The sequence below is a fragment of the Mesocricetus auratus genome, unplaced genomic scaffold (genome assembly GCF_017639785.1).
Source record: "Mesocricetus auratus isolate SY011 unplaced genomic scaffold, BCM_Maur_2.0 Super-Scaffold_100004, whole genome shotgun sequence".
Classification (NCBI taxonomy): domain Eukaryota; kingdom Metazoa; phylum Chordata; class Mammalia; order Rodentia; family Cricetidae; genus Mesocricetus; species Mesocricetus auratus.
Window position 1 is genome coordinate 62,452,439 of NW_024429189.1, and position 72,089 is coordinate 62,524,527.

Below are 72,089 nucleotides of genomic sequence, written 5' to 3' on the forward strand. Positions count from 1 at the left end.
TACACACTGTTCTTTCCCAGGTGTAAAGTACATTATTTGTGTTCAAGAAGGATGCACACATTTGTGCATTTCCAGTATTATGTAACCCCATAGAAAAAGCTGAAACATGTTTATTGCTTATCTTGCTAAAGGGCCAATCTCCATGAAGACTCATAAGGCCTGTGCTTTGTCTTTCAAAGTTATGGGCACTTACAGAGGAAGCTACTCCATCATAGGGATTTTAAAATCAGTGGGGCAATACTTGAATTCCTGGGACAGAGTAAATACTCTAAATGCCAAAGAATAGTAAAAGTAAATCAAGTCCAAGGTCATATAAAATTTAGCTTCAAAATCATAATAAAGAATTAGCGTCTTCTTAGGGCATGACTGACAGCAGAATTTCTATAGCCTGGTGATGACTACTTTTTATAATTTTGAGAAATTCACATCTGTTTGAGGAATATGGCTTCTTAGCTTGAGATTGGGGAAAGCTGGGATTACTGGTCTCTTCTACTTTCTTTTCAGTACATCCTTCCATATTATCATTAGCCCTGTTCTTCTGACTCTCCCAGATATCCAAGAATATCTGACGTGCACACATATAATTTATATTAATGACATATTAAGTTAATTTAACATATATCATCCTGTAAGACACACATTTCATAACACATTTTTGTATCTCCATGTGCTTTGGTTGGAGTTATCTTTTTCCCATTTCCTTCCTCCATGATTAACTTTCCCAACTATTCTTCAGATGTCTTTTTAGACACTATCCTCAACTCTGTTCTCAGACTTAGTGTTAATTCTCTTATCTCTTCATCCTTGTATGTAACTTTTATGGATACTTTACCAGCTCTATGCCAGGTGTTGTTAGCTACTTTCTTAAGGTGTGATGCTATATTATGAAGGCATGGAAATTAAGGACCCACCAGACCCAGTATGAAATTTTAGTAGAGTTTTGTTGGTGGAAGAACTTACATAGAAAACAGTAAGTGACTGTCACAGTGTTCCTGCTCCAAGGATTCAATCTTACCTCCTCAATGTTCTCCATGACCTCAGGCTCCCTCCCCCCAAGCCCCATCCTTTCCCTTTAACCAATCACATCTGCACCTGTAGTCACACCCAAAAGGCGTGGCCACTGTTACAGGTGCCCAGGCAAATATATTGCTACAATATTAAAGCAGAATAGTGCCACTAGCTAGGTACTGAATATTCAACATGTGGGATTGTGGGGGACATTTCATATGCAATCTGTAATATATGACACTATAGGGACTCAAAAGCTCATGTGTATCTCATAATGAGAAATGTGTTTAGTCCATCTCCAAGCGTCCTCACAGTGTTACTATTTAACATTTTTTTCTAAGTGTAGTGTAAAAGAATCAGCAAAAGAAACCCATCCTGGTCCTGAACTCAGAAGCAGTGAAAGATATATGCCCTGGTCTTGAAAATAGAGCTAAAAGGCTAAACTCTGCCTCCGACCAACTGAACATGAAACCAAACAGTCTCTGAGCAGGAATACTAGCCAGTCTGAGTTTGTCCAAGCTCAGATTTGATCACAATCTGACCAGTTCCCTTCCTGAAAATCTCCCTGGAAAAACTCCTCCCTTAAGAAGCCCTATATAAGTCCCTCTGCCTGCTCAGTTTTCAGCTGCCCTTCATCCTGGCAGAGGCAGCCACTCTCCTGGATCCCTACTTCCCAAATAAACCCCTTTCATAACAGAGTTTTGGGTGAAGACCTTTCCCTGGTGAGGAGCAGAGTCTTTGCTGTAAAGCTCCCTTGGGAGCAGAGCAGAGCGGAACAAGATATAGATACTTTTGCCGGGAAGCTCCTTTGGGAGGGTAGTAGTGGCAAACCAGCAGAAGTAACAACTTTTTGCCAGAGACAGAGCAGATTGCTACATTTCTGCAAGGGCTTCTGGTTTAGCAGAGAGAAGTAGAAGAAGTAACATCTTGGGCCAGAGCTAAGAAGGAATGGGTACTTCTGCTGGGATGTTCTTTAAGAGAAGCAGTTCCAGTGTGTGTGTGTGTGTGTGTGTGTGTGTGTGTGTGTGTGTGTGGTGTAGGGAGGGCAGAGCAGAGCTCAGCTGTAATGGCTCTCTCTTGGAGAGGGACAAGTTGGTTACAACCTATGCCGAGACCATCCCCCAACCTACCCCAGCTTCAGGTATAGCTTGACTTTTCCACAAGTTAGGATACCTTTGTCTCCAGAACTGACTTTCCAAAAAATCAGGATACCTTTTCTCTGGCACTAAGACTATGTTTAATTCTATGCCTAAAGTCTACTTTAAGACTCAAGACAAATTCTTAGTTGTGGGCTCTGTAAAAAAAATGTTATTTGCTTCTAAGTTCTAATGGCACAGCGTAAATATTTTTATTCCAAAATGGAGGAACGAGAGAACAGGAGGAAGTGTGAGACCAAAGCAAGACTGAATTCCAGTGAGCCAAACACTACATCCTGTAAATCCTTGCTTAGCCTCTGGGATATATATAAAGGTGTGGCATGATCTCCAGTGGGGTTGACTGCTTAGCCCTTCACCCACACCATTTGCAGCAGTCATTGTAGAAGAAACATATCACCTTAAAGACAGTTTATTCTGGGGCCAAGTTTGAGTGACCATGGTCTGGGGGGACACAGATTTCAGTTACTTGAAATTCCATGGTTCAATGTAGTACAGTTTCATAAAGGTTTTATAGTAAGAGAATAAAGAAAATCATAAAGTGAAATATTTCAAAAATAAATTGGTAGTTGCTACCTACATCAGATAGATGGGTTAAAGTAAAGTGAAGGGAACTTCTATAGGTTTCAGATACAATCTGATGCTATCTTTAGTCTTTGAGTTGGTGGAAACTAAGGGTCTGTTCATATATTCCAAATAATTTCCCTAATAGCCACAGATGTCAGGTTAAATATACAGGTAGGCGATGAACTTGGAGGGACATTCAGGGAGCAAAATGCCCCAAGATGATCTGAAGTTTGTCTCTGGATATGCAGTGTATCAATCTCTCCACAATCAGCCTTAGTCAAATTATGTACCGAATCTGTGATGTACTTGACATGCCCCACCCAGAATCCCTCTGGAGTTGGATCTTCTCATTGCCTTTGGCTCTCCTTGGCAAGTGTTTCATGCTCCTGGTGGTTCCAATACCCTGGGGTATCTATTGCAGCTTAGACTTCACTTTTCTGTATTTCCTTTTTAGAGGTTGCCTAAAGGAACTCTGACCCTGTTGCTAATTCCCAGGCTTCCCAAGTCTTTTGAAATCATAATCTTATAACTCTTACATTCTATACACCTGGCAGGCCTGCATCACATGAACAATGGCAAGGTCTGTTGTCAACTTGAGTAGTAGTTGGATCCCCAAGCAATCCTCCCATATCAGCTTCCCAAGTGTTGGATTATAGGTACAGCCTAGCTTGCCTTCTCTAATTAATACATTTCATTATGAAAAAATCTCTAGCATCTCTAGTTCATGTAGAGAAGTACTGTGAATTCCTGTGTACTACTTTCACTCATGTGGTCATTCTTACATTGCCTACATTCTTAGATGAAGATGTACTTTCTGTTGACAGAAATCATCTCAGTATCTTTTTGAAGCCCTATTATTCTTCAGTTAATCTGGGTAATCGTATTTTCTGTTGTTCTGTAGTGACACCTAGGTTCATATATAATATTTGTTTTACTTCTGCACATGAAACACAAATGCAATAAAACTATTCACTGAGCTTAATTACATGAGGTTGGAATCTAATTTAATAGAAATTTGTCAGTCATTTACAGACAATTTAGTTTTTTTATTTTTAAAGATGTATAATAACTTAAACTAAATACTGGGAAGTCAATATCTTTTGGGATCAGTTTTAAAGCTATAGAGATATCTAGGGGGATATCTTAGTTATCTATAAATATATGGTTGTGAAAAAGTATGCTGTTCTTAACTGGCTATTATTTTACTTTAACAATTACATTGTGAGGAAATTCTGTCATGTCATGTTATCAGAAGAACTAAGCAAATGGTGGCTTGAGATGAAATGGCCTTTCATTCACTTAAAAGCTATGTAAGCATTTGAAAATTTTACCAACTATATAACATCTGCAGAGAGGCAAATCAAACTCATAGAGATGAACTAATTTGACCCAGCTTATACAGGTAAGAATTGAACAAATTGCAATATGTTTAAGTTTTTGCTAACATCAAAACTCATGTCTTCCCTTGCCCTGTTCAACCTTAAAATAAAGGAAGCCTCAAGGTGGCTGTCTGTTACCAGGTGCAGTGGGAACTTCGGGAGTGTAAGTACAAAGTGTTATGGGACCACAGAGGAAGTCAGAGTAAGATGCCATTACCAGAGCCTAGGGATGCTGTAAAGGCTTCCCAGAGAGAAGGATGATGAGCCTTGAAAGATGGGAGGTCTCTTACTGACCTGGAACTCACCAAGTGGGCCAGGTTGACTGGCCTACAAGCCTCAGAGATCTGTTCATTTTTGTCTTTCCACCACTGAGGTTCCAACTGTATGCGACCACACCTGGAGTTTTTAAGCATGGGTCTGGGACTTGAAAACCCCTGACAAAATTATTTGTCTCCCCAGCCCCACTTCCTAGTCTTAAAAATTAATTAAAATATAATTATAATCATTTAACCCTTTCTTTTCCTTCCTCCAAACCTTCCCATGTTAGGCCCCTTACTCCTTCTCAAATACATGGCTTCTTTTTCTTTGATTACTAATGTTACAATCATATATATGCACAATATTTAAATACAACTTGCTGAGTCCATTTAGCGTTGCTTGTATATTCTCATTTCAGGGTTGATCACCTGGTATTATATAACCAATTAGGGTACTCATCTCTGCAGTAGACTAATTCTTCCTCTCAGCCTATAGTTCTTTGTTTAAGGGTGGGAAACCATAAGATTTACCCCTTCCTTGCTATCATGTTTATTGGTGTTGTTATTGTTTGGGTCTTGTTTAGGAAGCTATACTGCTGAAGTATTGTGAATGTAGCTTCCATGTTATTTCTAGGAGATACAACCTCACATCAGATTTCCTGGTGCAATGGCTTTTTAAATCTTTTTCACTTCTTCTTCTTCAATGTTCCCCGAGTCTTGGGAACAGGAGTTGTGTTGTGAATGTATCTCTGGGGATGGCTAATCCATAATTAGTTGTTCTCTCTATTTTGACCAGTTGTGGTTGTTTGTGATAGTCTCCATGTGCTGCTAAGGCAAACTTCTTTGATAGCGGTTGAGAGCTCCACTTAACTGTGGTTAAAAAGATAAATATGTAGAATGCAGTTAGTAACTATACTGATATAGTAAAGTGATGGTGGCAGTGGCTTTACTCTATGAACCTCACTAGTCTCTGGCAGTTGGCTAGGTTTCCCATATCAGGAATGGCTCTTCCCTTGTTGGGCAGGTCTTAAGTTCAGTTAGACAGTTGCTGGTTACCACCAAGAGTGCCACTATTGAGCTATTGCATCATTAAGAGTATTTAACGGGATGTCACAGCTAGGTAAGGCCTTTGGTTACCCCCACCCCTGACCTTTGGCAGCTTACATAGCACCTCTGGTACCATGAAAGTTAATCCTCAGGTTCAATCCATTCAAGTCAGATCCACCTCATATTTTCTAAACCCTGTCTCCAAGCACATGGCGTCTTCAGCATTAGACTTATATTCAACCTCTGGAAGGCAACCAAGGGCAATAGCATTAACCTATATTGTTTTGGGAGCCTCTTGCATTTCTCTGATGAAAATCTGGAAAAGATATTTCTCATGCCTGGTTCTGGGTTCTTATTAAATGGTCTGTAGCTCTTGGAAGGAGGGAGCATTATCAGTTCAAGTGGCATAAATAATGTTATTAGATAAAAAATGATGCTGTTTTAAGGTGTTTTCAAACATCCTTAGTGAGATTTATCCTTCCTCTCTCTCCTCTTGCATTGATCACCCTCTCATTTCCCAATTGAAATCTCTCTCCTCATTTTTTCCATTTCTCCTTCATGTCACTTGTGTCCTACTATTCCCATTTCAAGTGGTCCCCACCCCATGGTCCCTTTTTACTTTCCTGGTTTATAATCTTAATGAGGTTCATGTCTTTCTGTCTTCTGGTAAGCATTATCACTATCTTCAGCTTTTCTATCCTTTGACACCTACATATAATTTATTCTTTTTCAAGATGCTGACAACACCATCCCATCTATGAATACTTCCCTAAACCTACTGTAAAAAGTTCCTGCTGAAACAAGAATCAGGGATAGCATACAGCTTTCCATTTGAACACTGACTTTAACCAACTGTCTGTGGCTTAATCTTAATGTGATGAAAGATGTCAAATCTGAAACCTATTAGAAGGAGCAAACTCTTCCCTGGAATGGGTAGGAGTATGGCATGTGAGTCACATGTGAAATATTCTTACGACAAAGGAGCCCATCACAGCAGCAATATGACATTAGCCACACTCATTTGCTATTTATTCATTTGATGAATAATAATTGTACAGTCAGTCCTTCATAATTGTAGGTTCGCCTTCTGTGTAATCAACCAACTGACGAATGAACATGTTATTACTTTTATGTTTTATATTATTATCAAAATAATGCATTCTATAAGAACATTACTGGAATTATTATATCATGTCATTATTTCCTAAATTATATAAAAATAACAAGTATTTACAATCTTAAGTATTAAATTTATGTATAAGTGATTTAAAATATGTGGCAGGATGTGCATAGGTTACTTAAAATGCTATGGAATACCATACAGATAGAAGAGGCTGGCTTGAGCATGTAAGGATTTTGATACCCTCAGAGGTCCGGTGTGTTTGTGTGTGTGTGTGTGTGTGTGTGTGTGTGTGTGTGTGTGTCTCAATATGGTATTTGATAACATAAAGAAAAAATAAATCAAGCTGGTTAGCTCATCTATCATCTTATCAATTTATTATGATTTGCTTGTAGGTTTACCTTGTTCTGCACACACAATGCCCTGGAATAGTCCTCTGGCTTATTTGTCTTTGCACTCCAGCATCAAGCATAATGTTCTGGCTTGTAGTGACTATACTGGTTAGGTTCATCAACTTGGTACAACTTAGAATTACCTGGGAAGAGAGTAGCTCTGTTGAAGAATTGCCTCCATCTGATTGACCTGTATGAATTTTTTTGATTGCTAATCCATGTATGAGGATACTGTCCACTGGGGGTGATAATGTATATAGGCAGGTAAGACAGGCAGCTGACTGTGCGCCAGAAAATAAGCCAGGAAAGCAGCATTCTTCCATGATTTCTGTTTCAAGTTCCTGCCCTCCTGGAGTTTTTGCCCTGCATGAGGTCTTGCCCTGATTTCCATCAGTGATGAACTATAACACTTGAGGTGAATCAAACCCTTTCTTCCACAAGTGGCTTTGGTCATGGTGTTTATCACTGCAGAGCGGTCTAGAAGGAGGACAGTGATGATTTAACTTGCTGTATGAATGGGTGCTTTTTTCAGTTACCCTTTCTCTCTGCCTTTAATCTGTACAATCCCACATGTTGTCACAAGCTGGAGAAATTGTTTTCAAACTGTGTTTACTACTGGAACCTTGATCCAAATGAAATTTCACACTGTGCTCAGATGTGTGAAGTGCAAAAAAATGTCTTGTTTTGCTTGATGGAAGAGGAAGATGGAGCCAAGCTTTGCAACCTTGGGCTCTGCCCCTTGAATTGCCTGGAGTCAGAGAAGGGTCCCCAAAGTCCTTGGTTCTATTGAACTAGTATCATGTTACCTGGCAAAGTCCATTGTCCATCCTTCATTTAATGAGCCAGAATCTGCAGGCATAGGATCTGGTGGCCTGTGTTTTTTAAAATACCAACGTGTGCAATTATCAGACATGCTGAAATTTGAGAACAGGGCATGGGAACACTTGTCAGCTTCCTTGAGACATCTTCATTCGGGAAGAAAATGCTGTTTTTCTGTGAGGTTTTATTTTTCCCTGAGCTCACTACAGAAATATTCTTGAAACAGGGACAGATATCCTGCCAGGTCTATAAATATTCAGTGTCTATCAGACAAATCACTAAATTTGTCTTCTGTTTAAGAATTGGACCAACAAAACTGGGGAGGTGCTGGAGTATATCTGTAACCCTAGCACTTAAAAGGCAGAGATAAGAGGACTCCATGTTCTAGGCCAACACTGCCTCAAACCCCAGTAGGCCAGCCAGCCAACCAGCCAGCCAACCAGCCAGCCATCCAGCCAGCTAAATAAACAAAAAGAATTTCCCCAAAGGAGCCCCAAGGAGTTCATAGGGTGCTGTACTCAGAGTGTGCTGTGTGAATTCACTCTTGGGCTGCAGTACTGGGAACCAGAAGCAAAACTTTTCTATGAAGTGGTTGCTTTCAAGGCTCAAAGCTGCTGTAACCTCCAGATGGCACCTTAGGGGGTTTGATCATGACAGAGTGGGGGCCACACTTAGAGTTGGGAGAGACAGAAGGTTTATCTGGGTAGAATCTTAGCCTTTATTAAGCTATCTCTTTCATTGTTCTTCAACTCCATCCCTCCATCCCTCCCCCCCTTGATCATCCCATTCCCTCATGTTCTCATCTCCCTCTCCTCCCTTTTACCACCCCAACCCCAATTTAGTCAGGAGATATCATCTAATTATCCCAGGGTAATCCATGTGTCCTTCTTAGGGTCATCCTTGTTACCTAGCTTCTCTGCAGCTATGGATTGCAGTCTGGTAAATACCCACCTATGACTAAATACATACTGTGATTGTCTTTCTAAGTCTGGGTTACCTCACTCTGAATGTTTTTTTTCTAGTTCCATCAATTTTCCTGCAAATTTCATCATGACATTATTTCTTACAGTTGAGTAATACTCCATTATTTAAATGTACCTCATTTTCTTTATCAGTTCTTCAGTTGAAGGGCATCTAGGTTGTTTTCAAGTTCTGGCTATTATGAATAATGCTGCTATGAACATTGTTGAGCAAGTATCCTTGTAATATGAATGAGCATCCATTGGGTACATGCCCAAGAGGGGTATTGCTGGATTTTTAGGTAGAGTGATTCTCAATTTTCTCAGAAATGGCCATACTGATTTCCAAAGTGCCTGTAGATGCAAAGACTCACAACCAAGAACCAGGTCAAGTGCCAGGAATCCAGGCAAAGAGAGGGAGGAGGGAATATATGAATGAGGGAGGTCAAGATCATGATGGAGAAATCTACAAAGACAATTGAACCAAACTCATGGAAACTCATGCACCCTAGACCGACAGCTGTGGAGACTCCATAGAACTGAACTAGGCCCTTCATATGTAAGAGATATTTGTGAAGCTTGGGCTATCTGAGGGTCCTCTGGCAGTAGGACAAGAATATAACCCTGGTACATGAGCTAGCTTGTTGGAGACCATTCCCTGTAGTGGGGTGCTGTGCTCAGCCTTAATTCATGGAGAGCTGCTTGATCCTGCCCCAACTTTATGTGACAGACTTTGTTGACTGCTCATGGGAGCCCTTACCCATGGGGAGGAACAGACACGGGGTGGTCTGGGCTGGGGAGGGAGATGGTGGGGGAGGAGAGGAGTAAGAACAGTAGTTGGAATGTAAAATGAAATTAAAAATGAATTATATATAATATATAAAGAATCTTATTCACACAACAAGATGTCTTTTCCACTATGTTCATAGCAGCATTATATGTAATAGCTAGATCCTGGAAACAACCTAGATGCTCCACAACTGAAGAGCAGATAGAGAAAATGTGGTACATTTACACAATGGAGTACTACTCTGTGGAAAAAAACAATGGAATCTATAAATTTGCAGGCAAATGGATGGCACTAGAGGAAACCATCCTGAGTGAGGTAACCCAGATACAAAAAGACAAACATGGTATGTACTTACTCTTATATGGATTTTAGATATGGATCAGGGGAGTGTCTGCCTACAATCCCAGTGCAAGTGAGTCTGGGAAACAAGGAGGTTCCCAAGAGAGATGCATGATACCCCAGAGAATTGGAATGAGGCAAGATCTCCTGAGCACATTGGGAACATTGGAGGAGGGGAGAGGGAACCAAGAAAAACTGAGGGGGTAATAGGAGGGGAGAAGAAGAAGGCATGGGGGAGCAGGAAGATTGAGTCGAGGTAGAATAGAGGAGAGCAGGATGAGAGATAGCATAATAGATAGAGTCATTATAGTCTTGAGAAGTGAGCTGACTCTAGTGAGATCTCCAGAGATGTACAAGGATAATACCAACTGGCAAACTAAACAGTAGTGGAGAGACTACACTAATAGCCCTTCCTTGATTATAGGGTTGATGACTATATCCTATATGCCATCCTAGAACCTTCATCCAGGGATTGATGGAAGCAGAGACAGATACCCACAGCTAAACACTGAACTGAACTCCTGGAACCTAGTGACAGAGATGGAGGAGTGATGAGCAAAGGGGTCAAGACCATGATGATGAAACCCACAAAGACAGCTGGCCGAATAAGTCTTGAATCCCAGACTGATGGCTGAGAGGCCAACAGGAGACTGATCCAGACTCCATGAATGTAGTACCAGGGAGGAGGCCACAGAAATCACTGGGGCCTTGGTTAGTAGATCAGTGTTCACCATGGTTTATGAATGAGCTTTTTGAGCCTATTCCAAATAGAGGGATGCTCTCTCAGCCTGGACACATGGGGAAGGGCCTATGTCCTGCCAAGGATGAAATGACAGACTTTAGAGATCCCTCCAAGGAGGGTCTCACCCTCCCTGGGGGAATGATGTGGTGATTGAGTGGGGAGCTAGGAAGCTGGTGGAAGGACAAGGGAGGAGGGGTGGGAGAGGGAGCTGGGCCTGACATGTGAAACACTCACGTTTCTAATGTAAATAAAAACATATATTGAGAAAAAAAGAATAACAATTTTTTAAAAAAGAATCTTAGCCTTTGAGACTGGGTGTGGGCCATTTCCTTAACATCCCCACCAAAGAACTTTGATCTATGTATGTATTAGCAAAGACCTGAAACCAGCCAATCTCCTAGCTTTAAAGACTCCACAGAAAGCAGTGGATAATGTAGAGATTTCCCTGACCTTGTACCTCAGATTCCTGAAAACCATTTAAAAGGAGGCCACCTACCTACTGTAGATCAGAACCTTCCACAAAAGATTTTGAAGTGCTACATGTTAGGTGATACAGAGAAGGTGGAAGGAAAATAGAGTCTAGGTTATGAGGAAGATAATATTCTAGAAAGATCTTTGCTGGAGAGTACCTGTAAGAGCTCCAGGAAAATGCCTTATGCCTTTGTAAGAGAGATGAAAACTCAGGTAACAAGTGTTCCTGGGAGTGAGCACCTCCAAGATGTGACATATGCTTCCTGTCACCCATGGGAATTACAGGCCCATTCTATGGCAGCCTTGGTTCAATCTGATTATTCCTCCCCTTCCTTTGTTGCTTGTAGTCTTTAAGAACCATGGAAGGGGCTGGAAATACCATATGCTGAGTTAGGGAAGAACTTCTTGAAATAGCTCAGGCCTTTCCCAAATTCCGTCCAGGGAAAGTACCAATTTAGTAAGCCAGAACTCACCCTGGCCACGGCTTCCCTCCCTTGAAAGTGAGATCTCTTTCAAAGCTTTGCTGGTAAATAGAACCCACAATACCTACAGCCAGAGATTCCTTCAGCTGTGACACATGTGAGCACAGTTGAAAGTTCATTTGTCCTGGGGATAGCCTTGTGGGGTCCCATTCACAACAAATCCTAGATTTTCTTTGTACGTTGCTGCGTAGTTGCATGTAATAAATCTACTTCATGTATCTTGTTGCATACCGATTTGTTTTTTTTCTCACCACACTCACACAGTTTGATTACCAGTGAACAGTAAAACAGCTTTCTAAACAAAGATGTAGGAAGCCTGCTCTGAGCCATGGCAAGCTAAAGCCAGTATGTAAATCATTCATTGAGTCATGTAAATCATTCATGGAGTCACCTTGGCATAAGGCTTTTTGTTGCTTTGGGCAGCAAGTGCATTTGATCTTCCAAGGGAATCTGAGGAAGCCAAATGATGGGTGTCATATTAAAGTTCCTTGGATGGGTGTGATGGTATATGCCTGTGATTCCACTTAATAATGAGTTGAGGCAGAGTTAAGAGTCAAGGGCTCCTGGTTTGCAGAGTGAGTTCAATGTCATCCTGGAAAATTTAGGGAGACCCTGTTTCAATGTGACAATTAAAATAAGGATGGGGATGTGACCCAGTGACAGCGTGTTCTACAAGAAGTATGAGCAGTTTTAGATGGATCATTTCTGACATATGAATTTCAAGATTAACCCTAAAGACAATGGTGATTCAGAAACAGCTTAAGAACAGAAGCAGAGGAGCACTTGTTCTCCTTGTGTTGGTCCAAGGGCACAAGATATGGATATAGTGAGGATAGGACATTCCCATGAGTGTGTCTGAATTCATTAGTGTGACTATTTTTCTATCAATAATTTCCAAATTCCAATTTCAGGAGAAAACGTTATCAACTTCCTTTGTGGGAAAAATGCTCAGGAGCATCTCCTTTGATTTTCCCAGTGACTGTCTTTTAACCTTGACAAATATGCATCTAATATGATGGTCTCTCCTTATCATGTGGAGTTTCACTTGCAAGTACCTGAACAAGAGCCATTATAAGAAGCAACACGTACCTTCCAATGAAGAGATATTTTTTCTATGTTTAACATTACATACAGCATGGTTTTATTTTCTGAAGGTCATAGATACACATGCCAACTGCCTCTAGGATAATTAGTCACCTGCTAACTTTTTGGACTGAAGATGTCAAAGTATTGTTTGCCAGCTGGGTCCGGGGCACCTTGGAAAGACAAGTGCTAAAGTCATTTCAAGGCAAGCACTGGGGGTGGCTTTGAATCCATTCTCACACATTTTTAGGTGGTAATTCAGACTGGCTTTGGATTGCTTCTGTGTCTAGGTTTTCCACTATGTGGAAAAACAAAGTCAGCACAGTTTTGATTCATAAGGAAGAAACAAAATTAAAAAATCTACCAACAACATGAAATTCTACTAAACAGCCTGATTTGTGTTTTCAATTTGCTCCTTCAGGGAGGGAAACTGCACTACTGTTGGAAGAAAAGAGCTGCATATAGTTGGTGACAGCATCCTGGGTCCCTGGCAGTGGAAGCTAATGGGGAAGGCAGAACCAAATTAAATATAATCTGTGAAAGGATGTGGCTTATGTTAAGCTTGGCGACTTGTGATTCTAAAAGATACTAAGGGAAAAAATTAATTGGTTGCAATTCTGTTGACACCTGCCCGTGTCATTCTCAGTATTAATTGAGTTAACATACTGTGCCCAATAAAGTTTTAACAGAGGAAAGCATGGCAGAATTGTAAGCACAGCAGGTTGCTTATTGGAGCTACACAACCTGGCCTCTGGGGCAAGCGTGAAATGATGGGTGATCAACTTTACATCTACCCTCCAGCTGGGTTCTCAGGGGTGGGGAAGAGCTACAAGCCAGGTGACTAAGCAAATCTCATGCCCATTAACAGTGAATAAATACTTTAATAATTTTGGGGGGGTAGTGGCCAATTGAGAGACAGTAGGCAAGAACTTAATGGACATATTAAGACTCTGTGAAGAGTGTGAATTACTGTTCCACGAATGTCCTGTCATTCTTTGGTAGACCAGTATTAGCTGCAGGTTTCGCTTGTACCCTGATGTGGGGTTTAATTATATGAATTGTTTTGGGGCATGTCAGCATAAGTAATGGGAACAGAGGTTTGAAAAATGCTTATCGTTGAGCCTGCCCTTTTGTGTAATGGTTATCTACATAAGATGAGATCTGGAGTTGGAGGTGTAGACCTACAGTTTGTAGCCTGAAACGAAATCATCCAAACTTACCTGAATGTTCCTGAGAGCAGATAAATGATGCGGTAAGTCTTTGGTAACAGACATGGTCTGTTATGTGGTTGGTGTATACAGTCAAGTACAAACAGTCCTTTTGTTGCTGTCTAGATGTATAATTCTGGAGACACACTCTGTACCAGGATTTTTCATTTGGGCCACCAACCAGTTCCTGAATCATGACACAGAGACTTCTTATTAGTTATGAACACTCAATCTTCGCTTAGGTTCATTTATGGATAGCTATTTTAACTTAAATTAACCTTTAAGTTATTTATCTACTTTTTGCCCTAGAGCCTTTTACCTTTCTTTCTTTTTGTATGCTTTACTTTACTGATTCTTCCAGTGTCTTGATGAATGGTGGCTTCCTGGCTTCTGGGTGTGTCCCTTTCTTTCTCCCCTGTTCTCTTCTCTTTACCTCTCTCTCTAGGCTCCTATTTATTCGCCCTGCTCTCCAGATCTGCCTATCCCCCTCCTGCCTATCTATCAGTCATGCAGCTTTTTATTATACCAATCAGGTGCCTTAGGCAGGCAAAGTGAAACAAATGCAACACATTTTTACATAATTAAACACACATCCTTAGATCATAAACAAATGTAACACACTTTTACACAGTTGAAGTAATACTCCAAAGCATAAACATAGTTAAAGTGATTTCCACAACACACCCCCCTCTTTTTTGGCCTTACCTATCTTATCTGAAAAGTGAGCATTATAATTGCTATCACACAAACTCACTCTATTCTCTAAGCAGTAACTGTATATTGGTTGATTTGAGTGTTTGTGTGGCATTCAAATTTCATGTTAAAACTTTGTGGCCAATGTCATAGAATTAAGAAGTGGGGTCTTCCAAAGTTTGTTGAATTGAGAGGATAGAGCTCTTATACATGAGACTAATGACTTTCAAAAAGAAGTATAAGGGGGTTGTTGGTCCCTAATGCCCCTTCTGTGGTTTAGCAAGATGAGACAAGCATTCTCTAACACTGAATATCTTGTTGGACTACACAGCTTCAAGTATGATGATTAATAAGTCCCACTCTTACACAATTTATTCACTCCAAGCTGTTTTGTTACAGCAAGAGAACAATAACTAAGGCAGACCTATAAGCAGCATAATAACTTCAATTTACTGAGCACTTGGTAATATGTACCTGGAGCCAATGCTAATACTTTATCTATGTCATTTTGAGATTTATCCAACTCCAAATGATTGTTATAAATACCGCGTGCACACACACACACACACACACACACACACACACTTAAACTTACAAATGAGTTTTCAGAGAGGTTAAATAACCTGAACACAACTACAGCTCATCAGTTGCAGATTGGGCTTATTTTCCTAGTTCCTTTATCTTGTGGCTTATGTTTTTTTTCCACTAGGCTAAACTGCTTCATCCATCTTTTTGAACTACAACTACTGTCTGAATAGTGTGCTGTGATTAATGAAATATTTTCACATTATGGCATATGATATTTTCAGTAATAAAGTTGGAGATATAGGCATGTAGCCTATAAAAGATTGTGGGTATTTTTTTGTCTTTTCTTTTCTCTGGGTTTCAGGAAAGTCACACTGGAGTCAGAGAAGTCAGGACACCTGCAGTCGGAGGATAGGTGTTATCCCTTTAGCATCACTTAGGGAATACCTCTTTGAAGAGAATAGCTAGGGTCAGGTTTTCTTAGAATGATGCTATTTCCTTCCTCAAATATTTGGGTGGCCACCCTTGGGAAATGAGATGAGAAACTCTATTCTTGTGTCTTGTTTTTAATCTTTTAGAACCCTAAAAGACAAACATCTTGCTTATTTAAGACTGAAAGGAAGATGGATGAGTGATTCCAGGTCTGAGAGGCAAAGGGTGGTTAGCAAGTGCTCCAGGGACCAAATGGTACCTTGAAAAGTGGAACCATTAAGTATGTGTCTGTGGTGGGTGAATTTAATTGGCCTCCATAAGCTCATAGGGAATGGCACTATTAAGAGGTGTGGCTTTGTTGGAGTAGGTATGGCCTTATTGGAAGAAGTATGTCACTGTGGGGGTGGGCCTTGGGGGTCTCATATGTGCTCAAGCCATGCCCAGTGTCTCAGACTACTTCCCTATGCCTGCAGGTCAAAATGTAAGAACTCTCAGCTCTTTCTCCAGCATCATATCTGCATGTATGCTGCCATGATGGTAATGGACTAAACCTCTGAACTGTAAGTAAGCCACCCCAACTAAACGTGTTCCTTTATGAGAGTTGCTGTGGTCATCATGTCTTTTCACAGCCATAGAAATCCTAACTAAGACAGTGCCCCTCTGTGGATCACAGGTATGGGTCAATAAACTTATAGTTGCCAAAAACTTGACTTGGGGCATCACCAGCTGGGCCTGGCTGTGAAGGGTCTATTGTTCTCCTTTCTTGAAACATCACTGTAGTAATACTGGAACTGGAGCAATGAAGGACCACAGAAGTGGATTCACGGATCCTTTGATAAAGAGCCAAATGCAATAGAGAAACTGCAGCAGGCAGATGCATTGATCAGTCTTTATTTTCCACATATTTGAGTGAAAAGGATTCTTTAATGGGTCTTAAATCCCTTGGGTTTCTTTAAAAGATAACTTTATTCCCAATTATTTGAAAGCATCACACATATGTATAATGTACTTTTGTCATTACTCCCCTACTCCCCTTTCAAATCCTCCCAGATGCCTCCTCACACCACCATGTCACTCTAACAGCTTCATGTCCTCTTCTGTTAGCCTAGTCAGTGCTGTTCATACGTGCATGGGCAGAGCGCTATTCACTGGAGCGTGGGCAACCTAAGAGGGGCCCAGTTCCTAAAGAAAACTGACGCTCTACTCCAGCAACTAAGGCTTTTGAGATATGGTAGGACTTTGTGAACTGTCCTGTCTATGTTATAAATCCATTGAGTTTTTTGAGTAATTCCAGAGAATGGACATTTTAACAACTTGGGTATTTTAATTTTTCTTTACTATTTTCTTTTTGGCTGACAACACCAATAAAAGTGGCGTGGCTTCATTTGTATCTCTACAGTGTTCATAGTTCATATCTTTTATGTAGAGTTGTGGCAGTCAAGGCTTAGACACCTGTCAGGCATTTAGAAGTAATAGGTGCCTTGGTGATATTCTGGTTTTTGGTGGTGGTGCCTTGAATATTTGAGAGCTTTGCAGGAGCAGACCCTGAATCATTTGAAATGTGTGAATTGTTTAGAATCACTTTTTGGCTTTCAGCAAGGAACTGTCTTCCTGGTGACTGGGAGTCAGTAAGGTACATGGCAGCAAGAGGGTGAAACAATTGTAATATATGCCAGAAAGTTGCCTCCCTGAGAATTATGATGTCAGATGAGTTTTAATTCTGTCCATTCAGGTAATGGGGGATTTCTTGAACAATTGTGAAGCCGTTAATCTGAATCCTGCACTGGTGTTCCAGAAGATACCAAATAAGACTCTATGTCATCTAGAGATTTTTGTTCTTTAATAAGGCTTATGACTTTAAACTAAACAGGTTGATGAAAATAAAATCCCAGGGCACTGTGAGTGTCGCATCATGTACACTGAGAAGGAGTGTATCTAATACCCCGAAGGACATGTGCTATCGGCTTGGGCATTTATCTAATTGAAGCACTTCAAAGAAGCCGTAGGTCCAATCATTTCTAGTTATACATTTAATGAGCCGCTTTTACTTAAAAGAACAAACTGCAATGAATTGGCATTCTTCCACAAGTCTGGGATACATGTATTTCTGTGTTTTGACAAGCATCTTTATGTTAATTTTTATATGCTATGTACTAACCTTAAAGGTTAAACATTTCTTGATTTGGAACATTCTAAATGACTAATGCTTTCCACAAAAGCCTTATACACGGCTACACACTGCTATAGGTACTGGGAGTTCAGTTATTAAAGTGTTAGGATTGGATCTTGCAGTCCTCACTTGGACAAAGAGATGGTCATGGTAAGACGTGTAATTGGCCCAGTTTCCCACCTCTATTCTCTGTTGTATTAGTCACTTTCCTCATTACTGTGACAGAATACTGGGCTACTGCAGGTTCAGGAATGAGGGGTTTACCTTAGCACACAGTTTGAGGGAGTTCAGTCAGCTACTGAATGTCATGGTGGCAGGGGCTTGGAGCAACTGGTCACACTGTATCCGCAGTCAAAAAGCAGAGAGGTGAATTCTGTACTGGGCTAACTTTTTCTCCGTTTTGTTCAGTCTAGGCTCTTGGCCATACGACAGTGCCACTTATGGTGGGTCTTCCAATTTTAATCAACCAAACCTAAAAATCCTCCCACAGATACACCCAGGAATTTGTCTCTTAGGTGATTTGAGATCCTGTCAAACTGATAATGAATCTTAACTCTCACAAAGTCTAACACAAAGTACTCTTTCTTCGTGTAGATACATCATCAAGGAAAGTTGATATTACCTGTAAGGACAATGGTTCTCCTTCATGCCAGTGGTGATTCTGTGTGGTTAATAATTTTGTTGCCTGAGAAATGAAGAAATCTGAAGAGAGCTTTGAGCTAAATTTTTCTTTTCTAAGAGAACCACCGGAATAGAAGGTCTATTTTATTTTGCTGGGTAATCTTATGTTTGAATATGAGGTGCATCTGAGCTCAAAACCCGTGCTAAAGCTGGGGGTGATATAGCAGAAAGATGCAGGAGTCTTAGGTTGTTCTCACATCATTGGCTATTGTCACCCACTCCCCAAGCCTATTGTACATCTGTATACATCATTGCATTTTAGAACAGCAGTTATTTGCATTGACATAGTCTTAATTTATTCTTGCATATTATGAAGACTGTTTCCCAGAGGAGACCTGAGAGGCAGACTTGTGAAATTCACAGTGAAATATGATGAAAGTCTCACAGAACTGCAATTTCACACATCCAGGAACCCCTGTTTTATTAATCCTGTATCCTTGACCACCCTCCTCCATCTCTTTCCCTTGCATTCTCCCTGTTTCTCCATCATTTTCTTCTTTCAATGTTATTTCACCTTCTCTTCCCCCTCTTCAGTCTTTCCTCTGTTTTTCTTCCACCATCCTCCTACTCAATCACTCCTTCTTTTTGTCGTCTTCCTATTTGCTTTCCTCTTCCTAATCCTCCCTGTCCATTCTCCTCTTAGTCCAGCCCCTCTCTCAGCTTCCTCTTCCTCTTCCTCCTTCTCCATCCTCCTATTCTTCCTTCTTCTTGCTGTTTTAAATATCCCTCCTTCTAGAAAATTTTTTGTTTTGAACACCATTTTTCTCTCTGTGTCATCTTCTTGGGGAAGCTTTCTGAACCCATTTAGCCACATGCTTGTGCCAAGGCCGCCATCCCTATGTCCTATGTTCTGTAGAATGATGGCCAGTTGACTCAGGCTTAGTTGTAATGCTCCAGTATCATCATCAGTGACTGGTTTTTGCTGAGAGCAGTCAACAGCTCAAATACTTGTTTGTGTCTTATAGATGTAGAACTACAGAAGATTACATCCACCCACTGCAAACACAAAGCCAAAAGGAAGTGATGCTAATACTGTTCTGACAGCATTTGCTATAGTCAAACATCCTGGTCATCAAGATGAGTTTGATAATTTATTAATGGAGTCAGTTAAGAGTGTCAGACTTGGGTAAATAAATGCTGCCTATAGGAAAATTGCACATGATAGGGAATTTGCATATCAGTGCCTAGTAAGGGCAAAATCAGGTTTCCCATAATCTTTCTCTTTCAAAACAACAACAAAACAAAACAAAAAATAAACCCACAAAACACATAAATGAAAATCAAAACAAATAAACAAAAAACTAGTAAGACAAAAAATAACAAAACAAACAAAAAAGTCCACACACATCAAACAAACAAACAAACAAATCTATGGAGCTAATGCTTTGTTGGCTAACTACTGCCAGGCATAGGGGAGACCCCGATGCTTTATTTGTCTGTGCTATCTGTTGGGGACTTAAGTAATTGTGGTCCTGGCTGATTTGAAACATTTTAGGATAGTCAGCACTTGGGAAATATTGTTGAGAATTAGCATTTCTGTCTTGAATCTGATGTCTGTAGAGGAGACTTGCTTGTGAGAAACTCAGGGTTTCTGTGTCACAGTCTAGATGCAGACTTATTTTTCTCCATACAGTCTTAGTCTTTGCTCTTAAGGTCCTCAACTGACTGTATGAGGCCCACCCACATTGTGGTGGGTGATATCTTTAATCAAGCCTACTGATTGCAAATGTTTCCCCATTCTAAAAGAGAAAAAAAATGTCTCCACAGAAACAATTGGATGGTTGTATGATCAAACATTAGGCATCCTACCCAAGTCACGCTGTGATATAAAACTAACCATCCAGTACTTTAACAACTGGAAACTATCCTTGAGTAGTGGGTACAAAAAGAGAAGAATAAGAACTCTGCTTTGTGTGTTATATACAATATTATTTTCAGAAATGCAGAGTGACTTTATTTAATGACTGGCCTGATTCTTTATGCTGTCTCTCCAAAGTATTAAAATAGATTATTATAAAACTGAGGCCATTTTTTAAGTGCTAGGGCTTGAACTCAGGACTTTGTGCATGTAATGCAGGTGTGGTGTCATGGAGCTATATCTCTAATTACAAAGTAGCTCTGGTTGGACTTAAATTCACACCACCTAACTCAGCCTTCTGCATGTTTGCTTACGGTCATGCACTACTGTGTTTGCACCAGTGGGGGTATACCTTGCCTTGCAGGCCAGAATTGTAACATGCAGGGTCCAGTGTCAGATAAGGCCATTGAAATCATTTCCTCCTTAGCAACTATCATGTTAAGAATTGGATATTAATTGGATATCTTCCAGATAAACTCAATATAAATCAATTAGGCTTGTATTGCACCTAGAAAGAAATGTGTCCTGGTGAGTGGTTGGAGGGGGTGGAGAAGAATTATTAATAACATCACTAAGATAGTTTGCTCAACGTTAAATATTTTATGACTGTGTTATGAAGAAAGATGCAACAGCTTAATAGTCCAGGTGATTATATGATTATTTTACTTAAAAGTTGCAATTATGCCTCACTATGTTTCGCAAACTTTTCACATATCAGGACTTCCTTTAAATGTAGACAAAACTACAGAATCTTTTAAAAATAATGCTTATAGCTTTAGTTTTATCGATTGAAGCAATACTCAGTGCCCCAAATGTCATATTTTGGATTTTTAAAAGCCATTTCTTTTCTTTCTATTTCCACTTAAATCTTCACAGAGCTCAAATACCATCTCAGAAGACCCCCTGCTCTGTGATATCCAGATAAAATCATTGGCAATCCCAATCTCTTTTTAGGACTGAAAATCATGAAACTGAATGTAAGAGCACCTGTATTAATGGGAACACTCCCAGCTTCCTGCAGTTCTGGTTATTCTGTAAACAACATCATCATTCTTTTCTGCCCTATGTTGTCCCAGACAGAAACGTAGTCCCTACATTTGACACAGGCTTAGTTGTTAAAACAATAGCATGTAGTAACAGTGTACACAGAAGGAGCCAGGGAGAATGAGTGCAACAACTGTGAAGGAGGTATTATACAATGCTTACACTAGGTTTTACTTGGCCTTCCTGTTATCTGTGCTTCTCAGATAATGGTAGGGCTTCAGGGGACTCCCTCCTCTCTCCATGCTGGGATTTGTAACTGGTTTATCGCATGCAGGCAAACACAGGCATTTTTTGTCACGAGCAAAAGCTGTCCCTGCCCTATCCAGAAGCCACCACTCTGCAGCCCTCTCCCCACTCTCCTGCTCTTACAGTTTTTCCCACCATCTCTTCTGTGATGCTCCCTGAACCGTGGGGTAGGAGGCAGTGTGGAGGGTTCATATACATGTCTGTAACATGAAAAATAAGAGACCCAGAGACTGAAGAACAGAAAAGCAAAGTAGTGGGCCACTACCTCTTACCACTACGTCAGGCTGAATGGATGACCCTGCTGCCTCTCCCCAGTGTGGCTGGAGAATCCTAAAACTGAATGTCTTACTATCCTCCTTGATACTGAGCCTTCCTATCTTTAGTGTGGCTGGAGAATGAGTACATCCTCCTCTCAGTGTGAATGGAAAATGAATGCCTGATAGTCAATACTGAATATCCTGCTTCTATCTTTTATGCCCTTCTCGTGCTGGGATTAAAGGTGTGTGATTCGTTACTCTTTTAGACTGATTCAATCTTGTGTATCCCTGGGTGGCCTTGAACTCAGAGAGATCTGTCTACTTCTTAATCCTGAGTCCTAGGATTAAAAGTGTATACCATCACCTCCCAACTTCTGGCTGTTGGGATTAAAGGTGTGTGCCTGATTTCTATGGCTTGTGGCTGACTTTGCTTTCTGAATCCTCAGGCAAGCTTCGATAAATCATAAATAATATATCACTACACATGTCCCTTCTGTGGTTGAACATTAGTCACTTCTTCTCAGCACTTTAAATGGTACTGAGTCTCTGCATTAACCACTACCTGCTACAAAAAGAAGTTTCTGTGGGTCTGAGCAAGGTTGGGAGAAGCACTCATTTATGGATCTAAATATATTAGAAGGTGGTTTAACAACATGACCATTCAGCAAAACAAAACCAGTAAAGTTTCCCTCTAAGGTTTACGGTCTTTCCGGCCATGAGTTTTGACCTTGTTTACAGTGCCAGGCACAGATTTCTCCCCTGTACAGTAAGCCCCAAATTTAATCAAGAAAGCAGTTTGTTATCTCCATAAACAGTCTCACCACTATTGCACCAGTGGTGTTATATCTTGCCTTGCAGGTCAGAATTGCAGCATGCAGGGTTTAGTGTCAGATAAGGCCATTGAAGTCATTTCCTCCTTAGCAACTATCAAAGCTAGCCAGTAGAGAGAAAGAGTCTTAGTCAGTTCGAAATTGATTTCTTCACAACCTGGAACCAAACTGTGATGTCTTTAACTGTAGATGAGAGACCTTTTTTATTATCTATAGATGCATGAAAATATTCAGTCAAGAAATACAAAGAAGCAAATAAATTACTGAATGACTTCACCATCTTTCCTCCAAGTGTGGAGCCCATACTTGCTTTTATTATTTTGATTTTGAGATGTTTGCAATTCCTTTGTGGCCTGAAATATAGTTTAAACTACAGGAGAATCCTGCCTCTGAGTGTTGTTGTATGTGTGTGTGTGTGTGTGTGTGTGTGTGTGTGTGTGTGTGTGTGTGTGTGTGTCTGTGTGTGTGTATGTTTCAGCATTCTGAAGACTCAGGGTAACGTGTTACGGCAGAACTCTGTATACAAAAAAAAACAAACAAACAAATAAACAAAAAACGCCAAACCCTCTGAGGTACCCACCCACAGCTAAACACTGAAATTAACTCTTGGAACCCAGTTGCAGAGATGGAGGAGTGATGAGTAAAGGGGTCAAGACCAGTCTGGTGAAACCCACAGAAACAGCTTATCTGAACAAGGGGGAGCTCTTGGACCCCAGACTGATGGCTAAGAGGCCATAATGGGACTGATCCAGAACCCCTGAACGTGGGTGTCAGTGAGGAGACCTCGACAATCTATGGGGCCTCGGGTAGTAGATCAGTATTTATCCCTGGTTTCCGAATGGACTTTGGGAGCCCATTCCACATGGAGGGATGCTCTCTCAGCCTACACATGGGGGAGGGCCTAGGCCCTGCCCTGGATGAAATGACAGACTTTGGAGATTCCCCCATGGAAGGCCTCACCCTCCCTGGGAAGCAGAGGTAGGATGGGGTGGGGGGTAGGAAGCTGGTGGGAGGTGGGGGAAGAGGGGAAGGAGAGGGAGCTGGGATTGACACATGAAGCAAGCTTGTTTCTAATGTAAAGAAAAAAAGAAATAAAAACCTCTGAGGGTATCTGAACTGGCCTTACCCTGTAATCAGATTGATGACTACCTGTATTATCATCCTAGAACCTTTATCCAGTAACTGATGGAAGCAGATGCAGAGATCCACAGTTAAGCACTGGGTGAGATCCAGAGTTCAGTTGAAGAGAGGGAGGGGTGATAATATGAGCAAAGGGGTCAGACTAGGCCCTCTGAATGTGGGTGACAGTTGTGGCTTAGATAGTCTGTGAGACCACTGGCAGTGGGACCAGGATTTATCTCTAGTGCTTGAAATGGGTTTTTGTAGCCCATTTTCTTTGGAGAGATACCTTGCTCCGCCTAGACATAGGGAGGAGGGCCTCTGTCCTGCCTCAAAGTAAGGTGCCAGAACTCATTGACTCCCCACAGGAAGCCTTACCCTCTTTGAGGAGTGGATGGGGATTGGGTGGGAGGAATGAGATAGTAGCAGGAGGAGAGGAGGGAGTGGGAAGTGAGATTGGCACCTAAAACGAGAAAAGATTGTAAAATAAAAAAATTATTTAAAAACCCTCTGAAATGAATTATATTATTGTTTGGGTAATTAGTGGGACAAATAGATAAAATCATGAAAATCAAACCACAGACAGGAGTTTTCTTGGAAAGAGGTCAGTTGAGCTCTACTGTTGGGAGTCCTTACAGTTTGTAAAAGATAGAGCCCACAAAAGGTCATAGTTGATCCTCACTTAAGAAATGGCCTCTGCTGGTGCTGGGTGGTGGTGGTGCATGCCTTTAATCCCAGCACTGGGGAGGCAGAGACAGGTGGATCTCTGTGAGGTTGAGGCCAGCCTGGTCTACAAAGCTACACAGAGAAACCCTGTCTCAAAAAACAAAAGCAAACAATAAAACAAACAAAACAAAAAACAAGAAAAGAAAAGAAAAGGAATGGCCTTATTTCTCTCATCCAACAGATTAGACCGTGACTCTAAACGCCTCCCGGGTGACTTCCATCAGTAATGCACCACTGGCCATACTGATCACGTATTCTCTTCAGATTGATATGTTCTTGAAGTTTCATGTCTCTTGCCTTATAGACTTCAACTTAGAAGTAGAAGGTAATTAAAAATAGAATTCTCATTATTTAGGGTTTTAGATATCACCAAGCAAGCTTCTTCCTGCTTTCCCTGCTTGACCACCGCTGAGATTTTAATTTATTGTGGTAGTGGTTGGGAACTGATAGGAACTGAGCTCAGGGCTTACACCTACAGTCAATGGCCAACAAGTATAGGAGAACCCTTCCCTTTCCTCACTCCACATTCCCAATCCTCTCACAGGAAGGAAACACTTCAGCAAGCCTCTGCCTGAAGGTCTGGGAGGAACCTTTTGTCATTTCTCCCCTTCCTCCCTTGACCGTTTTCTTGGGATAATAAATGGCTAATGAAGTTGTTCCAAGATTCAAGTGGGACCTCTCAGAGTCTCCTAGAGCCAGACTCTGCTCTATTGCTCTGTCTTGGAGTTATTGCCCTCAAGGGGTTAGGCAGTCCTTCTTACTGTGTTCACAGGTGCTGAGTGCTAGAGAAAGCCTGCTTAGGCCTGTACTTCCTCTGACTCTGCTGTCTGTTCAGTCAAGTAGGTAAATTCGGAACTGAGGTAAGTGGGGGGAGCGCCTTGATTTCCGGCCTGGTACACCGACAATAGAGCAGACAAGCTAGCCTGAGGATGGTTTGTAACTTCTGGTCTCAGTCTGATAGAACTTGAAGAAGAGAGCTTTTCTTTCTTTTTTTCTGGAATCTGAAGTATAGAGCATCACCCTTAGCCACAGTGGCTTCAACTAGAACTGAGAAACCCAGGTTGGGGGATATGCATCCCAAACAATGCGTTATGATTGGGAGGATGACTTTAAAAACTCAAGTGATAGAAAGGGACTTTTCTATCTAAAAAGCTGAAATAGCACCAGAGCATCTGAATTTAAAAGACACAGAATATGTAGGTTGAAGTAGGCATGATGGAGCCGGGGTGTGGCTAGGAGAGCAAGGCAAAGCAAGGAGGCTTCAAGAGAGAAACCAGTAGGGAGGGAATTCAGACCATGATGGAGGCCTTGTGGAGGCTTCCTGGGTCTCTTTCAGTTTTTTTTGATACTGAGGTATGTTTACACATCTTTTCCCAAGTGGGGCATGGTGGAATATTTACCTCTTTACCCTCTTACTTAAACTTGTCCAATAAGTTTCCATCCTTTCTTAGCAACTTGAAGGTTTTGTTTCATTGAAGAACCCTTACTAGCAAAATGGATTAAGAGCTTGCACAAAGCCTGAGCAATTGCACTCACCTCCAAGCAAGACCATCAGTCGGGATTCATCTAACCTCTGTGGAAGGTGAAATTACTAGCTGTGAGCCTCCTTGAAACCACTAGACGTGTGAAAGTTACACAACCAAAACAGCTTCCCAGCCTTGACTCTAGCTCCATCATATTCTCCTTTATTGCTTTTCCCGTGCTTATAAGAGCTCCCTGGATGTCTAATCCATGAGAAACTGAATTCCAGTGATTAGTCATACTCACTAGATTTACAAGATGCCGTCATCTGGAAGAGTGATGCTAGGTTATTGCACACTTGAGGATTGTGTGTGGCCTCCTCTGTCTTACCACTTCTGATCACAGCCTCGCTTGATATTGCAGCCACACGTGTGCCCCTGACTGACTTGCACAGACACAGCCATCGGCACTTCACTTCATGCTTATGACACCGTGTCATGATCACTGGAGGTGTGAGGTTAGCCTCACATCTGTGAGTGATGTTAGCTAGCACTACAGAACAATTGCTAATATTGACATCCACAGCAACGCAGCAAAACTTTGAAAGAACAATAGAAAACTTAGGGAGAAATACTGTGTATTTTGTGCCAGACACTGACTGTTTATAGTTATTCCTGGAATTGTTTTCTCTTTTTTTTCTAAAGCAGTTAGATAACATGTGTAACCTTCCTTGCAGTTATGTGTGGCTGTACGGCTGCATCACTGAATTGGTGCTAGTTGATAAGTGAGATTGTGGCCATGGAACACCTTGTGTGAGTAGTTCTGTTCCTTGCACCCAACTTAGAGCTGAGGTGAGAGGATCTGAAGACTTTGGGGGTCAGTGAAGCCCCCAGATGGAAGAGTTCTCAGTTCATGAGTGACCTGGGTCCTCACAGCTAAGCCATCTTGTTCTATTCCATGAGAAATTGCCTCTTGTTGTGTTAAAACTGTAATGTGAATTTTCTTGCCCTGGTAGGTCCCACCACCCTTCTCTGGCCCATATCATTTAAGAAACTGTTGGCCAGTGACTAGAGTTTCTTTTCGGCTAGCTCTGACTTAATTATTAACTAACTTCTATGAATCTAAGTATTTACCAGAGAAAGGTCAGGAGACCTCTTACTCCTCTGGCGTCCCACATCTTGACTGTTCAGCATTTCCGCAGAAAAGAGAGTGATTTACTGTTTGTCCCTGGTTGTATTCTGATTTTTCCCAGCTGTATCACTTCCTGCCTGTGTGTATAGACTTCCAGACCTCCATGCTTAGTTAGTGGCAGTTTCTGCCCAACTGTGTCACTTCCTGGGAATCTTCCTTGTCTCCTAGTCCTACCTATCATTCTGCCTGTCCAATCAGTGTTTTATTTATCAACTAAAAATATAACCATATACACAGAAGGACATTCCCCACCATAAACCTCTAACGATTTAGCATTATTATATTATATTCGGCACCTCCATTGACTTATTGTGGAGCATTACACAGGTGGTTGTCATCAACAAAGTATCTCTCTTTTGTCTTCATAATAAATGCACATGGGAATATGATCTGGAAAAATGGGTGCTGGAGATTTGAGTATATGTAACAAGCTGAAGTGGTTCACAGGGAATCTGAAAAGTTCCCACAGACTCATATTTTAAATTTGTGTTCCCTGGATGGTTGCACTGTTGGAGCTTTTAGTGGGTGGGGTCTATTTGACCAGTATGTTCCTGGGGTGAGGGTTTAGCATGACTTCTGGGTCTGTTGTCCCTGTGTGATATGAAACTCTAATTATTTTGCCCATTTTAGTTTCTTTCTTTCGTTTTATTTTTATTAATTTATTTTTTATATTCCAATCCCAATTCCTCCTCTTTCCTCTCCCCCTGTTCCCCTCACCTTCCCCCCACCCCCACTCTACCTCCCATCTGCTCCTGAAGGCCTCCCCTAGGAAGTCTGATAAATCTGTCCTATTATTTCTTTGAGGCAGGACAAGACACCTCTCCGCCCCCACACTCCTGTGTCTAGGCTGAACAAGGCATCTCTCCATATAGAATGGGCTCCACTAAGTCAGTTTGTGCATAAGTGTTAGATCTTGGACCCACTGCCAGTGGCCTCATATATCATCCCAGTCACACCATTGTCACCTATATTAAGGGAGTCTAGTTCGGTCTAATGCAGATTCCCCATTTGTCAGACTGGAGTCAGTGACCTCTCACTAGGTCAGCTACATTCTTAGTTTCTTAAGAAATTATTCCCAAACCAGGCATTGGTGGTGCATGCCTTTAATCCCAGCACTTGGGAGGCAGAGGCAGGCGGATATCTGTGAGTTCGAGGCCAGCCTGGTCTACAGAGCAAGTTCCAGGACAGCCTCCAAAACAATACAAAGAAACCCTGTCTCGAAAAACCAGGGAGAAAGAGAGAGGGGGAGAGAGAGAGAGAGAGAGAGAGAGAGAGAGAGAGAGAGAGAGAGAGAGAGAGAGAGAGAGAGAGAGAGAGAGAGAAATTATTCCCAGGAAGGAAGCCAACCCAGAGGGAAGTAGAGCTGAGTGATGGTGGAAAGGGGGTCACGGGGACATGATTTGAGCAGTAGGCTTTCCTTACATCTTAATCCCTGGGAACTATAACTCCTGTACTACCTGTGGAAGTTTGCCTTCTGTTTCTTGTAGCTGAAAGCCCTGGCTAGGGCAAGGAGAATTTGCACAAAAGTGAAGTTTTTTAGGAAATCTCTTCTCTGTTTCTTGCTTTATAAGTATTTGTATTTAATTAGGTGTGGTGCAGAAAACCTGGGTAGCTGCTCATGGGAATCCCTGATTTGGTAACCCTGGGATTGGGTTCATGAATCTCTCTCAATTTCTAAATCCTTAAAGGGCTTGCTTCAGTAGTAACTTGATATTGTGTCTTGATATTTCTCTATTTCTTAAAATGATCTGGGCCTGTTCCCGCCCTTGCCATTTTCCTCTAAGCTTGCCTTCTCTTTTGTCAAGCCCCCGAGCAGCAATAAATTAAAGCAAGCATCAATAAACACATTTCCCCTCAACTTCTGTTTCTACTTGCCAGAAGTCATTTCTCTATGGTTGACAGTTAGCAGGCCTGATTCCAGCATGGAATACACTGTAGAGTTATTGATTTTTCTGTGATAATAGTAATAGAAATTTATTAAACTACCACGCTGTTTTGGGAACCTAAGCCTTTCTTGCAGAGATTACCTTCCCTTCAGGACAGCGTCTAGGCTTCTTGTGAGGGTCCACACTAACTTAAATGTAAATCTCTTATCTCATTTGAAGTTCAAGATTCTCTAAAATCTTTCTGATTTAATTTCTTTGTCTGTCTTTTAGTTGAGTTGTATTGTTTGTACTCCTTATATTTCGGTTTGCTTGCTTTTACTTATGGTGTTTCTCTGTCATCAGTGATTCCCTTTCTCTGGTCTTCTCCCACATATCCATGATTTTTTTAGGCTGTATGGCCACAGACTCCCAGGACATATTTGTCTCTAATCCACAGTGCTGAGGTTAAGGGCATGCCCATTCATCTCATATTTCCCTGTTGTTATTGTCCTCAACTCAGCAAGCTGAAGAGCAAGGGCTCTTGCTCACACAGTCATCTCCCCAGCCTATGCCCAACTTTTTATGAGGATGCTGGGTCTCAGCTCAGGCCCTCATACTTGTGCAACAAGACTTGCTGGCAGAGCTCTCTCCTCAGCCCTTTACGCCTCTTTTCATTCTCTTTGTTTAAACTACCTCATCATGTTCTACACCATAACCCTGACCTACGTGGCCCCACAGTCAACCACCCCAATTCAATACTGCCTGGTAATAACAGCTGTTGCCATCCTCCTTTCCTTAGTTCTCAGTAGCAAAGCTGTCTGAAGCCAAAGCCAGAATCCATCTCATACTGCTTCCTAAACAGCAGGAAGCTTCAGCCATTGTGCGTTGATTCTTTTTCCTACATTATATGGCTTGGTATTGATGAATATAATGTATTTTTGACACTGGATTACACATTTCCAAAAGATAGCACATTCTTTTAATTCTTCCATATAATTATTGTAGGAATAGGCAAACAATACATGATTAGTGACTATTTGGAGGAATGAATTAGTGATGTGCATCTCAGCAATAACAGTTTTAGTAGGAACTGAAAATTATTTATCACTGTTTTAGAATGCCATAGGCAATAGAAGTCTCCCTTCCTAGGTGTAACTGTGATAATTAAATGCTATTTAAATGGTATTTGGAGAAAAAAGCAACCAAACACAATGAATATGAAGAGAAGGATGGTGTGAGCACATTAGGCGGGGCATGCACAGCCTCAGCAGTGGCTAATTCAGTTATTGTGCCATAATTAGCAGAACAGTATGTCGTATAACAAACCATGACAGATATAGGTCCTGATTTTCTGGCTCGGGATGGACATCTTTTTCATTTTCCCCCCAAAGCTGCTGACCCAACAGATTGGTAATTTCCTGGTGTGACACCTACATTGAGTAACTCCCATCTGAGCAATTTCCAGTGGAAAGATCATAATTCCACCTTTCTGCTACTCAGTAAAACGCACCAGAAAACTAGCAGTAAGACTGATGGTGCTTTAATTGCTGTAATCACATTCACGTTCATGGAAAAAGCATTGGGTTTTTTTTTTTTGGCATTTTAACAATTATTAAAAACAAGTAGTTGGTGACCTTATTTTCACCATGAATAGTGACATACTCTGTCTCAGAGCTCCCTTAGGAGAGGATGAACTTGGGGATTACAGTCACAGTGGGAATAAGAATGAAAAACAGAATGTTTGGGAAGTTAAGAAAAGTAAAACTGCTATCTTATACAATACATACATATATATATTGTGTGTGTGTGTGTGTGTGTGTGTGTGTGTGTGTGTGTGTGTGTGTGTGTGTAGGGAGAGGTTAGGGTACTGTTTACCTTGTGCTTGTGTTTTGAGACAGTTTCTCTCACTAATCTATAACTTGCCAAATAGGCTATATTGGCTAACCTGTTATCCTGCCTCTTGACCTCTAGCAGGCTGGACTATGAGCCTGCACTACCTTGATAGACTTTCTTTGTTTTCCCTGGCATAAGTTCTAGGGAATTATATTCAGGTCCTCATGATTGCAAGGCAAGTACTTTACAGACTGGGGTGTTTACCTAGTCCTGATACATTACAATGTTTCTAGATTTAGGGAAAAACCTAGGAACCAGCTGACCCCACAGTTTCATTTTACCATTGTGCTAATATTGGAACACAGAAAAAGCTCATATTACCATTCTCACTTGGACATATTCTACACAGTATTGTTGACATGCTCCTTCAGCAGGAGGTGTCTTTGGTGAACTTCACCTATAAACCCAAGCAGTATGTGCTTTGTTCTGGAGAGGAGGCTGACAGAGACACTGAAGTCAACAAAAAGCAGTGTGTATTTCTGTTGACTGAGATTAGGTCTCAGAGCAAGATTCTTTTGGAACGATTTTTGTTTTCTTTAGAAGGTGGAAGTCGAAGAAAGGAGAACATTATACATGTTAAAGACCTATCAACGAGTGACATGCTTCATGGACTCAAATCCTTTTATCCTAAAATGGTTTCCTAATTTAGGTGTCAAGGGCTGGCTACTGAGATTAGAATAGCCTGTTTCCACTGTAACACGAAAGAGAGTGGGGATGCTATAAAGTTAAGGACTGTATCATTATTTAGTTTCCTGACACTGGCACAGTTACACACTTCAGGATTCTGCAGGCAGAAATTTCTGTTCCACCAGCAACTCCCAAATAAACACACAGAGGCTTAATATTACTTATAAATGCTCAGCAAATACATCAGTGTTATTACTAACTAAGCTCTTACACTTTAAGTTAACCCATATTCCTTATTTACACTGTCACAGGGCAGTACTTTTATTAGTATGGCATGTTCATCTCCTGCTTGCTCTGCATCTGGTTGGTGACTCCTCACTCCACCCCTCCCTCTTCCCATCATTCTCAGATTGGCTTTCCCACCTAACTGTACCCTGTTCAGCTACTGGCTAGTCAGTTTGTTTATAAAAGCAATCATAGTGACATATATTCACACTGTATGAAGAAATATTCCACAGCAGGATTACATATGTGTTAATGTCCTACTGGGGGTTCTGGGGGTGGCAGCTCAGTGGGTAAAATGCTCACCACACAAGCATGGAACCTATGCTTAGATTCTCAGAACCTGTGTGAAGTTGAGTCCTGCAGTACACATGTATTATCCTAGTGGTCTTATGGGGGGATGAGTGGCAGAGACAGGAGAATTCGGGGAAACTTCTGAGTCACCTAGTCTGCTTTGTGTATCAGACAACAAAGCAATATGCTTCAAACAAGATGGACAATGAGGATGACAGGTAAGGTCATCCTCTTACCTCTGCATGCACACATGCAATCACACACAGAAATGTGCACATATTTATAATGCACAAACTTCTCTCTCTCTCTCTCTCTCTCTCTCTCTCTCTCTCTCTCTCTGTCTCTCCACACACACAAGAAAGAAAGATCCTACTACAAGAGAAACTTTGGGTTGGGCCATCATTTGATGTAAATCTCTCAACAACTCAGTGAGGGAATTGCTTTTATCTATACCCTGTAGTGAGAATTATAGCTCTTCACTGAATTCCCAGATCTAGCAAGCACACTGTGTAAAAATGAGGGAGGCTGGGTGGGAAAGAAAATGAGGTGCAAATTCATACTCTGGAGGTTCTGGCAGTACCCAGAAAGTACTTGTGGACAATGGATCAGACAGACTAGCTGAGAATCACTCACTATCTGAGTAGCTTAGCTAATAGCATTGGTCAGGTACTTAACATGATACTCTGTACACATTTGCTAGCAACAGTAATAATTATGTTACTAATACTAACTGTAAGCTAGGACATGATCCTAAGGTTGCTTTTGAATTGAATTCCATAGACTCACACGTTTTCTGGGTGAATACCTTCTCTCTAATAACTTACCCCAGCTCTTTTTGTTATGGATGCATGCAATACTGTGAGCCACTCTAAGCTAAGTGTCTGAATTTCCTCAGTGTCAATGGTCTTACTGATTCCTTTAAAGTCTGGACTTTAGAGCCTAGATCTCTGACTGTCAGTTAAAGACAGGAAAAAAGCCCCTGTTCATCTTCCTGACCCAGTAACTGGAGAATCTTGCCAATCATGACTCATTAATGAGTGAGTACGGAGGATGTGTTGTTTACATCATTGCTGATTCTCACTGGTCAGCCTTTCTTTTTCTATTGAGAAGTTTGAAGTTCCATAGTTAGTTGTCTGTATGGAGTAGAAACTTTGGTGTTTGTCTTACACAACCTTTTGGCTTTGAAAGATGAATACTGAATGAATTTATAGATGATAAAGATCTGTGTTTGATTTGTCCACAACATAAGGCTAAATTGATATAGACTTATCTAAACTAAGATTTGGTAGCTTGGAGAATGATACTCTTGAGTTACAGTCTTAGATTTTATCCAAACGTTTCTTGGACTTGGGGAGGATCAAGGAATGCTTTAAGAACTGTGTTTAATTCTTGATTAGTGGTGACTGCAATAGCTGCTTATGGAGAGAGTAAGCAAGAGACCATCTGCTGTAAGGATGAAGAGTGAAGACTTTGGGGTCATGCAGACCTAGATTCTAATTCAAGCTTGGCTGATTATAGGAGCTGAATCCACCCTGGGAAAATAAGTTAACCCATGGGCGCTTCAGCATTCCCTTCTGTAATAGAAATAAAAATAGTACTTTTACTTGTGGCTATCATGAGTATTTAATGGGAAATTATTTGTAAACTTCTTATATAATGCATAGGTCTTTGTAATTAGAAGCCATTGTTATTACTATGGGACACAGGAGACCATTATGTACCAATTACAACCCAGGACACATACCATCTTTAAATTAACAAAGGCTTTTAAACAAGTGCTAGGCTATTCTTATTATAACCTGTCTTCTGCTTTTTGTGTGGGATTTTGGCATTAGTTTTTCTGGTTTGCTGGGACTGAGGTGGATCTTCTAGGATGTGGGATTTCCAATGAGGAAATGCACAGACCTAAGATGGTTACTCTACCATAGATTACATTTATCAGTATCACTGGATCTTGAGCATGGTCATATTCATTATCTATATCTTGGTTCTATTCTCTGCTTCACAGATTGCCTAGTTATAGTTACTTAACTTTTTCTACTTTTTATTAGATTTTTAAATAATGAATTGGTTCTGTACTTTTCTCCAACATTTTCTCAGGAAAATTTTCATATATAATTATCATTTCATGCTTTTAAATGTATGTTTGTGTTTAAAATAGTTACAATTATTATCTTTGTTGATGTTCAGTGCTTCCATATTTGGACATTAGAAACCTTTTAAATTTATTTTCATAGCCCCTTTGACATCATTCCTGTGTTTTTACAGTATCAGTGACAAGATAGAAATATGCCCCAGATCTATGATATGTATGAGAAAAATAATGCGCAGATTTATATTAATTATTTAAATTTTCATTCAGGATTGCAGGGATTTAATTTATTTTTATCAGTATTGCATTTGTATATTTTCATCCATGATGAGAATCCTGATAATTAATGACACCAAGATAATGACTAGTTTGCTTTATACCATACTTCACATAAATCAGTTTCAGAATGACAGCAACAGAATCAACATGTTGCATTAACCTCTGGTATCCAACAGAGAGGACTGCTCAGACTTGGATTTAAGCTAATAGAAAGTCTTGATTAGCCAGCCTGCCACTTGGGTGCTTAGGACCCCAGTGTAGCCCCAAACCTTTCTCAGGATGATATTTTAAACACAAAACCCATATCCTGGGCTGACACATCTCAGGTAGCAAGAAAAGTTAGCCAAAAGCAAGATTAGTACATATAGAGACTTTCTTAGAACAATGGACTTGGATGAATTAGGTTTTTGTTTTTGGCAGGTGTTCTGCCTACATGCTGACTTTCAATACCTAAAAATGGTACTTTCATCATGGTGTCAGTTATGCTAAGGCCTGGTACAAACCTAGTAATATGATGACTCAAAATTATTTTGAAAAATTTTGTAATTTTTGTATATCTTTATGGGAAAGAAATAAGTTACTATAATTCAAAGTCATTTGAAGTTCTTCTTCCTTTGTAATTATGTTGCTTACTCTGCATCATTAGTGTTTGTTTCCTTTAATTTTGAATTTTATGAATTAGTTTGATTTTGCTTTATAATTGTATAAATATTTTCACTGTAACAAAGTCTGCTATATAACACCTGACACAGTTCAAGAATGCTTCTTCCAAATTCTGTTTTTCTCCAATTTATTCCTTGATTTTTAATATAAAATCCCTCTCTGTCTCTATCCTTCTGTCTCTCACTTCCCACCCCGTGTATGTGTTATACACCTGTATTTGTATGTGTATGCATGTTTGTATGCATCAGTGCAAATGCATACGTGTGCATTGGGAGGCCAGAGATTGATGTCAACTGTCTTCTTCTTTCACTCTCCATCATATGCTTTTGAGACAGACTCTTTCACTGAACCCAGAGTTCATTGATTCAGCTAGACTAACTTCCCAGTAGACTCTGTGGATCCTCTTATCTTCCACAGGGCTAGAAGTGCAACACAATGTCATTGCAGGTTGCTTTTTACTTGGGCATTGGATATCCAAATTTAGATTGTTATGCCTGCATGGTTGTCTCCTTGTATGTCTATCTCCTCACTGTATTAATAACACTCATGTAATATTATCTGTCCTTTTCCTTCTTTTTAAAATTGATCCTCAGCTATTTTCAGTAAGAAATACTGAAAATAGGACTAACCTTTTCTTTCCACTTCTCTTTATATCAAGAAGTATTAATCAGAAGTAGTGTCCTCTCATTCCCGGGTGACATAAGAAAATCAGACCTTAGTCTGTATTTCAAATAGATGGCATCATAACACCACAAATACCACTATCTATCTTCCTTACAATCTTCACTTAACCTTAGTTTCAAAGTTAGTTACACATTTGTGTTTATCTTTAGGCTTTATGTCAATTTATCTTTAATCATTTTTATGTCTGAATACTAATTCATAGGAAATTTTTAGGAAAGAAATATATATCATGAATGCTGTAAGATTCACTGCATGTTCCAAATGGACTTTGGGAGCCCATTCCACATGGAGGGAGGCTCTCTCAGCCTGGACACATTGGGGAGGGCATAGGCCCTGCCCAGGATGACATCAGAGATTTTGGAGATCCCCCATGAAGGGCCTCACCTTCCCTGGAGAGTGGAGTGGGGATTGGGTAGGGAATTGGGGGAGTTGGTGGGGGCAGGGGAGGAGGGGAGCAAGAGGGAGCTGGGATTGACATGTGAAGCAAGCTTTGTTTCTAATTTAAATAAACAATAAAAAATAAAATAAAAAAAGATGCACTGCATGTAAAAATAAACATCACCTTGAGAATCTTCAATATGACTCATGCTTAGCACTGTCCCAAGCTGTTGGCAATATAACTTCTGATTCCCATTTTCTGAAACAATTCTCTTTGAAAATTTGGAGGATCCTTCCCATATGCCTGGATTCCTGTAGTTTCACAGGAAAGTGCAATTGCGATCATCTTGTTATTTACTATTCTGAACATTCTGTGTCCTTACAGTATGAAGCTTCTTTGTCTGTGTCTCCTTATGTGGTGTGTGTGTGTGTGTGTGTGTGTGTTTCTCTCTGCTCTCTCTCTCTCTCTCTCTCTCTCTCTCTCTCTCTCTCTCTCTCTCTCTCTCTCTGATGTGTGCATGTTGGAGAGATGGACTGAACTTTTCATGAAGCTTCTTGGGATGGTTAATCTTGATGTTTAAATTGGATTGAGAAATGTCTAGTTCCTTAGTGAAGAACACCTTTGGGCATGTCTGTTAGGCATTTCCAGGGATGACAAACTGAGGGAGAAAAATCTGATTTGAATGTAGCTGCCGCATCCAGTAGATTCTGTATTTAGATAGGACAAAGGTGACGAAGAAAGGCTTCCTGGCGACGAGCTGATCTCTCTGCTTCTGGACTGCCTTTAGGAGAGCAGCTTTGTTCCAACACTCTTGATTTCATGATGATACAGGCAGTTGGCCACAGACTGAAACTTGAGAAACTTGGAGCCAAAACGCATCTTCCCGCCCTTTAAATTTATCCTGAAGATATTTGTCAATAGATGAAAAAAACTGATGGAAACACTTCCATATAGCCAATCTTCACGTCAAACCTGTGACGGCTTAACGTCTGCTACATCTGGTGACTCCAAACTTGAGCCATTCTGGGCTTCAGTAAAAAGAAATGTTTTAACAACATCTCTTTCATCTTTATGTACTTGTGTTACCTCTTACAGTTTCCGGTTCCAAAAGTTTAAGACAATATTTTGCTTACTAGCATTCCCTCTCTTATTCTCTTCATCATTATGAATTTATATTTCTTGTTTTTTCCTATCATTTTGAGAGTTAAGGGAAGAGAAATAGTTAAAATATGTCATGGTTTCTCCATACTTAGAAGTCCTAGGGATTCGTGAGTGTATTTTGTAAGTCACAGAAAGACAAATTGATTGTTGCCTACATGTAAGAAAGTATCTTATTTTTATAAGTAAAAAAGTTATTTATATTAATGATAATCTGGAAATAAAGGAAACTGAATACAGCTCATTGTCAGTTGTTTAAAGAGAAAATGGCCAAGAATTGGATTCTAGAAGAGCATGAGTGATGGGCTGGGGGGTGGGTTGTATATGTGATTGTGTAAAATGAGGCTCATAATGCTGTCTAGTGACTGCTTCCCAGGGGAAATTAACTCTCCACTGTACTGCCAGGCAGGAGTTTCATGCCAGTGTCTGAAAATGGAGCCTGCTTCTTAATTCAGACTTAGCGTGTTAGTTGTTTATGTCAGAAATATAGCAATTGATGGTTCCATTATAGAATATTGATTGCTTTTAATGAGTATGAAGGAATAGGTTCTGGTTCCACAGTGCAATGAATACAGTGTAACTCAGCTCAGTCTTATCCCATTGTGTCTGTGTTTTCCATTCTCAGAGATTGCTGGGCTATTTTTGGGAAGAGATTTCCTAGAATGTAGCCAAATAGACCCTTCTGTCTCCTGGCTTTACTCTTCCATTTTTTCCCCTGCTGTCAGTCAACATGTTTTTGCTTGAGTGAAAAATTTTAATGATTGGCCTTTTCCCAGTTCTTGGAAACTTTGCTTTAGGGGACATGGATTTTTGCCAGGATAACTAAGAATTCTTACAGTTTGGGAGTATAGCAAAGATTCAGGGTGTGTGTCATTTGGAAAAGCAATTTAATGTTGGTAAGATATTTAATGTGAGTCTACTTTGTCCCCAATATGACCATTAAGATAATTCAGTCAGTTTTCTGAGAGGCCAGCATGGGACTGATCCCCTTGAGTGTGGGTGTCAGTGAGGAGGCCTAGGCAATCTATGGGGCCTTGGGTAGTAGATCAGTATTTATCCCTGGCATAGAAATGGACTTTGGGTACCCATCCTACAAAGAGAGACGCACTCTCAGCCTGGACTCTTGGGGGAGGGCCTAGGCCCTGGCCCGGATGAAATGACAGACTCTGGAGATCCCCCATGGAGGGCATCACCATTCCTGGGGAACAGAGTGGGTATTGGGTGGGGGGCTGGGGAAACTGGTGAGGGGTGGGGAGGAGGGGAGGGAGAGGGAGCTGGGATTGACAGGTGAAGAAAGGTTGTTTCTCATTTAAATAAAAAAGAGTTGAACTTGTCAGAAATAAAAAAATAATAAGATAATTCAGCCACTTTTCACTCATGGCTCTCAAATAGTTACTTGTCAGGGCTCAGGGCATGATGTATTTGCAGAGAGAATAGATGTCTAGTGGAGATTGGTACTTAAATAGGCTAATTTTTGATGATTTCTGTTTTACATCTTGTGTATGTATTGTGTATTTGTGTATGTATGTGTGTGTGTGTGTGTTGCATGTGCACAACTGGAGGTCAATCTTAAGTGTCTGTTATTGTTTGCAAACTTACTTGAATAGTTTCTTTTTCCCTATTGCATATACCAGGCTATCTTGCTCTTGAGCTCCCAGAGATTTTCCTGAGTCTGTTCCCATCTCCTATCTTAGGAAGCATAGGACCACTGGGATATACAGACACATGCTATATATAGCATTGTACTTCATGTGTATTCTGGAATCTGAACTCAGGTTCTCAAACTTGCACAGTAAGTACCTTACACATGGAACCATCTTCCCAGCCCAAATTTTAATATATATAGATAACTTTCCCCTTGATTTCAAGATTATAACAAAGAATTGATAACTATAAAGTCATAACGTTAATAAGAAAGGGATGGTACTGAACATAATGTTGCAATACTTGTCTAGGGCAGAACGAGTTGGAGGCACCAGAGGAAGTGTGTGTTGAGATCAAAGCTTCACTGTACACAGAAAGGTTTGTAGCTTAGCCTTTCCACATACAAGCAGAGAGTCACACTGTGGTCTGCAAATACAAAGATGGACTAAGTGCTAGGATTTGAAACAGGTGTTGCCATCTTCAACATTGGTACATGGATATATATGCACCAAGAAATGTTAAAATAATTAGCTTAAATAACTAGGTAACTTAATACTCCTGAGGGTTTCTGGCATTATTATCAGTTCAATTTTCCACATAAAGAAACAGATTCTGGGCATTTATGTAACTTGTTAAACATGTAATATAGCTGGAAATGACAGTCAAGAGGTCTGGGGAGGTGGCAAGGTGTTTAATGTTTTACGTGTACTCTGTTGTGTGTGGTTGTATTTCCCCAGCAGAGTTTCTTTGCCTTTTGGATTTTATGATGGGGAAGAATAAAATGGCAGCCATAGAAAGTCAAATATAGGACTGTGAGTGTGACCCAGCACGATACTTGCCTAGTAGGCATGAAGCTTTGGTTTGACCCCTGAACCATATAAACTGGTAATCTCAGAACTTGGAAATAGGAAGGTCAGAAGTTTTAGGATTTCTTTGGCTATACAGTGAATCTGAGGTCAGCATGGCTACATAGAAAATTAAATATACAAATGCATTTATATATCCACAGCCATCACTATCCAGCTATCAGAAGTAGTTGATGCTCAAGGCAGATTTAATTTAATATAAAATGACCTCGTAACAACCATAGTAGGCTATGGGAAGACTCTAGCAGAGGACAGTAATGATGCTATGGAAGACAATATGGCACATCAAGTGATGAACAAGAGACCAAGGGAATATAGTTAATTCTGTGACTTTGGGTCAGCAGCATCCTTCTTTTGGTCCTTTTGTCTTTTTATTCATTCAAGGATTGGATGGGTTTGATTATTTACAGCAGTTGTCAGAGTATTTCTACGGATCACTAGGGTCCTGTGACATTTCTTATTGGTCTTTTAAGATGACTATGAGAAACCTGAACAGAACTATTGTAATTTCCACTAATTTGCATTAATAAAATGATTTTAGAGCAGAACCAAATGGAAGCTTGAGAATAATTTCATTATCATACAAAGTAACAATTTCACCAAAGTTGGTCTTGGTGAACAAATACATTTTTGTAGACTACTTCCTACAGTGTGGGTGAGAGGTGCACTTACAGAAGCATGGATAATGCAAAGCCATTTGCATCACCAAAAATTTCACCACAGCATGGGCAGAAGGTATCAAAAGCTGCATCTCTGGAGCTCCAGCATCACCTGGAGTCTCCTCCAGGGTAGGGAAAGGGGATCAGTGCCTTTGTTGCTCTTCTGGATGACTGTTGACAGAGTCTTACTTCTCACCTCCAGGAGGGAGTGTTTCAATTTAGATGATATTGCTACCCAGAAGATTTCTTTCCACTGTTTCCCCAAAGTCTCTTACCCAATTAAGTTGTTAGGATCAATTGTTATGTGGTTTAACCTATGCAGCATTTATTATCTCTCATGGATTTTTTAAAGGCTTATTTTCTTCTCTGAAAAATTTAAATGTGTGTATCTCTGTTTAGTGTATATCTGGGTGATCAACATGTATTAATTGAATTAATAACTTTTACCCACATATTAATAATTTATCTGTATGTTCTGAAGTCACTTCTCTCTGTTGTGCATCTATTGTCCTTCCTATAATTATTCTAATATATATGTACATATATTTATGTTTGTGTGTGTGTGTGTGTGTGTGTGTGTGTGTGTGTGTGTGTGTGTGTGTGTGTATGACAGATGCAATAGCAAAGCCAGGCTTTGAGTCCAGGTTTATAGAATTTCAGAACACCAGTGACCAATTACTTTCTGGTTGTCTAGCACCTGAGATAGCTTCATCTGATTGGGCAGTTACAGGATTTGGCTTCAGGAAATCACAGAATCCTAACCTGTTAATCAAGGCAGTAGGAAATGACATCACCTATAAAATCCGTGTGTGTGTGTGTGTGTGTGTGTGTGTGTGTGTGTGTGTGAATGTGTGTGTGTGGTGTGTGTGAAGACCATGATGGAAGGGGACCAATTACAATGCAAAAAGAATTTTTATTTGGAATGTGTTTTCCTCTTACAAAATAGCATTGGTAATGGAAAAATGACATATAACAATATTCCTAGCAGTTTAAAACCCATTGAACACAATCAGACAAACATTTAGCCGTCTGGAGAGCTTGAGCATCATGGTGGAAAGAGAAACTATTTAAGAATATGACCATTAAATTTCTTGTTTGTCTGTCCTCTTTTCCCATCAAGTAATTAAAGTTCTTCACTCATTTGAAAATGGCTCAGATTTAATTTCTTTTTGTTAAGCACCTCTATTTTTCAGCTCAGAAAAAAGGCTATTAACATTCACATTATCCATTACAACCTTCTTTGTAATATGAAATTTATATGGGAAATGCTAATTGGACGTTCATCATCGTAAGGATAATGATTTCTGTACTTTCGGTGGTGATAATGAAGATGAAAGATGAAAATGATATACAGTGAAAGTAACACTTTTTTTTTTCCTTCATTTCTCATTGAATGTAGGCCGGAGAAGTCATTCCGTTCCTGGCTTCAGTGACAAAGGAGGGTAGAGACAAGGGCCCAAGGTAGAGTGTAAATTATAAGGATCTCCGTGTCCATCTGGGAACTCTTCAGTTATCTAATTCCTGTTAATTAATATAGTTCCAGATGAAGGAGCTAAAAAAGATTTGTCTCTCAGAGATGGGTGTATTCAAAGACTGTTTTAGTGCTGCTTTCTACTTTATGGGTAAGAGGCTCACTCTCATTCATCCTGTTCCTTCCTCTTTGATGAGACAACTGAGTTACATACATATTATGAGTAATAGGTGATGGGGGAAGCCCTTCTGTGTATATCTTGTCTTATTGGTTGGCCAATAGGGAAGCAAGATAAGTGGGACTAGGAGAGGTGGAGGATTCTGGGGAACAAAGGCACCCGCATTTTTCCTGCCAGTCTGGTCCCAGAGCCGTGTCAATCCCAAATGAACATGCAGGACGCTGTATTAATTTTGAAGCTGTTGGCCATTTGTTGGCTAGATCTGACTTACTTATTAACCCATAACTTATCTTGCTTCCCTATTGGCCAACAGTGCTTTTTTTATCAACCAATTAGACAAACATATACACAGAAAGACTCCCCCGTCATCTCTTCTTTTCTGTCTAAATAAAAAAAGGTTTTAACTTTAACATAGTCAAATTATATATAACAGAACAGTTATTAAGTAAGAACTATATTTACAATATTTTATCCATTAACATTTAGTAAGATTTAAAGAAAATATTTTATTATCTATCCTATCTGTGTGAGTCTATAGTCTTAGATGTAGCTTATCTTTTATCATAACTAAGGAAAACTATAACTATTGTCTTCAACTCCATCAAAGACCACAGAAGGATAATATATAAACACTAGAATTGACAGAGATATCTTGCTACCTAGACAGTCACCCGGAGTTCCTCTGTAATGTTGGGACATCAATCTTCAGCCCATAGGCCACAGTGTGTCTTACAGACTTCTTATCAAAGCAGGAAATTTTAAGCTATCTGTCTGTATTGGCAGTTTGTTAGTCATTATTTTGTGTCCTGTAGAATGTCTGGCAGACTCTTTCATGAAGCATGAATACTTCAGGACTATCTATCTTGCTTTGCAAGTTCAGTAGTCACTTTCCTGTGGGTCCTGCATGTCCAGTTTATTAAACAGTCCTGGCAAGAGCATTTTCTTGCCCAAATGGCTATTCTCACCATGTTGAGAGCAAACTCCATAATGAATTTCTTCAATGCCCATATTCCTCTCAGACGTAATTGGAGTTCCAGGAGTAGTTGTGTCTTACTATCATGAAAATCCCTAAACCGAGTAGCTGTTCTGGATCAGGTACAACAGGACCCAGCATAGAGTCCAGGGGACCAAGTAGGAGGCTAAGCGCCCCAGATTCCTGTTCTTCTCCACCCACGAGACCAGCATTTGGACAAGGAATAGAAAAACCACCAGATTATTGGACTTGCTAGCACCCACCAAAAGGGAACTCTGGTCCCCAGACCAGTAAGGGGCTCTTTCTGCACCCACTAGAAGAAGAGATGGGAAAGAGGCAACACAAAAACACACTCAGCAACAGAAAAACAAATATGACACCGCCAGATTCTAGAGACTCCACACCAGCAAGACCCCAAAATTCCAATGCGAATGAAGCAGAAGAGAATGACCTAAAATGCAGTTTCATGAAAATGATAGAGGCCCTAAAAGAGGATATAGGAAAATCCCTCAAAGAAATGGAAGAAAAAACAAACCAAAAAATGCAAGAAATGGAAGAAAAAACAAACCAAAAAATGCAAGAATTGGAAGAAAAAACAAACCAAAAAAGGCCGGAAATGGAAGAAGAAATGAAGCAAAAAATGCAAGAAATGGAAGAAAAAACAAAGCAAAAAATGCAAGAATTGGAAGAAAGAACAAACAAAAAAATTCATAAAAGGCAACAAATGGACGAAAAGATAAACAGAAAATTGCAAGAAGCAATGCAAACACTGCAAGGGTTGAAAACTGAAATAGAGACATTAAAAAATACAATCTGAAGAAAGGCAGAAAATAGAAAAGCTGGACAAACAGTCAGGCACTACCAATACAAGCATTACCAACAGAATAGAAGAGATGGAAGAGAGAATCTCAAGTGTTGAAGATACACTAGGAGAAATGGATTTATCAACCAAAGAAAACCTTAAATCCAACAAATCCTTAACACAAAACATCCAGGAAATATGGGACACCATGAAAAGACCAAACCTAAGAATAATAGGTATAGAAGAAGGAGAAGAAACCCACCTCAAAGGGGCAGAAGGCATATTCAACAAAATCATAGAAGAAAACTTTCCCAACCTTAAGAAAGACATGCCAATGAAGGTACAAGAAGCCTACAGAACACCAAATAGAGTGGACCACAAAAAAAAATCCCCTCGCCACATAATAATCAAGACCCCAAACATACAGAATAAAGAAAGAATATTAAGAGCAGCTAAGGAAAAAGGTCAAATAACATATAAAGGCAGACCTATCAGAATTACACCTGATTTCTCCATGGAAACTCTGAAAGCCAGAAGGTACTGGATAGATATTCTACCGACACTAAGAGACCATGGATGCCAGCCCAGACTACTATACCCGGCAAAGCTCTCAATCACTATAGATGGAGAAAACAAGATATTCCATGACAAAACTAGATTCAAGCAATATGTGTCCACTAACCCAGCCCTACAGAAAATTTTAGAAGGAAAACTCCAACCCAAGGAAGCTAACTACAACCAGAAAAACATAGGCATTAGAGAATCCGTCTCTACCAACAGCCAAAAGAACAAAGGGGTGAAATTCCACACATAATTCCACCAACAACAACCATTGCAAATCGAAGAAGGATGAACAATCAATGGTCAGTAATATCCCTCAATATTAATGGCCTTAACTCACCCATAAAAAGACACAGATTAGCAGAATGGATTCGAAGACAGAACCCTTCCTTCTGCTGCATACAAGAGACACACCTCACCCTCAAAGACAGGCATTACCTGAGAGTTAAAGGTTGGGAAAATTTTTTTCAATCAAATGGACCCAAGAAACAAGCAGGGGTAGCAATCCTAATATCTAACAAACTGGACTTTAAAATAAAATCAATCAAAAGAGATGAAGGAGGTCATTACATACTCATCACAGGTGAAACCCACCAAGATGAAGTGTCTATCCTGAACATCTATGCCCCAAATACAAAGGCATCCACATTCGTTAAAGAAACATTATTAGAACTTAAATCTCATCTAAAGCCCCACACAGCTATAGTGGGAAATTTCAACACACCACTCTCACCACTAGACAAGAATACCAGACGGAAACTCAACAAAGAAGCAAAGGGTCTAATAGAAGTAATGACCCAACTGGGATTAACAGATATCTATAGAACATTTCATCCACATAAAAAAGAATATACCTTCTTCTCACCACCACATGGAACCTTCTCAAAAATCGACCACATACTTGGCAACATATCAAACCTCAGCAGCTACAAAAAAATTGGAATAACTCCATGCATCTTATCAGACCACCATGCTTTAAAATTAGAATTCAACAACAACAACACAAATTGCAGAAAACCTACAAACTCATGGAAACTGAATAATGCTCAACTGCACCATCCCTGGGTCAAAGAGGAAATAAAAAAGAAATTAAAAACTTCCTCGAATTCAATGAGAACGAAGACACAACATACCCAAACCTATGGGACACTTTGAAAGCAGTGCTACGGGGGAAGTTCATAGCACTAAGTGCTCACATGAAGAAACAGGAGGATAGTTTTACCAGAGAATTAACATCACAGCTGAAAGCTCTAGAACACAAAGAAGCAAACTCCCCCAGGAGGAGTAGACGCCAGGAAATAATCAAATTGAGGGCTGAAATCAATAAAGTAGAAACCAGGAAAACAATACAAAGAATCAACGCAACGAAGAGTTGGTTCTTTGAGAAAATCAACAAGATAGATAAACCTTTGTCTAAACTTACCAAACAGCAGAGAGTGAACACGCAAATTAACAAAATCAGAAATGAAAAGGGGGACATAACAACAGACTCTGAGGAAATCCAGAGAATCATTAGGTCATACTTTGAAAACCTGTACTCCACAAAATTCGAAAATTTAAAGGAAATGGATGACTTCCTGGATAGCTATCACTTGCCAAAACTAAATCAAGAACAGATAAGCAATTTAAATAGACCTATAACCCCTATGGAAATAGAAGCAGTCATCAAAAGTCTCCCAACCAAAAAAAGTCCAGGTCCAGATGGCCTCAGTGCAGAATTCTACCAGAAATTCAAAGAACAGCTTATACCAATTCTTCTCAAAGTGTTCCACACAATAGAAGCAGAAGGGTCTTTGCCAAACTCTTTCTATGAGGCTTCAATAACCTTGATCCCCAAGCCACACAAAGATACAACTAAGAAAGAGAACTACAGACCAATATCCCTCATGAACATTGATGCAAAAATACTCAATAAAATACTGGCAAATCAGATCCAAGAACACATCAAAACAATCATCCACCACGATCAAGAAGGTTTCATCCCAGGAATGTAGGGATGGTTCAACATACGAAAATCCATCAATGTAATCCACCATATAAACAAGCTGAAAAACAAAAATCACATGATCATCTCACTAGATGCTGAAAAAGCCTTTGACAAAATCCAACACCCCTTCATGATAAAGGCCTTGGAGAGATCTGGGATAACAGGGACATACTTAAACATAATAAAAGCTATATACAGTAAACCAACAGCCAACATCAAACTAAATGGACAGAAACTCAACGCAATTCCTCTAAAATCAGGAACAAAACAAGGCTGTCCACTCTCTCCATACCTTTTCAACATGGTACTTGAAGTTCTAGCTATTGCCATATGACAACAAAGGGGGATCAAGGGGATACAAATTGGGAAGGAAGAGGTCAAACTTTCACTGTTTGCAGACGATATGATAGTTTACATCAATGACCCAAAGAACTCTACCAGGGAACTCTTACAGCTGATTAACACCTTCAGCAAAGTGGCAGGCTACAAGATCAACTCAAGAAAATCAGTAGCCCTACTATATACAGATGATAAAAGGGCTGAAAAAGAAATCAGAGAAACATCACCCTTTACAATTACCACAAACAACATAAAATACCTTGGGGTAACACTAACCAAACAAGTGAAAGACCTGTATCGTAAGAACTTTGAATCTTTAAAGAAAGAAATTAAAGAAGCCCTCAGAAAATGGAAAGATCTCCCATGCTCTTGGATAGGTAGGATCAATGTAGTAAAAATGGCAATCCTGCCAAAAGCAATCTACAGATTCAATGCAATCCCCATTAAAATCCCAGCACAATTCTTCACAGACCTTGAAAGAACAACAATCAATTTTATATGGAAAAACAAAAGACCCAGGATAGCCAAAACAACCCTGTTCAACAAGGCAACGTCCGGAGGCATCACCATCCCTGACCTCAAGCTCTATTATAGAGCTATAGTCCTGAAAACAGCTTGGTATTGGCACAAAAATAGACAGGTAGACCAATGGAATCGAATTGAAAACCCGGGTATTAACCCACACTCGTACGAACATCTGATCTTTGACAAAGAAGCTAAAAATATACAATGGAATAAAGAAAGCATCTTCAACAAATGGTGCTGGCATAACTGGAGACTGGCATGTAGAAGAATGCGGATCGATCCATGTTTATCGCCATGCACAAAACTTAAGTCCAAATGGATCAAAGACCTCAATATAAATCCAGCCACACTGAACCTCTTAAAAGAGAAAGTGGGTGGCACCCTTGAACAAATTTGTATAGGAGACAGCTTCCTGAACATAACACCAGTAGCACAGACAGTGAGATCAACAATTAATAAATGGGACCTACTGAAACTGAGAAGTTTCTGTAAGGCAAAGGACACAGTCAGCAAGACAAAAAGGCAGCCCACAGAATGGGAAAAAATATTCACTAATCCCACATCTGACAGAGGGTTGATCTCCAAAATTTACAAAGAACTCAAGAAGCAAGTCTCCAAAACATCAAAGGACCCAATTAAGAAGTGGGCTGCAGAACTAAATAGAGAGTTTTCAATAGAGGAGTCTAAAATGGCTGAGAGGCACTTGAGAAAGTGCTCAACATCCTTAGCCATCCGGGAAATGCAAATCAAAACAATTCTGAGATACCATCTCACTCCTGTCAGAATGGCTAAAATCAAAAACACCAATGACAATTTATGCTGGAGAGGATGTGGTGAAAGGGGGATACTCCTCCATTGCTGGTGGGAGTGCCAACTGGTTCAGCCACTTTGGAAATCAGTATGGAGATTCCTCAGAAAAATGGGAATAAACTTACCACAAGACCCAGCAACTCCACTCTTAGGCATATATCCAAAAGATGCCCATTCATACAACAAAGATGTCTATTCCACTATGTTCATAGCAGCTTTATTTGTAATAGCCAGAACTTGGAAGCAACCTAGATGTCCCTCAACCGAAGAGTGGATAGAGAAAATGTGGTACATCTACACAATGGAGTACTATTCAGCAGAAAAAAGTAATGGAATCATGAGATTCGCAGGCAAATGGATGACACTAGAAGAAACCATCCTGAGTGAGGTAACACAGCCACAAAAAGAGAAACATGGCATGTACTCTCTCATATATGGATTTTAGACATAGATCTGGGGAGTGCCAGCCTACAATCCTATGGCCAGAGAGTCTGGGAAACAGAAACTTCATTTAGTGGCTGATCGAAGAAGAGGCAGACTCCCTTGGTTAAGTACTGAGCTAAACTCAAGAAAACCAGTAACAGAGAGGGAGGACTGATGATCAAAGGGATTAAGACTGGGCTGGTTTAACCCCCAGAAACAGCTGACCAGACAAAGGTTAACTCTTGAATTCCAGGCATCAGCCTGGGAATCCAGCATGGGACTGATCAAGACCCCCTGAATCTGGGTGTCTGTGAGGAGGCCTAGGTAATCTATTGAGCCTTGGGCAGCAGATCAGTACCCATCCCAAGTATACACACGGATTTTGGACTCCCATAGAACAATGTGAGGTGCACTCTCACCCTGAACTCTTGGGGAAGGGTCTAGGCCCTGCCCTATATGAAATGACAGACTATGGACACCTCCCTGGGGAATGAGGGGATAACGGGGGGGGGGGGTTGGGGGAAGGGCACGGGAGGAGGAGAGGGAAAGGGAGAGGGACCTGGAAGTGACTTGTGAAGCAACCTTGTTTCTTATCTAAATTTAAACTGGAAAATAAAATAAAAAAGATAATACAAAAAAATAAAATAAGAGAAAGCTATTTTCTCACAGTTCAAGAGACAAAAAAAAAAAAAAGAAAATCCCTAAACCATTTAAGTGCATATCTGTAGGTTTTTGAAAGGTTTGAAGAATATCCATCTGAAATACGTCTCTGTATAGCTAGAAAACCTAACTAACCTAACTATAAGTTCTGACTATTATAAATGACTATATACAATCTGTATTTTATTATTAATTAAATTTTAAAAGATTAATATAAACAATACTTAAACAAGAAAAATACACATATCACAAGATTGACATTAAATTTGTATCAATAAATGAAAATCCATACCAATACAAAGTATTCATTTCTATATCATATTCCTTTTTTTCACTTTAGAAAGAGGTTGACTGTAATCATTGCCATTTATAACCAACCCTGTATAAATGAAAACACACATTTATAAACAATATTTGGGAATGTGGGCATCACTCTCTCCAAACTACTTCCTGCTGTTAGGGCACTGTCTTGGAGATTCTAGGGAGACCCAATAATCCTGACTGTAATGGTTTGCAACTGTATAATTTCAACTGTTTGGGGATGTTGGATCACCTTGGCCACTGCTTCAGGGGGTCTTGCTTAATCAAACCATATAAATCTGAAAGGAATCCACAGCTTTTCATTTTCTGTGGAAACACAAGCAAAAATTCTTTTACCAAGTAACCTGTCCTCATATTTAAATTTATAAGTCAAGGAATTTTTAAAATATGTAAGTTAGATTATTTTAGCAGCGTTTATAATCAAGTGTATTTTAACAGTTGTTCTTTCCTTAGCAACTGAATAACTGAAAGACAACACAAAATAGCATACAGTATCCAAACTTTCTGTGTATTTTCCATCTTTATGTGGCTTTTTTATTATTCTATATCTTTTAATCTTACTTTTTACTTTTTTGAGACAGGGTTTCTGTGTGTACTTTGGCTGCCCTTGAACTCCCTCTGTACAACAGGTTGTCCTTGAAGTCACAAACTTCTGTTTGCTTCTGTTTCTGGAGTGCTGGAATTAAAAGTGTGTGCCACCACACCCAGCTACTCTTTCTTTTTTTTTTTTTACCACTATTCTGTTTCTCTTTCTCTCCCAAGCCTATGCGTATTCTTAAACACACTATTAACCTTTTAGAGATTTTACTTCATCTGAATCTGACTTTACTATAAATCTTTATGTTTTTCTGTCCACATGTCTTTTATCTGCTAAACAATATTGCTAAAATTAAAGTGGTGGCTGTTTTAGATGCTGGCTTTCCAACTGGCAGGCATAAGTTTATCACTAGCATTGGCCGCACAAGTCTCTGCTTGTCTCTAGCAAAACAGAGCCCACCGAGAAAATGCTGTTACCAAGAAGCCATGCTTCTCTCTGTTTTTTGTTTTTTAAAAATTCTTTTTTTAAGATTCTTTCAAGTGGAAATTGGTGCCTCAAATCTGGGCTCCATTACATAATGTGCATTCATGGTCCCAGAGCTGTGTCAGTCCCAAATTTTGGAACATGCAGAACACTATATTAATTATGAAGCTGTTGGTCTTTTGCTATGGTTTCTCGTTTGCTAGCTCTGACTTAATTATTAATCCATAACTACTAATCTGAGTATTTCTACATGGTCTTCTCTTCCTGGAGAAATGGTCCAGACTCTTACTCTTACATAGTGACTCACTGTGCCTCCGTTTCCCAGAATCCTCCACCTCTCCTAGTCCCACCTATCCTGCTTCCCTATTGACCAGAATTGCTTTATTTGTCAACCAATAAGACAAACATATACACAGAAGGACTTCCTCCATGCTCCAAGGGCCTTTTCCATCAAGCTCTGCTGATTCACTGGGCTTCCTGATGTAGTCCAGATTAATTTGCATGGAATTGACTCCTCATGAACATAGGATAAAGAGGGGAAGTTGTTTTAGTAACCTAACACATTGCAAAAAATGGTTTTAAATGGAATTCACTGACTGGGAAGACATTTAATTGAACAGACTTGATGAAAATAGCACAAGCTTTCATTTATGTTTTATGGTTTTATAGCCACAAACTTGAGATGTAGTTGAGAATTACCTTTAACTTTTGACCTTTCATTTCCCTGCTTCTCACTTTATGGGATTATGACTTCTGTCACTACTCCCTGGGTTTTATGCAGTGCTAGGGTGTTGAACTCAGGAGTTTGTGTATGCTAAGCAAATACTGTCTCAGCTGGTTATATTCCCTGTCCCACAAGCATCCTGAAAATAGAGTTCCATTTAAATGCTTCTCAACTAACCAAGTAAGCATTTTTCCTCACCTGAGAACTGTGTTGGTTTAAATTGATTTAAAAGATGTATATAGTCAAGTGTTGGTCTTACACCTGCAGCTGTAACTTTGTTTCCCTGTGCTCCAGAAAAGGACAACCAGGGATGACTTTGAACTACCAATTACAGATGAATGGCCTCACATAACATATTAACAGCCACACTTAGGCTTCTTGACTGTACTGTGTGACTTTTTTTCTGGGATTTTTCATGTATTTATTTGTTCACTCACTGTTTCAGCAGATATATCTTGCTCTGCATTCCAGACATTGAGATATGAAATAGTTTTGTGAGATATCCTATTTAATTTCTAATATTTTCTTGACCTACTAGATCCATTTTAATTTAATATCATTTTGGACATTAGATTTCTTTTTCAAATGGAATAGACTATTAGGTTGTCAGGGCCTGATGAAGGTTAAGAAAAGTCTTTCCTGAAAAAAAATTGTTGATACTGCTGTTTCAGGGTATTTCAGGGTATTCCTGCACTGGAAAAAAATATGACTTTGAAGGTATTACATTAACTAGAGCTGACACTTCATTGGGTCCAGGATTCAGCCCCAACATGAACACCAAGAAATTATAAAATTAAATTTAAAAACCAGGGACTGAAGATGTCTTAGAGAGTAAGAGTGGATACTGTTCTTTCAGAGGACCCAAGTTCCTGCACCCATGTAGGACAGCTCACAACCTTCTGTAACTCCATCTTCGGGAAGTCTGATGCCCTCTTCTAGCCTCTGAAAGTATCTGCACTCGGGTGAACATAACCACACACACACACACACACACACACCCCACACACACACATGCTCACACATACATGTGTGTATGTATGTGTGTGTACACAATTAAAAAAATAAGATCAAAACTTTTTTTGAAAAATGAGAGGTAGATGGAAGTTCTTGCTACTGTTTTGTCTTCAGGAGACTTTTTAAAGGTCAGATTATAGACTCTTTGCTGAATTAGTCAGTTCTGACTAAGTGTACTACTAACATTAGTGGCCTCTTCACCATTCCATCTGCCCTCTGTCTCCCTGTGGCCATTACCTACAGCAGTCAAGGCATTAATCAAATCTCAGTAGTTCCTTTTTTTCAGCCATTGTTATGCCTGGGAGCAAACCCTCACCTTTGGCTTGTTTTATGACCTCACCTTCCACAATACTCTTGTTTACATAGTTGAACCAGTCTCCAACAGGCTGAGCATGCTCCTGACTGGGAATGTTCTACATATCTTCAAAGAACTCTATTTCCACAGGTCATTGCAGCATTTACTCCTTCATTACATTCACACCTAAACTCAAATGTTACTCATCAAAGATTCCTTCCCTGAAACACTAATGACATTCCTTCCCACTGTCATCACATCATGTGACATGTGTATTCAGTTACATGTTTATTGTCTATATATTCTATTAGAATTAAGTTACTGAAGGGATGAAACTCATTTCTTTTGACATTCTTTTATAGAATGTCTTGGCCCAAAATAGACACTCCATAAGTTTTGTAGATATTATTCCTTCCCACTTTACAGAATAGCTCCTAAGGCTGGTGCTAAATACTTTACTTCCAGGTAGCAAATCCAATGCCAAAGCTCTATAGTTTGTTTGCAAAGCCCAAACTCTTGTCCTTCCTCTTAGATCATATCTCACAATGCCTCTCAAGGACCTCTTAAGAGCTCGAGCTGTATTGTATATTGTCTATATTCATAGGTGGGATTAATAATAATAACATGTGGTTATTGAGTCCCTTTATTAATAAGATAATTTTGGTACTTTAATGCAGTTTAGTTTAACTGGAATATCTAGGAGATGGTGCAGATATTAGTTTCTCTTTTCAGATGACAAAATTAAGGTACAGAAAGGCAGAATAAACAGTGGAAGTCCAGGGATGCAGTAATAGTTCATTAAGTAAATTGTTTCTTTTATAAGCACAAAGACCTGAGATAGTTCTCAGAACAATTATTTCAAAATCCAGGCACAGTAGAATGTTATAATCCCAACTTTGGGGAGGCAGAGGCAATCAGATCACCAGGGGCTTCTGGCCAGTCATACAGGCCTACTCATGGTCCCAAGATAAAAAACAAGGCAGATGACATTTGAGGAACAATAGCTGAGGTTGTTCTCTGGTCTTTGAATGCACACACATATGCAGCTGTGCATGCACACGCATGCGCACATAAACACACACACACACAGACAGACAGAGACAGAGACACAGAGAGTCTTGCCGTGGAGCAATCTTTGTACACTGTAAATATGTATTACTCTCATTGGTTAATAAAAAGCTGATTGGTTGATGGCTAATCAAGTTTTGGGGGGCAAAGAGAATGCTGGGAAGAAGGGTGGAGTCAGGGGAGAAATGCCATCAGGATGAGAAGTATTTACAGGAGGTAAAGGAGCCTTGGGGCAGCACATAGATGAATAGAAATGGGTTAGTTTTAGTTCTAAGAGCTAGCTAAAAGCAGGTTTAAGCTATCAGCTGAGCATTTATTATTAATATTAAGTCTCTATGTGGTTATTTGGAGGAGTAGCTGGCAGGACTGAAAAGTCTAAAGATTGACCAAAATTAATATCAATATTAATATCAATAAAACAACAACAAAAGAAAACAGGTGTTAGAGTTCAGCCTGACTTGGGAACACTAAGTGCAGTCAGTGTTCATCGGCCTTTCTTTTTATTATTGCACCTTTAAGAAACTTTTGTTTTTTTCCCTAAATATCCCTCTTCCTATGAAGTCTTAAAGTCACATATGTATTACAAGCTTGTCTACCACACGTATGTCTGTATTTTATATACAGTGAGATTATTTTCCTGATGTCTTCTCAGAAAAACATTTTACACCATGATCTCGGCTGCTCAGGCCCTGCTACCTGTTCTCATAACCCCTGCACAGCCTAGGCTTGGAATTCTAGGATAAAGTTCGGGTTCTGCCTTGCTGTTGGTCCAATTCTGTGAAGGTCAGGATCTGTGTATAGAGTCGAGCACAGCGTATGCTCCTGGGAAGGTAATTCAATGCTGCCCATGCTGTGTCACCCCTGTGGTGAGTTTGTCCTGCAGACCTTCATCTGACCTGCTGAAGCAGACTTGGCTTCGGCACTCAGTTTAGGTGAATGCTGTCCACTCCATTCTGACCAAAGGCATCAGCATCAATCCCTCTGATTTCTCCCAGATCATCTGGGGACAGCAGTGACATGAGTGCTCACAGATACTCCAATCTGTAGCAGGTTTCCTGGCAACAGAGATGAGGTCGGCAGTTCTTAAAACACAATAGCTTTTAAATATCCTGGAGTGCCTGAAGGATGTGCTCATGGAAAGTTTCTGTAGGAAGGCAATAAATAAAAGGATGCCTGAATCTTGCTATGCTGTGCCACGTTTGTGTTGAAATGAAGAAGCGAAGGGACTGAATGAAGAAATGAGGTCCACCATCATCTTTTTCAGTGACACCTCAGGGGTTGTTCATCCTAGTTTCTCTTTTCTCCCTTAGCCAGTCATTGCAGCCTCATCTGGTACAGCTGCAGTATTGAGTTGGGTGTGATCTTCCCATGTATGGCAATAGCTCCTTTTTGTCCCTTCTCGTGCCTCATATCTCCACCATCTGTTCTGCATGGACTACAGCAAGGGCCTCCCTTATCTTTTGGATTAAATGAAATTCTATCAACAGGAGCTCTGAGGAGACATTTTGAGGAAGGGACCCAGACAGTTGGGGTATGTATTTTACATACTCATTCCTTTCACGTTGGGACACCATGGCCTAAGTCACAGCTCTAAAAGCACACCTATGCTTTGGGTGGCACTCTTCCTGTGAATCTGTCTTGAGCTTATAATAGTCATTTTGTTGGTCTTCTTTCATATCTAGGAGTATATAATCATCTTGTTTTTTTACTTATCATATCTTAGTATCTTAGCATCATGGTATCTCAGAGCCTGGTGAACCCAGGGAGAGAGGCTTTCTTTTAGAGTCAGCTAACACTTAAAGGCAGGAGCCTTGCCATGAAGCACATTTGTGGTAGTTTGAATGTAATTAGCCCACATAATCTCACAAGGTGTGGTACTATCAGGACTTGTGGCTTGGTTGGAGTGGGTATGGCCTTATTGGAGGAAGTATGTCACTGTAGTGGTAGTCTTTGAGGTTTCATATGCTCAGGCTACTGCTCAGTGTTTCAGTCAACTTCCTGTTGCCTGTAAGATGTAGGACTCTCAGCTCCAGCACCATGTCTGCCTGCACACCACCATGCCCCCCTGCCGTGATGATAATGGACTGAACCTCTAATCCTGTAAGTGAGCCCACCCCAATTACATGTTTTCTTTGTAAGAGCTGCCATGGTGTCATGGTGTCTCTTCACAGCAACAAAAACTCTAAGACAACACCTTTGATATGTAAGGACATTATACCTACTCCACATTCCTGATTACTGCTTGATCAGGGGACTGCATTTGCCTATGGGCCATGTCTGTTACCTCTCTATCCAGAGTCAGTCCTTTATCCCTCTGGACAAATGTCCCTTCCTCCTTTACCTGGAGTGTCCTGTCATGTGGCAGTTTTCTATGAAATTGAAACATTCAATCCTGCAAGGAAGCTCCTTACGCCAGAAGGTAAACTGGTCAAAACAGCTTCAGGAAACCCTTAAAAATGACTAGATTCTCCAGGCCCCTCCTTCCCAAGGACAAACTAACTAGCAAGCTGAACGGAGACTCTTGAGACCAAATTAGTTGAGACCAAACCAGTTGCCTGGAGGAAGCAGAAACCAGTTGAGCTGCCAGAAGGAGGTTTAGACCATGTGAGTAACTGGAAAAGCCATGCGCCAGTCTGTTGACAAACCTGCAGGCTGCACAGTGTGCGCCACGTTCCCAGTTTTTGTGAACTGTCACGGTACTGGGGTGAAGTATGGTGGCGCAGCTGACTTTGAGTCATTTCTGCTCCTGCAAGTAAATCCTCACCCATATTTCTCTAGGGTAACCCTGATAAAACTCATTGGTTCACCAAAACAAACAAACAAACAAACAAACACCCCAGAGCCCTTTTTTTTATTTTATTTTATTTTTTTAATTTTATTTTCCAGTTTAAATTTAGATAAGAATCAAGGTTGCTTCACAAGTCAGTTCCAGGTCCCTCTCCCATTCCCTCCCTTCCTCCCGTGCCCTCCCCCCCCCGTTATCCCCTCATTTCTCCAGGGAGGGTGAGGCCCTCCATGGGGGTGTCCATAGTCTGTCATTTTTCTGAGGAATCTCCACACTGATTTCCAAAGTGGCTGAACCAGTTGGTTGTTTCCTGGCATGGTGCCCCCTTTGTAAATAGTCTTCCAGAAGATCCTTCTTTCCCAATCTCATTATAATTGCTACCCCATTCCTATTGTGCCTGTTGTACTTTGCATGTCTCTGGAATTTGTGAAGGACAGGCCACCACAATGGGGAAATTTCTCTTAATCTGCTTTGCCACTAATTATTATATTTCTTTTATGACCCTGCGAACAGTGCCTGGTACCTATTAGGTGCTCAATAAAAACTTAAATTAAGATCCCTTCCCTTCATGATATGTTCTGTGCTGTACTACGCATGAATAAATCACACAGAACTGAGCGCAACTAGAGTGGCTCATATTTTAGTGTTTGAAGGGTCTTTAGAAATGCTTCAGTGCTCCCCTCTTTTCTCCTGGTTGACAAATGAATACATTTGAATATATAAAGGGAAAATGCCCTCAGATTAGAGGTAGATTCAAGATTAGAATTGCAACCCCCATTCAGCATTCTTCACACTGTTTAGAGATTGTAGCCATGTGCCCAACATTTCTATTCAGAGATGTATGCTAGGTCTTTTGTTAAGCAACTTTTGTCCATTAGCTCATTTAATTCTCATCTAACCATCTCAAGTAACTATGATTAGTAGGAGCCTCATCTTGTGTTCCAGGACCTAAAGGCACAGAAAGACTAAGCATCTTATTAGCAGATACCCAGCCTATTAAATGGTTGGCCAGGGCAAGTTGGGCAATTTGACCACAGAACCTTTGTCAACCAATCTTTCTGGTTCATAAAGTCACATTTTGTGTACTTCCTCATTTGTCCTGATTCTTTCAAGAAGGAATACACAGACCTGAGTCCTACTGTCTTTCCCTCCTCACAAGGGGTTTGACATGGTATGTGGTAGATTCCAAGTGCCCAAATATTATCAATCAATTGCTCCCCCCCAGTCCTTTGAACTTGTAAGTTGAACTCAGGGATGTATTCAAAAGTCAGTCCTAGCTTGGTGGCACTTGTTTGGTTTCTGTTGCTGTCTACCAGCTCTAGACAATCTTTAACCAACTGAGTGAAGAGGCCTCTCTGGAAAAGGAGGCATGACCATCTCTGATCTGGGCCTCCTCTTTTTCCTGGGTTGGGTGGAGGTGAGGGTGGGGGTTAGGGAGGGGTGGTCACCCTAAGAGTTGACTGTGAGAATCCTTGAAGTAGTTACTTTTTTTTGCCAAGGAGGGGAGACTGGCATTTTTACTTGCCTTGTATTATGAAACTTGTAGACTAAGACAATTTAATTAGCACAGCAGTTTGAGGTTTTAATAGTTACTGTATTTAAGCAATTTCCTCAGCACTCCTGCTGTTTTATGAAGGTATAATTTGACTCCCAAAAGGAGAAACAACAAGGGCACATCAAGGAAAAGATGGCAGTGAGATTCTGGGGTTAAAGTCCTCTCCAGCCTGGGGTGAGGGAGTAGTGAGGCGGGATACCAATCTTTGCTGGCTTCCTCCAAAGCTTTTCTAATTGTTCACTGTGCTTCATGGAATTGTTTTGCTGAGAATTACACTGTGTAGCTGTTACATCCAAAAGTGATAAAATAAAGGACTTGATAGGACTTGAAGGTTGTTTGTTTCTGTTTGACCAAACAAGACACTGATGTTAGTAATGAGACAAAACCGAGAAACACAGTACTCACATTCAAAGAGATGGTTCACGGAGCAGAGAATGAAGGAACCATACAAGGCCTTGACAGAAAATGATGGAAACTAGTTATTATGGTATGGAGTATGGGGGAGATATGTGTTACCTGTACAAGTAAGGGGTTGATTCCAGGTGTGTGTGGGGGGGGGTGTAGCGTGGATATGCAGCCACAAAGCATTTGTATGAGAAGGGTTGGGTTACAGCTATTCCAGAGTAGTGGCTGGTATTAATAAAATGGAAATAATAGCTTCTCAGAGACCCTGAAGAGGAGGTTCATTCCAAATTCTTAACTCACACAGAGTATTAAATAATAAGGTACATGCTGTCTTATCTGTTTTGTTCTGTTATATGGTTTTACATAGCTCGTACTATCAGGACAGTGCACAAAAACTATGAGTCAGAGGAACCCATCTCTGATAAAGTTGATTTCATTTCTTGGAAAATACTTTTGGAGGACCCATATGATAATTCTCTGAACCCCAATTTAGTCTCCATGTTCTAGAATTAGACTTTTCCTTTTTTGGTTCACTGACTATAATTTTTGGTCAGGAGTGATTTTTTTATCATTTTTTATTTTAATTTTAAATAGCTTGTTTTACATGTCAATCCCAGTTCCCTCTCCCCTCCTCCCACACTCCCCTTCCCCCCAACCCCCCCACCCTATTGCCAAATCCTTCCACATAGGGGATATCTAGAGTCTGTCATTTTACTCTGGGTAGGGTCCAGGCACTCCCCTAAGAGTCCAGGCTGAGAGAGCATCCCTCTTTGTGCTATAGGCACACGAAGACTGTATACCAGGGATAGACACTGATCCACAGCTCAGGGCCCCATAGGTTGCCCAGGCCTTCTCACTGACACTCACATTTGGGGGGTCCAGATCAGTCCCATGCTGGCCTCCCCACTGTCAGTCTGGGGTCCAAGAGCTCTCCCCTGTTCAGATCAGCTGTCTCTGCTGGTTTTGCCAGCCCATTCTTTGCCAATTTGTTCATCACTCCTCTCTCTCTGCCACTGGGTTCCTTGGGTTCAGTTCAGTGATTAATTGTGTGTTTGCCTCTGCTTCCATTAGTCACAGGATGAAGGCTCCTGGATGGTTATAGACATCAAGTTCATTATCAGGAATGGGCATTCGAGGTGGTCTCTCCACTATTGCTTAGCTTGCCAATTGGTGTTATCCCTTTAGATCACTCGAGGACGCTCTGGTGTCTGATCTGTATTGGATCCTATGATTCCCTCTTCCCCCTATTCTACCTCCACCCCCTCTACTTCCTGTTCCCCCATGACCAACTCTCTTCCTCTTCACCCCCTCTCTTCTTCCCAGGTCCCACTCCCCCCACCCCTCGCCGTGTTCCCCATCCATTCAGGGGATCTTGTCTCCATCCTCTTCTCTTGGGTACTATGCATATATGCATATCTTTTAGGTTCTTTCCTGTTTCCCAGACTCTCTATCAGTGGAAGTGCAGACTGGCACTATCCTGATCCATGTCTAAAATCCATATATGAGTGAGTACATACCATGTTTGTCTTTTTGCGACTGGGTTACCTCACTCAGGATGGTTTCTTCCAGTGCTATCCATTTCCCTGTGAATTTCAAGATTCCATTGTTTTTTTCTGCTGAGTAATACTCCATTGTGTAAATGTGATTTTTTTAAAGTTCAGATAATTAATATAAGCATATAAGACAGGGGCCTATATAACCCCAGATTGCCAATACACATGAAGAAATTGTGTCCTTCATCATCTTGGTCATCATGACACCAGATCATCCTTTCTCAGCAGGGTCATGTTACTTGGGAGTTACATAATACTCAGATTGTACATCAGCAGGCCATTCTCCAGACATATACTGTACACACAGCAGTGCAGGGTGTATGATGTGGACTGAGTGGGACACCATTTCAATTCTCAGGGAATCCATCCTTAACTTTGAAAGCAGAGTGCAAGGAACCTGTGTAATATTTCTAGACAATCTAGGGTGCATTGTGTCAAGAGGGTGCTGTGCATTTATAAGAACATCGAAGAGTTAGAACAGTCTTTCTCAACAGGGACCGAGTCTGGCCACCAGGGGACATTTGCAAATGCCTGATGACATTTTGTTTCTCATGTTTGGGGTAAAGAATGGTGGGCACCTAGTGGGCAGAGGTCCAGAATCCTGCTCAGTGTCCTATGTTACAGTATGTAGCTTCCTAAAACTGCCCCAGTGTGACAGTAGTGCGGAAGCTGATAAACACTGATCTGGAGAAATGGCCAGAGATCTCAGAGTTTACTGCCCAGCAACTGGAGAGTTCTCCTTACTCTCAGGACTGGAAGGGGCAGTGGAGGGAGTGTGCTCCCTGCCAAAGTTCATGCAGGTTGATCTTGTATGGAACAACATAGGGCAGAGAAAGAACGAGAGTCTATCTGAGGCATGTGTGGAAGAAGTCTAGAACAGACCTCCTCCTAGGAGCCTGTGATGGCTCATCTTGGCTACCAGGAGGGACCTTCAGTTGGAGGGTTGCCTCCATTAGATTGGCCACTGAGTGTGTCTGTGGGACACCACAGATTGCTAACTGATGTGGAAGGACCCAGCATAGCTCCTGTAGTGCCATTCCTGGCTAGCCCTGAGCCTGAGAGGCAGTCGAATCCCTCTGTGACCTCTACTTCTATTCCTTTCTTGAGCTCCTGTGCTGACTTTCTTTAAAGATGGAATGCAATCTGTCGACCGAATTAAACCCTCTCTCCCCAAAGTTGCTTGTGGTCCGTGTTTTATCCCAGTAACAGAAAGTAGGCTAGAACAGGGCCTGAATTTGGAAAATGCTTGTTACTTGTTTATGGGATGATGCTTTTAGGGGTCATAGCCATCTTTAGGAAGGCTTAAATGTATATATAATATGAGAATTATAAGCCAATTTTGTTTCCTTACTTCTGTATGTTAGCAATGGATGTGAGATTATCCCGGGCATTGGTACAAGCCAGTATGGTCAGGATTCCAAACCTGAATGCATCTAGTCAAAGCACCCATAGTACATGATGAGATGCAGAGAAGATAGAAAAATAAAAGAGTTGCGTATAGCTCGCTGCAGAATTTATCTGGGGCTAGACCAGATCAGGTACTTTGGACATGTGCTTAATTGCCTGTGATTCTGGGGAAAACCGCCTGTAATTATTTATCTCTTTGAGGGCATGGGTCATCCATGAACCATAGACTATTGTTTTCTCAGTAGACAGGAATTATGGGTAGTCAATGAGTGTTTGTTGAAAGAGTGCATGGAGTACATTGGAACCTGTGTGAATACTGGAAGAACAATGCTGGTCACTGGGTCACTGATCTTCCTTCTGTCTTGGGTTGTATTCTGTTACTCTTTTTGCTCATCCTATATTCAGGTGACAGGTCCTTTGCTTCTCATTTCTATATGTAGAAAAATACTTCCTATACTCTCCTTTCTATCCATAGTGCTTCCTGCTTCCTGGGCAGAGTGCACACTTCCATCTTTATTAGTGTGCTACTTTTGAGATTCTTTCCTAGTGTTCCTTTATCTCTAAAAACAAAGGAGAGCAGATTTCTTTTTCAATGTATATCTGAAGGACTGGTGTATGTTCTATACACTGTCAGTCCAGGGATATTCTCACCTAAACAAGAGACCTACAGTGAGGAAGACTTGGAGTTGAGGTTCAGCATGGAGCAGATTTGTCTTGTGGACAAGCTGTGATGCAAGACATTTTTAAGGTTTATTTTTATTATTTTAAAATCATTTGTGTCCCCCCCATGTGTGTGTGTGTGTGTGTGTGTGTGTGTGTGTGTGTGTGTATGCACAACTGAGTACAGGAGCCCCTAGATGTGAAAGAGGGTATCAAATCCCCTGAAACTGGAGTCACAGGTAGTTGTGAGCTGCCAGATGTGGGTGCTGGGAACTGAACTCTGGTCTTCCAGAAAGGCAGTGTGTGCTCCTAACAGGAGAACTGTCTCTTCCAGCCCCATATGATGTGATTCTTGTTGGGGACCCTGCTCTTAGGCTCTACGGTATTCCTTGTTTCTGTTCTTCAGACATGAACCTTAAGCTCTTCAGTAGATTTTTTTAATGTGTGAATTCATGGAACCTTTCAAAAATTCCTTTTGAAAATGCATGACAGTTTCTGCCATGCATAACAACCTTCATTAGAACACACTGGGAAAGTCTTGAGGATGTACCCAATGTAGGAAGGACATTGAGTACTTTGTCCATTTGGTGATAAGGATCATGTGAGTGAACTATTTTCCCTCTGCATATTTTTTTCTTATGTTGCATGGGTAACAGAGAGTAGGAAGTTGGGGGGAGGGTCTCCTGTTTATGAGGTATTACATATGACAACAGAACTAGCCCAGTAAGTCTTGGTTTCCACTTTACCACTGGGAAAACTGGGCCTCAAGTATAGTGATTACCTTACCCAAGTTCTTGAGTTAGAATAATGGTTTCTAAGCCAGGAAGTCAGTGAATGCCCCTTCTCTGTGCCAGTCAGGTGAATGATCAGTTGCTCTGTTGTATCCAGCAAATGTGGCCATGAGGATGGGGCTCTTGGGCTCTTGCAAATCTGAGGATAAGCAAGCGTGGTAGCAGACTGTGTTAGCTTTCTTTCCTTTATTCACCCATAGAGCTATTCGAAGAGAATTGTCTTCCTATGATAATGCCGTTTTCACGTGTAGTCTTCCCACAGTTGTTGGTGGTTAGTAATTCTCATATAAACAACAGGTCCTTTCAGATCAAAGGAAAAGCTAAGCTCTGGTTATTAAAGGTGGTTCATGGAAGCATTCAGGTTTCCTGCTTCAGATTTGTGCTCTGAGGCACGGAGGAAAGATAAAGCAGAATATTTTGAGGCCAGTGTTTTGTCACTTTGTAACTGTCAGTCCTTGGGCAATTTTTCTCTCTGAGACAAACGTTTCTGACCTTCATCAGGAATATTTGATGAAGGCTAATGGTTGTATTTTTCCATTTCTACTACAAAACATAAATTGGATTTTTTTTCTTTTGGAAACAGTAAATGATACTCGTTATCCTAAAAATCAGATCTCTGAAGTTTCAGATTTTGAGAGCTGTTGTGAGGCAAGCATTGACACCAGAAATGTAGCCCCACCATATGGCATGCATTTTATTCAACAAGCATTTGTGTAGTGTTTATTTTGTACAAGGTCATATGATATGTATATATTACATATTATAGTTATGTATAATTATATAATGCACATTATATAATTAACACTAGTAATTTATTAATCTTAGAATTACATATAAAATTATAGTGAGGCAAGAGCTATTATTTTTCAAATGAGGAAACCAAGGTACACAGAAGTAAAATAATGTGCCCCAGGTCATATGTCTCATCAATGGCAGAGACATAGCTCACACCAGGGTAGTTTATCTGCTGGGCTCACACTATTAACTCTGTCCCCAGTTGCCTTTCTGATGTGCCAAGGAATGAAAACAACACAGACTCTCGCAGCCAGAGGGATTGCTCCTCATGATGCAGAAGCCAGCCAAGCATATCATTCTTCTCATCTTGATTAGGATTCTCAGTTCATGCTTAGCTGCCCTTGGTTGTTTGACTGTTTTTGGGTGTGCTGATGTTGAAGGATGATTTGAATGAGTGAGGTCAGGCACCGCAGGCATTCTCCAGTGCAGAACTCGGTGTTCTAGCAGAGGTAAATAAGAAAACTCACAGATGTCAACATTGCTGGGCAAGTAATCAGGACCCAAAATAGGGCAAAATTAGACACACACACACACACACACACACACACACACACACACACACACACACCAACACACCAACACACAGACAAACACACAAATGAAACAAAAACCAAATCGTTCTCTGGTTTGGTTGTTGACTTGGCATGGTTAAGAGGTGAGCCAAAAATAGCATGGTATGGGAAAAATGTTCAAAATGCACCCAGAATGGCAGAAAATAGCATGATGGACCTAAAAGGATACTTCAAGTCTAATGTGGCTGTGATGGAGGTGACAGAATCTCAGTGGACTAAGCGTAGGCTGTAGACATGAGAGAGAATAACAAGCATGAAGGAGGCAAGTGTGGGGACAGCCAGGGGTGCATTTTACCTCATGGAGATGGTGAGGTTGGAGTATCCCCCTGGGAAGTGGCATAATTAGACATGGGGTTTAAGGCCTCGTTTCAGGTCTGTGTGGAGAGCTGATGACTGACGGGAGGAAGTCATGTGTTTCTAACAGTATAGTTTATTCTGTGCCTGTGCTTAGCTCAGTGCCCTCAGTGGCCTCTGGAAGAAAGATGGAAGTTCCTAATCATCTTGCCTTCTCCACTCCAGAATAGCATGGGCAAGTTTCTGTGGAGGGAATCAGTCTGAGCAATGGTCAACTTTAATCGGTGTGACAATTTTCTGACATTACACAGCAATGTCTATCGATGTTTAGGATTCACAGATGTGGTCAGACAGGTTTGTTTGGAACCTCCCAATTGCAGGAGTCTGCCAGGGAAATAATGAAGGGCCATTTATCCCACCTAGAATCTCCTTAAAGGGAATCAATAACTCCATTGGAAAGAAAAATTGCATCATTTTGATGACACCTCTTCCTGGTGAGCCATGCTGTCCCAGTGCTTAGCTGTCATTTGCAACATGCCTCCTGATGACGGGCCCCGTACACTGATAAACAGGCTTATTTAATCTAGAATAGGTTTCATTGCTCTTATTTTTGGATAAAGGCACTCAGGTTCTGTGAATGTAAATGAATAGGCCCACTAGCACACAGTAAACAGCTGATAGTTTGAACCTAGTTTTATTAGACAGTAAAGACACTGAATACTGTGTATTCGTGTGTGTGTATGTGTGTTGTGGGGAACTTGGTTTTTTTTTGGAACTTGTTTTTTTATAAATTTTTATTAGTATCTTTACTTGTAAATTGGGCATAAAGGTACCACCTGCTGCTCATAGTTGTGTGTTAATAAAATATTGTACTTTAAGAGAATTTTATAGCATGATTTAGAAATAATCATCTTTTATCTGTTGACTATTGAGTTGCCTAAGGTGTAGGGACCGTTACATTTCTTTACATGTGTGTGGATTTTGACCTAAGTAACTCTAAAGGAGGCTCACTGTCTGAGTAATTTTATTATTTTGGAGGAGATAATGGTACAGAGACTGTGGTTCTGGGGACATTTTAACGATTTTGCAGTGATTTCTTTCCCCCACCAGCTTAGAGTCTGAGTAGCCTGAGAGAATTCTGCAAAGGTTAATCATCAGAGAAAGTGGTTCTGTTCTCACGTCAGTGAGTCAGATCAATATACATTTTCTCTTGGATAATTCCGAGGGCTAGTTAATTTAGTGACACTAATGGTTTCTATGACAATCCTGAAGTTGAAGCTTGCAGTTCTCCTACTGAGGAAGGCAGAAACCGAGGAAATCACCTACTATTCCAAAGGAGACCTCTAAAATTCTTGCCCATGTAATTTAGGGATTTGCATATTGATTCTTAATCAGAGGTTGGGGGTGGGGGTGTTGTAGACTGGAGAAATGAAGGCTAATCCAGAAGGAGCTGAAGTAGGTAAAAGCTGTATGTCTATTTCTACTGTTGGTTGAATCTCTAGGAAATTGCCCTTAGGTCATTCTGCAAAGTAAACAAAACAACGAAAACCAAAACCCCAGTCTCATCCTTCATGTGTTGACCTCTCTGACTCATGTTTAAGCAGGACATGCGCAGCAGTTGGGTGGAGTAACCCTGTTAATAATGCTGATAATGGCTGCCATTATTTAGAACAACAAGCAGATCATTTAGAAAGGCCATTGTTAACCCCTGGCCTGTTCTTAGCATGGATGGCCGATCCTTAGAATTTTGGTCTGGCTTTTCTTGTCAAGGGAAATAGGAAGAGAAAGACTGAAGGTGAGAAGTTAGCACCTTGCCCGCCTTTTCTATGCACACCATTCATTGCTTCTGCATACAGTGTGTTTGGAAGAAGTTTTGCAAGCAATTCTAAATGCCAGTCATTCAGGAAATTAGTAGGTTTGTCAAGTAACCTGTTGGAAGAGGGAAGACACAGTCTGCTTTGGAACATCCCTGAGGAAAAGGTGAGAGAAGCACTCTAAGGAGGGAAAGAGGCATTGACTTTCATTTGCAAAGATACAGAAATTGTACTACTAGTGGGACAATGACTCAGTCACGTGACCCATGAAGCAGGCTTGACTGGCAGGACCAGCACTGGTCTTTTCCATCAGGTTCCACTGGCTCTAGCGGTTCTAGAAGCTCCTGCTGTTTGTGGAAAGATGGGACACATTCGGAATGGAGAAAAGACAGAACCATTCTAGTCAACAACAGAATTCTGGTGGCCAGAGTAAAACTGCATCACATGTGGTTACTTCATTCTGGGACCAGCTCTCTGACTTTGCCTCTGAGCTCATGGATACCTTTTGTTCCCTCCCCACTCACAAATCACAGGGGAGCCGTAGTGTGCAAACACTCCAGGCATCTCTCTTCGGGCGCTGGCTGTTTGTTTGGAGAATTAATTTATGTTCCTCTAAGAGACTATTGATTTGAGTTAGGTGATTAAAGGCACTCTATAAAGAACCTGCTAAATCTATTCACCTGTGCGCCACTGATTATGGAAGGGGCTATATCAGTCTTTTCTCATCAAATGACTCTTCCTCTGCTTCAACCACTCTTCTGTTTTTGCTGCCCTCGGGCTTTCAATTAGGCTAAGAGGCAAAATTCATAGTTTCCTGGGGAGACATGAGAGGGCAGCTGCCGTGCAGAGTGCTCTGAGAGGCAGAAAGAAGAATGACTTAACCTTTTAACTAGGTGTACCATCTCAGAATACAAATTCCAGTCCCTTCTTGTCTCTCTCTCATCCAATCACTTTCTGATTCCATATCTAAAATGTTGCTCAAATCAATTTTTTTTCCTTCTTTGCTTCTGCTGCTGTCCAGGTTCAGGGTCTAATTGTAGTACGCAAAGCACACATGGAACCACACGCAGTTCCTTAACTGACCTTCTAGCCTCCCGCCTCCAGTTCTGCCCCTGGGCTCTTTTCCAAATGAAGTTCTGGGAATGTGGGTGATACCTCTTGCTGTCCTGTTTGAAATCTGCTACCACTATTTATAAATTTTCTTAACTTGTTGTCCCATAAACTATTACATAACCTCAACTTAGCTTATTAGGCTGAAACCCTCAGCCACACTCATGTGTACTAGGCTGCAGTGAGGCCTTCTGACCTGTCACTTAGTAATTTTCTACTATAGTAGTCCATCCATTCTTTGTATTTTCTTCCCCTAGAAACTCATTTATTTCCAAGGTCCTCCTAGTGTACACAAATGTAGAACTTCTGCTGATTCTTTAAGTACAAAAATGTATTAGATTTCTTTGTTTGCCCTTCCCACATAGTATTTGATGTCTCCTTACTTAGTGGTTTTAGGTTTTAGAGTGATTTTTTTTCTCCTCATGTGAGAATTGAAATCAATTAAGACTTAATTCAGTTTAGTATTTCCAGAACCTTCTGGGGAATGTAACGCATACTGACTGGTAGTATAGATATTTTTCAGAAGAATTTTACTTTGTTTCTTCTCTCCTTAGGTGGGATATACTTTCTTGACCTCACAGATTTCAGACTCGACATGTGACTTCTGTATCCACCAGAATATGAGTGAGTGTAATGTAAGCAGAGGTCCTTTACATACATGGATGACTTGACTTACCCTGTGCTCTTGTGAGGTCCTGAAGACAGTGGTCCAAAATAACCAGCAGCAGACAAGGAGCATACAAGAGCACAAATCCTAGGCTTGACCTGAGTTCAGCCAAGTTTACGATCTGTGAGCCAGCATGTTGTTTTAAGTCTTTGAGCTTAGTAGTAGTTCATTATCTTGTATTATTTATTATTATAGAAATCACTCATTAATTTAGGCCCTTAAATGTTCCAACCGATACCTAGATGAGTAATGCAGAATTAAATAGAGTGAGTTAAAAGGAAGAGAGAAGAAGAACTCTAAGGGTATGAAGTAGGACTGGGGGAGTAACTCAGTGAGTGAGGTGCCTGGAAGCAAGCATAAGGACCTGAGTTAGATTCTTGGAAGCCATGAAATACAGCTAGTGGTGGTGGTGCATACTAATATTTCTGGGGAGGTGGAAACAGATGGATTCCCAAGAATTGTTAGGGAGCTAGCCTAGCCTAGTTAGTAATTATAAGTCAATTAGAAGTCTTATCTTGAAAAACAAGGTAAATGGTATCTGAGGAATGCAAACCATTGGTTTCCATGCACGCATATATGCATACCCATATGTTGTTGGAGTTTCTTTCCAGCCTAGTCCTGCTGTTGCTTTGTTCCAAATAAAAACATGGATGCTACATTAATTATAAAACTGTTTGTTAATGGCTAGGGCTTCTTACTGGCTAGCTCTCTCTTAATGATTAACCCATAACTACTATTCTATATATTTCTACATGGTCTTATCTCTACATGGTGCATCTCATTTTCCTGGTCTCTACATGGCATCTCCTCAAGGCCTCTCTCTCTCTTTCTTCTCCCCAAGCTTCTCCTGGTCTGGTAGTTCTGCCTATCCTTCCTGCCTGGCTACTGGCCAAAAAGTATTTTATTAATCAACCAATAAGAGAAACATATATACATAAGAACATCCCCCATCACCCATATGTATGTACATATGCACATACAAGAAAAAAGTGAAACCATGTAACTAACCCATGTGCATTTATTTTGGGGAAGGCATAGCATTAAGGCTTAGTCATCCATAGGAAGTTCAAGATGAGGCTATGCAAAGTTATAGTAGTGTTATAAACATTAGTGGAAAACTTAACACTTCAGTTCTGCAAGCCAGGGATGGAGAGGGAAGTTTATAAATTTTAAAACTTTAAGATGGAAATTAAGTTTCTTTCCTTAATCATTCTTTATGGAAAACATAATCAAAGGGGAAAATCTTGGAAGAAAATCACATAATGAATTTCAAGTCCTAATAGAAATTATTATTGGATTGTAAACTATTTTGGATTAACCATGCCACGGTTCCCCTTCATTAGTGTGGATAATTAAAAGTTAACCATGTATCATTTTTCTTGATATTTATGGATTATTGCTGGGCCAATGATGGTATGATTTGGATGGTATACAACTATTTTCTTCAGTTGAAGCACTCATGGAATTACTTCAGTATTAAAGGAATGAGACTTAATTGAATATATGAACTTTGCCTTCATGATTTAAAATGCTTATCAAGAAGACTCAGTGAGATTGTGTCACTGAATAAACACTGATATTTAACTCAGAGATGTCAAGGTCATGTAACCTAAAGACATAAGACTAAGTGTATGAACAAGAGATTAAAGTTATTAAAGACGGTCTTGGGAAATGATTTGATCAGTAACATGTGTGCTTGCTATACAAGCATGAGGACCTGGTTTAGAACCTCCAGAACCCATGTAAATAGCCAAGTGTAGTACCAGGTGCCTGTAACCTCAAAGCTGGGGAGGCAGAGACAAAATGATCCACAGGACTTGCTAACACAGCCAAGCAATGAACTTTAGGTCCAGAGAGAGACCATGTCTCAAAAATTAAGGTGCAAAGTGATCAAAGAAGACACCCAGTGCCTACATATGCATGCACACACAAATAAATGAACTTATATAGATGCTGACAAGTGATCATTGGAAAACTGGATCATCTCATGCACATGGAGCAGCTCCCAAGTTTACTGTTGGAGTGAATCTGGCAGGAGAATATAGTTTAACCAGTCACATTTGGAGACTTAACGATATAGGAAGGTTGCTCACAAATCTAAATCTACTTGTCTGTTTCCTATCTCCAAAAACTCAGTGTTTGTAGGAATGAGCTTATAGATGTGTGGTCTCAAGATTAGAAAGTTAGTTACTTACCTGAACATTCATTTTGTAGATGAGAACAAATATCACAAATTGTTAGGTTGATTTGGACTTACATGGTGACGTTTTTGCTTTGAGTAGAGAAAATTATATGTTTAGAAGGATAAATTTGTTTTTCCTGTTCTTGTTGGACTGCTGTGGAGTTTAAGAATTTTGTTGACCTATCCCTACCGTACTGCCCCTTCCCTTCCTCCCTTCTTTCTTTTACATTTTATCTGTGTTCAGAGAGCCACAGTAATATAAAAAGCAAAGCAATGCAATAGATGTGTACACATAGACCTTTAGAATTAATAGTAGAGACAAAATGTCAAGTTAGCACTTTTTAAATAAATACATACTTCTTTAATTAAGGAAAAGAAAGTATGGGTTTTCAACTATGAAATATACCATCAACTTGTATCTGTTACCTCTATTTTTCTCTCATTTAAGACAGTTTTAAAGAATGCCATAAACTTTTGATTATTAGCTTGATAAATTGTCTCAAAGTATCACTGCAGAGGTTGCTGAGAGATCGGGTTGTGGAACTTCACAACCCGATGAAATTGAAAGGGAAAGGGACTGGTGGTGGCATACGCCTTTAATCACAGCACTCAGGAGGCAGAGGCAGGAGGAGCTCTGGGAATTTGAGGCCAGCTGGGTCTACAGAGCTAGTTCCAGGACAGCTAAGGCTATGAAGAGAAACCCTGTCTCATAAAACAAAACACAAAAAAAAAAGAAAGAAAAAAGAAAATGGAAAGGTTGACAAAACCCTCCCTGATGTAGGTACAGATGTTAAAGAATGGAGAGGCAGACCTCAGAGTGTCTGGGATGGGGCTGGTGATTTGCACAAATTCCAAGATAATGAGTGTAGACAGGTAGGTGTATCAACTTCATCACTTCTTCCTGATTTTTTCCTACTATCTGAGATGCCCCTCCATCTCCCGTTTGTCTATTCTCTGACAATTCGTTTCTTCAAATCATAAACTGTCCTTGAGCTTTTCTCACAGTTTTTGCATTGCTATCATCATTTTCATCATCATTGCCATCGCTGTAGTCATCATTGTCAACAACGGTAATTTCAACAAAAAACTAACAAGCTCCCAATACTGTAACCACTGAAATCTATGGTGGCAACCTGTCCCCTTCATTGCTACATATGGCTGTACAGGTATAGCTCTCATATATACAGTTCTGGGCCCTCGATGCCCTGTCCCTTTAATGTCATGTTAAGTAGTTGCACCACCATCTTCTCTCCCTTGAAGATATCAATTATTACTCTCAGGACACTCTCCTTCTTTCCTCATAATTTCTTTTTTTTAATTATCAATTATTACCCTAAGGAAACTCTCCATCTTTCCCATAATTACCTTTTTAAATTATTTTTTATTTAAATTAAAAACAATCTTATTCTTTCCTTTTTAATATTTAAATTACAAACAAGCTTGTTTTGCATGTCAACCCCAATTCCCTCTCCCTCCTCTCCTCCCCTGACCCCCACCAATCCCCTATCTCATCCCCTTTCTGGTCCCCTGGGAGGGTAAGGCCTTCCATGAGGGATTTTCCAAGTCTATCATATCATATGAAGCAGGGCATAGGCCCTTCCCCTTGTGTCTAGTCTGAGAGAGTATCCTTCTATGTGGAATGGGCTCCCAAAGTCCATTCGTATACTAGGGATAAATACTGATCCTCTACCAGAGGCCCCATAGATTGTCCTGGTCTCCCAACTGACAAAGTTCAGGGGGTCTGGGTCCATCCTGTACTGGTTTCCCAGCTATCACTCTAGGATCCTTGAGTTCCCTCTTATTCAGGGAGCTGTTTCTCCAGTCTGGTCTTTGCCCCTTTGCTCATCACTCCTCCATCTCTGCAACTGGATTCCATAGTTCAGCTCAGCATT